Consider the following 72089-nt stretch of genomic DNA (forward strand, 5'->3'; position numbering starts at 1 on the left):
AATGGCATAACACCCATTTTTTGATGACAAAAAAAGTCCAAACACAACCTTTTGCTTTTGAAATCTGCATATACTTTACCCATCAAACATGAATAATCATGACACATTTTATATAAACTGTCGTGACTTTATTGTCTAAATTAACGGTTCATTGAACCCATAAAAAATACAGTATGCAGCTTCGGTGGGTCAGTCTGACATGCAGAATCTATCATCTATCATCACAGGTTTTCCGCTGGTAGTATGTGAGGTGCTGGCCTGTATAGAAGAAACATAGTTAGAACAAAACCATCTCAATTTAGTATTCAGGATGAGAAAATACTATTTGGATAATTATAATCTGAAATCCCAAAAGATGGGGGCTAACATTGTCTATTTAGCCAAGCTGATGTGTTGGAGAGGGGCTGAGCTCAGTATGTGATGAGTGCTAGCCGCTGATTAGCCAAGTCCCATCAACGGAGCTGTGCAGCGTTGTGTTTTTCCCCCCTCCTTGCAACAATTGCGCACAGATACACACACTATTGTATCCTAACAGTCGTGCACACACACACACACACACATATTATGTGCGCAAACAAGTAATAAAGACTGCTGAATCACATCACGTCTCATCTATATGCTACAAGCTACATGCTACGTAGTAGAGATAACTTTATCAGGAAAAACATCGCTAAATAAAAAGGAATGCAAATATTAACATGGAAAAATGTACAGCTTCCAAATTGAATGTGTCCAGGGGCCTCATTTATAACGCCGTGCATAGGATTCACGTGGGAAGGTTACTTACGTAGTACAAAGCAAAAAAATAGGTAGGCCTACAAACATTTTTCGATTCACAAAACATTGCGTACCGGCGAGGGAAGTGCGTACGGCACATCCTACGCCTGTTTCCCTTTATCACAATCGACTCGAAATGCGGCTCAGCTTTTCCGCAAAAGCTTCACGTAACGCCCATATATGCCTATACATAGTCAAAGACACGCCTATTCATTCATTTTGACTGACTGCATTAAGAAGATCGCAGGAAATGACGACAGAACAGCTAAAAAAAAAACATCTCACACCGTGACAGATTTTGGTTATGTTGGGGAGGTCGAGATAAATCATAGTGTTTGGTGGATGCAATTTGAACCAGAGTAGCAGCATGGAGGTCGGATCATCACCAAAATAAATAAGTGGTCCGAAAAAAGTTAATGACAAAAATAATACACATAACCTTCCTCAGGCAGTGTGTTTGCACCGGGGTCCAGACACCCCCTTGATGAGAAACTGTAAGAAATGATCGGGGAATCCCTCCGGAGTGGAGACATGACGACTGGATCTGAATTATTTGTTTGTATTTGGTGGTTTGTGTTCCCGCTTTTGATCAGCAACTCTCAATCAATCAATCAATGTTTATTTATATAGCCCAATATCACAAATGTTACATTTGTCTCAGTGGTCTTCACAGTGTGTACAGAATATCAGTATGACAATACGACACCCTCTGTCCTTAGACCCTCACATCGTACAAGGAAAAACTTCCGAAGAAAACCCACAGTTTAAAGGGGAAAATGGGAGAAACCTCAGGGAGAGCAACAGAGGAGGGATCCCTCTCCCAGGACGGACAGACGTGCAATAGATGCCGTGTGTAAATTGAAAAGATAATACATTTGCAACATAGGTAGTCCAAATGTTTTGAAATGCATGTGTGTATAATAGGAAGATGAATCCATGAGGATATCCACCCAGGACCGATGATCCAGGACTACAGCCACAACTCGCTATCCAGGGCTCGCGATCCAGGACACAGGACCGCAGGATCATCCATGACTCCGGATCCCGGCGTATATAGACACCAAAAAGAAAGAAATGTGGGGAAGCTGGGTTAATCGGAACATGAGAATACACAGGTATAGACAGAGAGAAGGAAGAAGTAAGATGTCCCCCGACAAACTATATCAGCAAAACTAGCGGCTGAATCTAATCAGCCCTAACTATAAGCTTTATCAAAAAGGAAGGTCTTAAGCGCACTCTTAAAAACGGATAGGGTGTCTGCCGCCCGAACACAAACTGAAAGCTGATTCCACAAATGTGGAGCTTGATAAGAAAAGGCTCTGGCTCCCATTGTACTTTTAGAGACTCTAGGAACAACCAACAACCCTGCATTCTTGGAACGCAATGCCCTACTAGGACAGTAGGGTATAATGAGTTATTTAAGGTAAGATGGCGCCTGCCCATTAAGGGCTTTGTAGGCGAGAAGAATAATTTAAAATGATATCCTGTGTTCTATAGGGAGCCAGTGTAAGGCAGCCAGAACAGGAGTAATGTGGTCCCTTTTCCTAACTCTGTACACGAGCTGCAGCATTTTGAATCAGCTGAAGCGACTTGACTGACTTCTTGGTACTCCCTGATAATAAAGAGTTACAATAATCCAGCCTAGAAGTAACAAATACATGGACTAGTTTCTCTGCATCGTTTTGAGGCAAGATATGCCTGATTTTTGCAATGTTACGTAGATGGAAGTAGGCGGTCCTTGAAATTGATTTTATGTGGGCGTTAAAGGATAAATCCTGATCAAATATAACACCAAGATTCCTTACAGTCTCACTGGAGGCCAAATTAATGCCATCCATAGTTAGTATATCTTTAGATAATTTGTTTCGTAGATTCTTCGGGCCAAGTTTTGGTCGTGTTTAGCATCAAAAAGTTTAAGGTCATCCACGTTTTTAAGTCCTTGAGGCAGTCTTGAATTTTATTTAGATGATTAATTTCATCAGGCTTGATTGATAAATATAGTTGAGTATCATCGGCATAACAATGAAAGTTTACAGAATGATTCCTTATAATATTGCCTAACGGAAGCATATATAATGTGAACAAAATAGGTCCGAGCACTGAGCCCTGTGGCACTCCATGGCTAACTTTGGTTTGCGTGGAAGATTCATCGTTAACACGTACAAACTGAGAGCGTTCAGATAGATAGGACCTAAACCAGCCTAAAGCAGTTCCCTGTATGCCAACTAAGTGCTCTAGTCTTTGCAATAGGATATCATGGTCGATAGTATCAAATGCAGCACTGAGATCGAGCAAAACAAGAATAGAGACAAGTCCCTTGTCTGAGGCTATTAGAATGTCATGTGTGACTTTAACCAGAGCTGTCTCTGTGCTATGATGTGTTCTAAAGCCAGACTGAAAATCTTCAAATAAATCATTGTTTTTTAAGTAATCACACAGCAGTTTTGCGACCGCTTTCTCAAGAATCTTTGAGAGGAATGGAAGATTAGAAATAGGTCTATAGTTGGCTAAAACCTGCTACTTTGAATGATTGTGGAACATAGCCTGATAATAAAGACATCATTTCATTTCAAACCTTTATTTATACAGATAAAATCCCATTGAGATCATTGATCTGTTTTCCAAGGGAGAACTGTTCAAGTAGTTCCACATGAAACATAAAAGCATAAACAGAACAACAAAAGGACATCATCCAGCATCATTTACATAGTTATCCACATAAACAGATACCAAGTTGGCACATTTAATAAAACCACAGCATTCGATCTCAGGCAGTAGCCACTTAAAATCTTCCGTGAGATCAGGGAGCAGATATAAGATGGAAGTTTCCCTAGCATGGCTTTGTATATAAAAATGTACCAGTGACTGAGCCTCCATACAGTTAGTGAAAGCAAACCAGCCCTTGCATACAGGGTACAGTGATGGGTTAATGCTTTACAGTTTGTCACAAATCTCAGTGCACTGTGATACGCAGCATCTAACTTGACCAGGCAATTGGCAGGTGCATTCATATAGACCAGATCCCCATAGTCCAGCACAGGTAAAAAGGTCACAGTGATTAGCCTTCTCCTGGCCTCAAGCGAGAAACAGGACTTGTTTCTGAAAAAGAACCCTAGCCTAACCCTCAGTTTTTTTAGCAGGTTATTGACATGAAGTTTAAAAGAGAGACAATCATCAAGCCAGATACCAAGGTATTTGTAACAGGCAACAACTTCAAGTTTTGTTCCTTGCGTAGTTACAATATCTAAAACAGGCTCTGGTGTCTTTTTTGCTTTTGAAAAGAGTATTACCTTGGTTTTATCCACATTTAAAAGAAGCTTTAATTCAGAGAACTGAGTCTGAATAGTGTTAAAAACAGCCTGTAATTTAACACCAGCCTCCTTAATGGAGGGACCTGCACAATACATCACAGTATCATCCGCATAAAAATGTAAAGTAGCTTCGTTAATACATATGGAGAATAAAAGTGGTCCTAAAACAGAAGCTTGTGGGACACCATTAGAAATGCTTAACCACTCAGAAGACAGTCCATCAAAATGAACACATTGGGACCTTTCAGAGAGGTAGTTCACAAACCACCCCACTGCAAGGCTGGATAGGCCAATACTGAGTAGCCTCTGCTTTAAGATGAGATGATCAACGGTGTCAAACGCATTTTAACACATTTTAACCCGAAATTAAATGGTGTTTTGTTTTTTAACAATGTACTAACATAGCGAGACATTCCGACACCAGACAAATTGTGCGGGTAGATTAGTAAACCTGGTGTTTACTCTTCAGGCTTCGCGCCGGGATCTTCGGGCAGTTGAATGGTATGCACCCTCTATTCAAAAAAGAGAACGGAGCGAAAAATACTAACAACAAATTGTGTCAGGTGCGCGTGACCTGCTCCGCTGCGCGTGCATCATTTCCAAAGTGCTTCCACAGCAGTGACACACATCTGTGGATAATCATTTATACGAAAATGGTTAAATCAACCATCACTAAACGCCAGCAACACTGCATCTACTGCAGACCGTAGCAACAGGTCAGATGGGGACATCACGTGACCCTCCGTTGTGGACACTAGCTTACCGCCTGACTCGCCGCCCTCAACCCCGGAGCAGCACTCTTCGTCGCCCGAAACTACGCCGCCCCTCTGCGGCCCGCAGGTGCCAGCCAGGATACCACGGCAAAACAGAGCCTGCCCAGGTATATCTAAACAAGTACCCGCCTGTACAGTGGGGTTAGGTGGTCATTTTGCAGCTCGTGGTATACAAATAGACAAGGGCTAGAATATGTGAAAATAGTGCCATATTCTGCCATGCCTGTAGAAATGTTGGGTCAAAAATAATGCATATACAATAGCACAGATGCCTTCACCACGAATGGCTACAAAAAGATCTCATATCCCAAGCTTATCAACAAGCTAATGTTGCAGCTGAAATGTTCTCCAGGTCACAAATTCAACCTCACATGATGATGTGATACCAGTTTTCAAGGACAGTAAATGTTCTCTTCCCAGAGTATATGATGGGACCAAGGTGATGTTTAGTAGGCTACATGGTTTTAATAATACTTTTGCTTTTCAATGTTTGCCATTTCAAACCATGAGCTGGTTCAAATAATATTTGCCTTGATTTACAATATGTTCTCATTTGTTTTATCAGTACAGTTTTGAAGCTTTTGTGCTTTTCTTTGCCACAGTCCACTTTGGACTATATGAAATATTTCAGGATTGCACTAAAAGTGCACTCACTTGAAATGTTCTCACTTGCTTGGTTTCAAAACATAACAAATGCCATAATCTGTTCATGGGGACCATCAATGCTATTTTTCATTGCTGTTGCCGGTCACTACTGCTCATGTAAACTTGCTACTGCTGTAACCTCAGAGGCACCCTGAGTCATTTTGTTCTGGAACCGGGCCTGTACACGGCCATATGCTAAACACACTACAGAGCCCATTCCGTGTCCTGTTAGTGTTTACTTCCTCTCCGCCTTCTTCTGGTGATTTATCTGACGTCCAGCGCTCCGTCTTTTAACCTCTTTTCCTTTCTCTTTCTTGATCCTCCTTAGCAACCTTCATTATAGTCCTTGACAGCGGTCTGTACTGTATTAACAACGTGTCACATGTTAAGAATTTACAATCAGAATCGAGTATTCGGGTAACCGGGCCAGCCGGTTTCCTAGGATCTAGCTTAGATAAGGCTTCATGAACAACATCAACAGTAAAAGGGGTAAAACTGAAAGGGTTTTCCAGACCACGTTGTTCAGAGTCACAGACTGTGGTGTTTACAGAAGCATAGTTAGTGACAGAATCAAATAGAGAACCACAGGACACAAAATGCTCATTAAAGCAATTTAGCATAGTAGCCCTGTCCGATATAGGGCCAGATGCTGTGGTAAGGCACGGAGGTAGCTCATTACGGATCTCACCGGTTGATATCGATTTTATTGCTTTCCAACATTTCCTAGGATTATTTAGGTTTTCTGTGGTAACTGACAAATAGTACTTCGACTTTGCACTTTTTACATTTGAAGTGAAGCTATTCCTTAGCTGCCTAAAACGCAGCCATTCTATCTCTGAGCCTGATTGCCTAGCCTTTGCCCAGGCCTTGTTTCTCTCATGAAGGAGACTAGACAGCTCAGCAGAAAACCAAGGATTGTCTCGTCCCTTTACTCTAAATGTACGCAGGGGTGCATGTCTATCAATGATCTCCATAAAACCAAGATAAAAATAAGACCATGCGGTTTCAACATCAGCACACAGATCGATTTTACCCCAATCAAAATCAAACAGATCATGCACAAAACCCTGCTCCACAAAATGTTTTATATCTCTCGATGATAATGCGAGGTTTAACATTTTGGACCTTAGTGTCCCTAATTGTGGCTACAACACAGTGATCGCTCAGATCATTTGCAAATACTCCCACAGAAGAATATTTATGGGGAACATTAGTTAAAATGAGATCAATTAGGGAGGATTTATTTGGGGACTTAATATTTGGGCGAGTAGGACTGTCCACAATCTGAGTAACATTTAAAGAGATACAAAGGTTTTTAAAATCCTCTGACACTGCAGTTAACCAGTCCCAGTTAAAATCTCCAAGTAGCACTATTTCCTTGTAGTCTAGTTGTGATAAAAGATTTGCTAGTGAAGACAAGGAGTCTTTGACAGCTGAGGGGGGTCTGTAGCGGCCCACCACCATGACCTGTTGACCCTTTGCCACTTCTATATTTAAGGCTAACAATTCAAATTGCTTACTGATCGATTTGGAAATTAATGTGGTTACACTGAATTTATTCTTAACATAAATTGCAACGCCACCACCTTTATTAGGCCGGTCGGTACGATACACATTAAAACCATTTAAGGCAATGTCAGAGGCCAAAATAGACTTATTTAGCCATGTTTCAGATAAGACAATGACGTCAGCGTCAGTCGATTTTGCCCAGATACGGACAACATCTAGTTTACCTAACAGACTGCGCACATTCAAGTGGATGAAACCCAACCCAGACGTAGCTTTAAAATCAGCAGGAGTAGCGATCTGACTATTACTACTGGGCGGACCAGGGTTAGGTTGTACATTTCCTGACAGTAATAACAACAAAAAAAACAGGCATCTTTTCCTCTTAAATGACACACATACATTGTCATCTAATTTAGAAACACCGGAAAAGTCTGCGAGAGTGTGATTAGAGCTTAAGAAGCAGTCCTGAAGAACCATCATCGCAGGAAAATAAAAAAGACAAACATATTTTGTCGAGCAGATTGTCTGTGACAAGGCAACCGGTAATTATTTGTGTAACACATCCGAACCTTTGCAGGGGATGCCCACTGCAGGTGGCAGAACAGACATGAATCCAGTAGTCTTCTCAGAATGACTAGAGATATTCTCATAGTCCAAAACAGTTAACAGGCACAGCAGAATCCCGATATGGGCCATTTTCCCAGACCAGCAGAGCATCCGGATAGGCGTGCAAGCAGGCCCGAAATGTGGAGGCGCTCCGTTCTCCTCGCGATATCCCCGGTGCAGAACCTCCTAAGTAGGCCTACAGCAGGATAGGCGAAGCAGGACCAGCTCGAGGCGTAGAGGCGCTCCGGTCTCTCAGCGATATCCCCGTGGTAAAACGTCCTCGGCACCGTAGAGCACGACAGATGGAGCAGGTGGATACAGGCCTCTGCTACAGCAGGTGTAAAGCAGGCCGCAGCCCGAACGCGAAGCCGCTCCGGTCTCTCCGTAACGCCCCCCGGGATAAAATCTCGCCAGGACAGCAGCACACGACAAGTGGAAGCACACGACATATTCATAATATTTAATAAAGAAGTGCTAATTAATGGAAAAACTTCCTTCAACAGCTTAGTTGGAATTGGGTCTAACATGCACGTTGATGGTTTAGAAGAGAGAATCATTGAATGTAATTGTTCAAGGTTTATGGCTGAAAAGCATTCTAGTTTACTATCTAGTGTAATATTAGAACTTACGTTTCCGTGAGCTGTTGATAACACTATACTGGTCAAAGGCAAGAGGTCATTAATTTTGTTTCTAAGAGTAACAATTTTATCGTTAAAAAAGCACATCAAATCATTACTACTGAGTGCTATGGGAATAGAAGGCTCAATCGAGCTGTGGCTCTCTGTCAGCCTGGCTACAGTGCTGAAAAGAAATCTTGCATTATTCTTATTCTCATCTATTAATGAAGAGTAGTAGGCTGCTCTCGCTTTACGCAGTGCTTTCTTATATTCATTGAGAGTAATATGCCAAATTAAACGAGATTCTTCGAGTTTAGTGGAACGCCATATCCTTTCAAGTTGTCTAGACTTTTGCTTTATTTTGCGGGTTTCGGCATTATGCCATGGAGCTAATCTATGTTGTTTTATTTTCTTCTTTTTCAAAGGAGCAACAGAGTCTAATTGTATTCGCAGCGCATCTGTAGCACTATCAACAACATGATACATTTGGGGTGGTGTACATTTTGTATAAGTTTCCTCCCTTACATGCAGACATGCTATCGAGTTATGTATTGGTGGAATCTCTTCCTTAAACTTGGCTATAGCACTAACAGATAGGTTTCTGCTGCAAGAGCTTTTGACTAATGCTTTGTAGTCTAGTAACAGTACTTCAAAAGCAGTGTTGGGAAAGTTCACTTTCTACATGAACTAGTTCAGTTCACAGATTTTAAAATGAACTAGTTCAGTTCATAGTTCATAATTCAAAATGTTGAACTAAAGTTCATGGTTTCAAAGATGAACTAATTTATAGTTATTTTTTCAATACGTTGCTGCGAGCTATTATTTGTCTCCTGTACGATGTTAATGGGCCATTTCAATGTTTACAATATCCTCAGAGGGCTGTACAAGTTATTGACCTCTGCTTAAAAAAACTAAAATCACAGCCCATTCATTTCATTCTGTGCAAAGAAAAAGCAACCTCTTAATCCAGATATCTCACCATGACTCGCGTATGCATGCACATGCACGGTGTGGCGTGACCACCAAAACAGAAAGATATGGACACAAGATGTGTGCAAATGTATTTAGTTTCCTATCCATGTGAACATGATTTAAGTGGGGGGGGGGGGACCTAACCTCCTCTAGGGGGGTCCGGAGGGCATGCTCCCCTGGGAAGATTTTTTTTAAATGTTGAAGTTAAAAGCATCAATCTGGTGCACTTTGAGAGCAACATTAGGAGATCTATGGACACATCTCTCAACACCCAAACACAACTGTAAGCAGATTTTCTTTTAATTTATGGATATTTGACAAATCACTCCCCTTTCAAACTGTATTCTTCTTTATTAATAACTGTCATATAGTATTTTATACCTGTTTTACCTGTTTTTATAACTATAATGATCATATAAAGATGTGCCTTTACCTCACTGGTTGAAGACAAAGCTTCTTATATTCGTTAGCATAGCTAGCTAACCAGATGCTAATGATAACAACAAAGTTATTGACTGTATGACAGATGAGCAGATCGCCACTGGGCTTTCAACTAAAGACATAGACACGCAGAAACTGCGGCATGTGTATGGACTTATCGGTACTGCAATTTCTGAAGTGCTGGAGTGGCGTTCTGGTGCTCTCCGTCAGAACTGCACCCCTGTCAGTCGAGACATATACCACGTGATGACACGTTAGGCTCGTGTTGTGTTCAAGGACCCTGATCTTGGCCAGGAAAAACAGGCACTTGCTTGTTTAATTATTTTGCGGTCTAGATTTCTTTCATTTTTTTATTTTTTGCGTGTGTTTATAAATTACCTCGAGGGCCGTACCAAATTGTCTCGCGGGCCGTATACGGCCCGGAGGCCGGAGGTTCCCCACCCCTGCCGTAGAGTCTCACTCTGAGCGAGTGCTGCTGCAGCTGCTCTCGGCTTCGTCCATACTAATTCATTCATTCATTCATTCAATGCTCGCCAGTTCCGCGGTTCCACATTGTTTGTTGTGAGGAGTCTGATATATTTAGTATATTTATATTTTAGTGCGACAGCCAGGGGTGACAGGCGCGTACGCGTCACAGGCAGCTTGCTGTTGCCAAATTGGGTGGTTTTCCGCATTATTTTGAAGCCTGTTTACGGTGTGTTTTAACTGGGTTTTCGGCTGAAAGGCATATGAAATCTGGCACACTTTTGAACGCCGTTATAATACAGTGCTGAGAATGAACGCACTTTTGAACGCCGTTATACAGCGCTGAGAATGAACGCGTTCTCAATTACGTTCATCTAGCGGAAATACAGTACGTTCAGTTCACGTTCGCCCAAAATATGAACGCGTTCATGAACGATCGTTCATTGAACGCGTTCAGGTACATCACTGTTCAAAAGTTACTAAGAAATGGCAGGATTATGCGGTTCGACTAATAGTTGCTCAATTTCAATACCATAAATCAGAACAAGGTCGAGTGTTACGGCCTATAGAATTTTGGATCCCAAAGCAAAAGACTGGAGAGAGATTGTTCAATAAACAAAAAGCTTTATTCAAGCAGAAAACAAAACATACGGCAGTGGAGTCAGGAAGTTGGCTGGCAAAAATCCAAACAATAATCCAAACAACGAGGAGAGCAGCGAGACACACCGGAGGGTCGAAACACAGAGGAATTATCTGGCAGGGAAGTGGCATGAGGACCGGGCTTTTATATCTACAGGTGAAGAGGTGAGTGGAAACAGGTGTGCCTCGTCTGCTACTGGGAGGAGCCAGCCAACTCCCTGTCACACGCCAGCCTTGCAGAGGAATACAGAGAAGAGAGGGGTGAGACAGGAAATAGCACACAACAAAAATACCAACTAAACAGAATCATAACAGTCGAGAGTGTGATTATAGCAGTGGGTTGGTTTATTTACACTCTGACATAAACCAACATAATCTAATATAGAGTTAAATGCAACCGTAAGGCTATTTTTATCATTGTCAACATGAATATTAAAGTCACCTACGATAATTACTTTGTCTGTTTTAAGAACCAAAGTTGATAAAAACTCAAAGAGTTCTGAATAAGGACCTGGTGCACGATACACTGTAACAAATAAGATTGGCTGCAAAGTTTTCCAGGTCGGATGCGTAAGACTAAAAACGAGGCTTTCAAAGGAGGTATAATTTAATTTTGGTTTAGTATTGATCAGTAAACTTGAGTCAAAGATTGCTGCAACTCCACCTCCTCGGCCCGTGTCTCGAGCAATATGAGTGTTGATATGGCTGGGTGGAGTGGCCTGATTTATGCTGACCTATTCTTCATGTCTCAACCAAGTTTCAGTGAGACAGGATATATCAATATTATAATCTGATATTAAATCATTTACCAATATTGCTTTAGATGCTAGAGATCTTACCACATGTAATCTTCCTGTTTTGATGCACTGTAGTAGTTGTTACATTTACTTGTATTAGGTTATTATGTATGACACCTCTATTAGGTTTACCTTAAATTGTCCTTGGGCAGACACACACACCGCTAATATTGGGTATTTTATTGGGTTCGGGATTCCTATGGATGACTGCCTAGGAGAGAGCGCAGAGAAGCGTGTAAGACTGCGACTCCGCTATATACAGTGGGGCAAACAAGTATTTAGTCAGCCACCAATTGTGCAAGTTCTCCCACTTAAAAAGACGAGAGAGGCCTGTAATTTTCATCCTAGGTATACCTCAACTATGAGAGACAAAATAAAAGAAAAAAAATCCAGAAAATCACATTGTCTGATTTTTAAAGAATTTATTTGCAAATTATGGTGGAAAATAAGTATTTGGTCAATAACAAAAGTTAATCTCAATACTTTGTTATATACCCTTTGTTGGCAATGACAGAGGTCAAACGTTTTCTGTAAGTCTTCACAAGGTTTTCACACACTGTTGCTGGTATTTTGGCCCATTCCTCCATGCAGATCTCCTCTAGAGCAGTGATGTTTTGGGGCTGTCGCTGGGCAACACAGACTTTCAACTCCCTCCAAAGATTTTCTATGGGGTTGAGATCTGGAGACTGGCTAGGCCACTCCAGGACCTTGAAATGCTTCTAACGAAGCCACTCCTTCGTTGCCCGGGCGGTGTGTTTGGGATCGTTGTCATGCTGAAATACCCAGCCACGTTTCATCTTCAATGCCCTTGCTGATGGAAGGAGGTTGTCACTCAAAATCTCACGATACATGGCCCCATGCATTCTTTACTTTACACGGATCAGTCGTCCTGGTCCCTTTGCAGAAAAACAGCCCCAAAGCATGATTTTACCACCCCCATGTTTCACAGTAGGTATGGTGTTCTTTCGATGCAACTCAGCATTCTTTCTCCTCCAAACACGTCTAGTTGAGTTTTTACCAAAAAGTGCTATTTTGGTTTCATCTGACCATATGACCGCCTGCTGCAGCCAGAGGTGGCGCTGGATCTGCGTCACCCACGCTGTAATCCTGGCCTGAGAGACAGCTACAGCCGCGCACAGAGTGAGCACCGTACTGGCCGCCTTGCTGATCTCTCCCACCTCATCCGCGGCCAAGGTGGTGGACCGCTCCACCGTCACCACCGAGTTTGAGAGCAGCGCGATGTTGTTCGCCGACGCCTGGAAGGCACACTGGTGCACCCGGTCGGCCTGGTGGGCAACATACTGGTCTCTGGGGGCGGCCAACGTAGGACGCTGTCCGGCAATCAAGCTGGCCTGTTTTACCCCGAAAAACGCCGTCGGGCTCGGCTCCAGAGAAGGGGTGGCTAGGAAGCCCACATCTGTAAACCCCTCCACCTTGGTGAAGGGAAGAAATGTGGCCACCGAAGCCTTTATGGCCCTCGGGTTCGGCGCCGACCCCTCCTGGTACCTCCTGATGGCGGGAAAACGTGGCCAGATCGGGTCACTCCTGACCGTCTGCACCCGTGAGAAAACTCTGGCCATATCGTCCGGAGCACAACTCTCCTGAGCCAGGGGAACGGGGAGATTTTTGCAGGCAGCCACCTTGCTAATAATCTCCGGCAGTTCCACTAAAATGCCACCTATCACTGGTGGCGCTGTGTTTGGAACAGTGCGTTCGGCCGCCAACCTGGCACCCTGCTCCGACTCTGTCTCCCCCGTCTGGGGGAGAGGAGGGAGGGGGGAACCGAACGGTGAACCGTGGAGGGAGGCAGGGTAGGAGTCGTCCAACTCCTGCCCGGCACTCGGCTCCAGGCGCTCGTCCGCGGGCTCGTAAGCCGGGACGGGCCAATCGTCGCAGTAGCGGCCGACCAGAGGAAGATGGGCTCAGTGAGCACATGACGCATGCTGGGTTAGAGCCGCTTTCGCGTGCTCAGACCCCAGGCAGGACTCGCACATGTTATGTGGGTCATAGCTCATGATGTACCCCGAGCCACATGAGGGACAATCTTTTACACAACGGTTACTCATGTTTGTTTCTTTGATCAGTGCTTCAGTCTAACGGGGTGCTGAAGAAAAGAGGCAGCTGATTGTCGGGCCTCCTTCCTATTTATACCGGAAGGGAGCCCGAGGGTGGGGCCCACCTTGCGGGCGGGCGTGGACTACAAGTGTTTTCAGTGCTGCGCGGGTGCACAGGGGGATTACCAAATAGCGATAGCCTTAGAGGGCGAAGCCATATACGAAATAGAACTGGGTTTCCGGTCCTACGACGCTGGTTCACTTCTTAGCGAGATCTCCATGGTAACTTATGCTGAGCGGCTAGCCTGGTCCGGAGCAGGTTAGGTTGCAGGCTAAGAGATCAAGTCAGTCAAAGCACCACCTGCTGACCAATCAGAGCTGAGTGTGCAGAGTTTAAAGCGATCAAGTCATATTACAGGAGAAAGGAAATACAGTTTAAACTGCCGTTGCAGGAAAGACGGTCGGCAAATATCACCGACTGCTTGAACGTGAAAATTAATAGAATATCACCTTCCATCTTCAGAGCAATCTAACTATTATAACATTAGCGTTACGAAATTTTACTTAACCTGTTAAACCCCAATGTTTTTTTTTTCACGACACTGTGTCTCAGGAGATAATATTAATATTTAAGAACCTATTAATGTGTTATACCAGATTAACGGAAAAATCTCAGCTAACTGACGATACAAACAATTTTTACCAAAACAAAACACAAGTCTCATAAGAAGCATCTAAATGACCCCTTAGCGAAAAAATGCTAACGGACATTGGCACAGAACTCAAGATAAAAGTACCCTTATTACTTATCGTTTCTGCACATACAAGATATCCGATTAAAGCTGAGGTTCAACAGATTATTTAGCTATATAGTATCATCACTGAGTGATCCGGACTCGCGACAGGGGAAGCAAACACAGACATCACAACACGTACCTTTACGGCGCTAGGGAGATCGTCTCACCGTAGCTGTCAATCTGATCAAAAGACGTGTTCAATAGCATTACAAAAAAAAAACGCGGCTGAATCGGTTAATCCAGAGCCATTTAATAGAAGAGTTACGACATCTCCGTTCACTCCAATGGACCACTTTTTTACAGCAATGGCGGATCGTGGAGCCTCTCAATCGTTCCCCGGAAGTTAGCGCCAAGGCTGGCAGAGCTGTGGAGTTGCAGCATAATAGACCGTTCTTGACGGACTTTTAAAGGTAAGAAGAAGTTTAAATATTTATATTGCGGATATTATCAGTACATCTGATTCTAATGAACATGTGTATTAAAGGATGTCAGTGGATTATCCCTAAATTAGTAGATTTAGGGAACGTTTACAGATAACAGATTAAGCTAGCATACCGAAGCAAGTTAGCAACACACGTTGAACAGCCTTTTAATTGTAAATTCCATTCTCTTAATGTCATTTCGTCCAACATGTTGAATTAGAGAAGAGGGGCTTCTAAACGGGATTGTATGCGGGGGTGGAGGGAGTTAAATATTAGATAAAGATATCTTTGGTGCGTGTAAGAGTGAGTGTTTTTAGCAGAGCCATATTGTGTCCTTGTGATTCTGTTGATTATTACCTGTCTGTATTATGTTGCAGCTCAGCTGATTCTGGATTGATGGCAAAGGGAGAGGGACTTAAGTGAGAGTGAAAACACAAGCTAAGTTTAATACTACTGTTTTATATAAGTAAACATACTAAACATGTATTCTATCACTGTATTATATAAGTAATCTTGTTAGTAACCTACTGTATGGCAGGTGGAGGGGCAGTGATGTTACAGGTGGAGGAGCAAAACTGCAAGACTGCAAACTCACAAGACAGAGAAATCAAAGTTTGTTCTCCAGAGAAGAGGTTGATTTCACTTCAATTTTTTATTTCATATTTAAAAAAAAAACTTGAGAACTGTAACCAAGACAACTGTAACATGAGTAGAGAGCCACCAAGGTTTTTCAAGTCCCTCTCTTACTCCATTTTGCCAACCCAAACTTCCAGGTACATGACGGGACACCTTGCTTGTTTTTGTTGTTTGCGCTCCTCTGGCTGGGTGCTGGCAGGTGGAGGGCAGTGATGTAGGCAGGTGGAGGGGCAGTGATGTTACGGGTGGAGGGGCAGTGATGTTAGCTGGGTGCTGGCAGGTGGAAGAGCAATGTTTAGTCCAAATATTTCCATTGCAACGGCTAATGGAAATGATTGCAGCTGTGGATCTGTGTGGGGGTTGCTGGATGTGGTAGCTTGGCTGCTGTTGTTCCTTTTGACCTTTTTGGATTGGCTCTTGCTTCCAAAATGGCCATCTTTTAATTTGATTTTTTTTCTGTCATTTCTGATTTGTTTGGCCTCAATTCTCAGCCTCAGCCGTATGAATCTTCTAATGATTTTTGTCTTGTACTCCACAGCATGACGGAAGCCTGCTGGAGAGTGCCTGAGCTTCTTTCTCCAAGACACCCACTGCGTTGGGGAGCTGCATGAGGGAGGAACCAGTCTTGGTCCTAAATAGTTCCTCAATTTGGTGAATGAAGTCAAAGGCTTCTTGGGAGGGACGACAAAGAGCACCTGACTTGAAGTCTTTCAAGTCCACTAACAAGCTGTTGTCACCAGAAGGACTCTCATCATGGTGCTCTGTTGCAATTTTGCATTTTTCACAGATGCTGGCAAACTTGATGATTTTGTGGACGATGTAGCCTGCAAGATGGAAGAGAATACATTTCTCAGTTTTTGTGAGGTCAGGTGCTGCTGCTCTGTTCACCGCCATCAGCTGTTCCACTCTGACTGATGGAGTGATTTTTGGCTCCACTGTGTCCAGGAAGTCTGCCAAAAAGCTACTGTGGTCTTCCTGGTAGCTCCCAGAGCTGATGGTGGTGAGGAACTGCCCCACAGATATGATTCTCAGTGCATGATGGAATTCCACTGGAGTTGGGACAGGATTTTTAGACCTCACACAGCTGAATGTATTTTCAAGGCAGTCTTGTGTGAACCTTGACATTAACACAAACCTGTGTCCTTGTGTAAGCATCTCCTCTTGTATGGCCAAAATTGATGTTGTTGCCATTATCACCCCTGTTTGAACAGGCTTCCAACCTCCCTTTTGACCTATCTTTATCCCACGAAACAGATGGACGATGTTCTGGAGGAAGGTGATGGCCTTTTGGTACTCCTCCATCTTGAGCCTGCTCAGGGCTGTAATTGGATGGCGAGATGACATCAGATCAAACCAACGATCAACCTGCTCCAGGAACCACGCTGTCGTCAGGTATGACAGAGGGCGGTTTTCTTGCTGCACCATGTATTTCAGCCCAGCACTTGTAGCCTTACTGAACACATTTAGAGCAAGACCAACCTTCATCTTATCGAAGTGACTTGGCTCGATGGCTGCAGCTGAAAGATGGGGAGCTATTTTTAAGGCCATCCCTTCCTGAAAGGGCAATAAGTCCTTAATGGGGACCACAGAAACCTCGTTAGAGGGGAGGTTCTCTCTGTTTACAACATCCTCAGGAATTATGAAGACCTGCCCGTTGTAAACAAGGGCACTTTTTAAATTTTTTACCAGATGTGGAACATCGGGCATGAAATAGAGCTGCCTGTCTGGTTTTGCTGGATGTGGCACCGATGTTTTATTTTGGTCCACCCCAAAGGATTTCCACATGGCTCGGTTAGGGCTACCCATGTCGGTGGTGACATCAAGCACATGTAGCCCTATGGATGCTGCCCTCTGTATTACCTCAATAATGATTGGCCTGTACTCTGCTCCATTGGTAGAATTGCCAGTGTAATGATATGCCACTACTTGCTTCCACCGTGTTGTGTTTCCAGCCAACATAAACACACAAGCATGTGTTGCCACCCCTGTGTGACCTGGTAAAGTCACATCACCGTACAGTTTGCCTGTAATCATGTCTAACTCCACACTTGGTGTGATTGCCATTTCATCCAAGGTCAACACACACTCCCTTTCAAGGTCTGTCAATCTATCTGCCTTCAATTTTAAGAAATCAAAGACCTCTGTCAACACACCAGGCTCAAACTTAACACATTGCATCCTTCTATGCAGTGTCCTTATTCCTGGAAGGGGAATCTTCAATTCCTGCAGAGTTTTGTAACCCGTTGGTCCGCACCCAAAGCGAATTTTTAAAGCCTTCTTAATTGTCTCATTGTTCCATTTCATCCCCTTTGTGGTGAGTCTGCCTAATGCCTTCAGTTGGTCTTTTGAAAACGTTTTCTTATATTTCTTGTCCCTTATTTTCATTGTTTTCTTGAGAGCTGCATTTTCCTTCCTGATTTTTCTTAGTGCAGCTTTTGCTTTTTTGGCGATTCCTTCTTGGCTCTTTAATTTTCTCTTTAATTGTTGTAATAGATCTGTTTGACTGGCTGCTGGTTCCCTCGTATGTTGACTGGCTGCTGGTTCCCTCGTATGCTGACTGGCTGCTGGCTGAGTGGGTGGTGTCCGCCCTCCCTGTCTCTCCTCACTAGCCTCTCTTTCTTCACCCTCACTTTCCTTTCTCTCAGTCTCCTCATCCCTTCTTCCCTCAATCTTTGAGACTAATGTAAGTAGAAGACATGGCACTGTACATTTTCGAACATTTTAAATATTATACCACTTAAAAATAACAAATATTACTTTTGTTACTAAGAGTTCATACTTATTATACCTGTGTCACCTTTCACACTATAGCTGTGATCATGAGCGATGGGCTTTGTAGATACAGGTCCCAGGGTGAATCGTGGTGCAGGGACCCTTCTCTTTTTGACCACAGGGCGATGCACGAAGATGGTGGGTATAGCCTCTGCTCTCAGCCTAGTCTTGCCCTTTTTTGTCTTGACAAACTGGTCTGCATCAAAATGTGCCTGCGGAGTGACTTGAGGTTACTTCACACACAGAACAACAAGTTTTGTCTGCCCACATACATATTCCATAGTGGTTGAATACACAGTATTAGGAAACACTTTATACTTACTGGACATGTTATACTCATTACATACTGTATATAAAATATGACCAAGAATGTGAGACAACTTTATAGAAATTCATATCACATCTGTTACTGATGCCATTTGTCATACTTTGTTAAACTCAGAAATAATAAAGTTCCATATCTTCAGTTGGGAACAAAGACCACACCTTATCTCCCCAAGGCATTTCCCATCCAATAGGTGTGCTGTGTGTATAACCCTTTCTCCTGTCTGTTACTCCCTCTTTCAGCACAAGAACCAGAGGGGGATTCAATGGAGCCTGAATACCTGCACTGAGACCCTCACCCTGCACCCTGAGTCTCAACTCTCAGTGTCTTTCAAGCCTTTCCCTGTTTTTTTGTATTAAACAAAACATTAAGCTTTCCCAATGGTGTGGTTTTTGTTTTGTGAAAAAGTGCAAATGCAGTGTTTGTATATAATTACCTCACATATTGTTTTGCTGTTGGTAGTGAAATTGCTCCTGCTGACTTGAGCCAGCCATTTTTTCCTCCGCTCTGTGTCAGTGGGGAAGCCGTACATTTGTACTCCTTTCTCGGAGCGATTTGAGCATCCCCAGGCAGCACAGCAAACCATGGTGGTGACTAGGAGGCAGCACAGCAAACCATGGTGGCTACTAGGAGGCAGCACAGCAAACCAGGACAACACGGAGGAAAAGGCACCGACAAACTGCATGATATGCTATTCAATGTTTATTGAATTCCATGTATTTGCAATGGATGTTCCTAAAGCAACACATTTAACATCATCATCATCATCATATGCTGCAGCTGCTAGTCCTTTGATAGTCACCTGTCGGTCTCCTGTCCTTTCTGAAAGCCATATAGATGACATTAGTCATTTAGATTGTGTCCTCAATTACCATGGGATTACTGAAACTACCATGAATTTAAGAAAATGGTAGAAATGAATCTAATCTGAATTTTAAAGCATTACTTTAGATCCCCTTCCTCTAAATATATCAATACACATTAGAAAGTGATGCTCCTGACTACCATACAAGTCTAAGAAGATAATATTGGTTTGAAAGAATTCAAAGCTATAAATAAACAGCAACAGGCTCTTTAACCAAGGCACTGTTGGTAACATGTAAACTAGTTGTTCACACTAATCCTAATATTATCACTTAATATTAGCAAATTCTATTTTATTTTTGAAAACATATTGATGTAAATACATACACATATCGATTTGTTGTATAAATATTGCAAATCAAAACCTTTATTCACTAATAATTACCAAAAATCGTAGTTCTATCTCCTGTTATCAATGCATTCACATTGCCCGCCATGAACTTCCGGGGAACGATCCCTCTTCTACATGAACCACGTGACGATAACCGTTTTTGGACTTCCGGTGTCGTAACTCTTCTATTAAATAGCTCTGGGTTAATCCATAGGTTTTTAACGTCTCTTTATAAAAAAAGTATTTAATTTATATCCGGTCTTGGCTATGTGACAGTCTAACACACACACATTACCAAATAAGGACTAGGTGGGAGTTCCCCTCGATTCCATTGGCTCTGACAGTTAGAAAGATATGTCACATGTCAACATCCAGCAAGGGGGGCCAGAGATATGGAAAATCCACCCAAATGGCCCCAGAAGAGTTTTATTTTTGCTAAATCTGTCTAAAAATATAAATATCACTTGTTTTGCATCAATCTTGATACAGGGTAATTATTATATGTTATACTTTGGATTCCTAAAGCTTTTAGTCTACTAACCCATCATCCAAGGTTAGTTTTCAGTATAAGTACAACATAATTTTTGGACGGACACTATAATTTACAGTTTTTTACCATGTTCAATCTGAACTTTCTTTAAATTAAAAAACAGTTATATTTATTCTGACTTTTCTACATCCAACTCACAGGTTTATCATTACTTTGAGAACAAAGATTATTAATTTAACCCTTTTAGAAGGGAAGATATGGTCATTTGTTCTGGGGAATGTCATTTTCGAGCCTGAAACCTGAAAAACAGGCTCAGTGTTTAACAGGTTAAATATCTGCCACAACAAAAGTAACCGGATCACAGTAACATTACGTACAGTCCGTGGTACTGTGAGTGCAGACGTCGATGTGTCCCATTATCATTCATATCACATCATATCACATCATAATGTATCATATATCTCCTTATCTGAGTCAGCTGAGCCGTATCTGGCCGTGCAACACTCACAGTGTCACATACTGTATGCAGAAGTATTATTTTAAGCAACACATTAAGTTCACGAAACACTCGAGTCAAATGTAATTAAAGTCAGATCGTGTCTTAGACGGGGCAGTGATATCATAAACCTGTTAATGTACGCATTCAAACACTTTTTCTTTTACCAGCTGTATTCACCTTGCAGGTGCAGCTCTGTGGCTTTTATCCTGGATAAAGTGTTTAAGTCATGGATGTTTAAAGTTTAACGTCTTCATATTTGTCTAATATTATAGTTGACTTTTCATTCAGGAAGTATGACGCGCTGCTCTGTCAGTAGGCTTGTCCATGTTTGTGATTGGTCGAATGCTCCAAATACCACCCCTTTCATGTGAACGCGCACCTAACTAGATAGGGCAAAGCTGGCTTGAGTTAACAAGTTGATAACCAGCGTCATTAGCGAGAGCACGTTTGTTTTGGATTAGGTAAACTGGGTAACTCAAACGTATCCAGGTTATGTTGAACCGGCTTCGTCGTACAGGCCTCTGGTGCCTTTGTATTTGTCCTGCCCTGCCCAGCTTTGTCTTTTCATTGTGATTGTGAGACAGATCCTTGTTGTTTTGTTTTGTTTCCCTTGCCCTGCCCGGTTTGGTCTGGATAACCTGCCTTTAAAGTGAATTTTCTGTTAAACCTTTTGTATGGACTGCATTTGGGTCCACCCAGCTCTGCTGTCCAACCCAGTGGTTGCGTTAGACTTTTTCGTTGTCAGTCATTTTGACGGACAGGACCGTAACATTTCCGTCATAATCCATTATTACCCGTCATTTTATTTTTCATGTTTTAATGATGAGATGAGACATATTTAATATGTATGTTTGGGTACTGAGCAGCAAATGCTCATTCATTCTTTTTTTTTTAATGATTCATACAGAACAGAACTTTTAAGGGCATGGAGAAACAAAAACATTAACAGAGACACCGACCGTGTGGTCACTTTTCATGTCAACACGAACATGAATGATTTATTTGTTGCTGCACTGACAGCACAGCAGAGGGGCCAGAGGCCGCTAAAACACTGCGACCATTGTGGCAAATATGAACAATGCCATCGTTTTAAATGAGACAATTACAATCAAAATATGAACAAAACATTTACAAGAACAACTCAATTGACCTGCTGTAGCCTGAACGCTGATTTCTGCATCGTCGTGCACACTCAGACAAATCCCTTACTCATCTTAGCTTTTCTACAGATGTCGCAGAACATTTTGCCATCTTCCCTCCTCAGCCACTTAAACTCTTGTTCCCACTGAACCCGGTACTCCCGCTTGAACTCCTTGTCACTGGTTTGCCCCTCTGCCGCTGGCTGAACGTTGTCAGTTTTAGTCTTACTGGCTTGTCCTTCATCCTCCACCGCATCAATCCCTCTTTTCACCTCGTTTATCCACACCATCACAACTACTGGGCTTATTAAAAAAGCTTCGGACGATCAGCTTCCGTGACATTTTGCGATTGCTAAAGCCGGTTAAACAACGAGGTAATCAACGAGGTCAAAAACAAGACTAGACAATAGCTACTTAATATACACACACTCGCCACCAACTGGACAGGGGTGTGAATGACTAAATAACAGTTACAGACTACAGTAGAGTAGATCGCCCTCAGTCGACCTGGCCACTAAGGATGTAATATAATGTGGGCCGCTGGTGGACATTTTGGCGCTGTTCCAAGTTGTGTTCTAATCTGTCAAAATTACGGACTGCTTTCAGATTTTTCCGTCATTGTTAGAAAAAATCCATCATTGACGGAAAATATTCGGTTAACGCGACCTCTGGTCCAACCTGACAAACTCTTTGTACTGTTGCCTATTATTGCCAAGATGTGGCGCCCATCGCCAACCATGTGTATGCCTTTATAAGTCAGTTACCGTTTTTTGTAATTTCCATCAATAAAGTTACTTAGTATTTTTTTCTATGTAACACTATTGTGTGGTGTAATATATGCAGCTGCTGGGAAGATCAATGCTCTGTTTGGAGACTAACAGCAAAGGAAGGTGTGAACATTTTCAATAATAACCTCAGTCAACATCTTAAAACTAGAATGCTGTCACAATTAAAGCCTCCTTTGATATATTCCTTCTTCTTTACCGAGCAATGCTATAAAAGTGAAAGGGACTGTAGGCCTCCTCACCATTGCACCATTACACAGAAAAACAGGCTGTCCTGGCAACGGTTGCTATGCTACTATACATAGTTAATCCAGTCAGTTTTTGAATTTGAGTTGAACTGAACTCAACCTTACAGTTTATTTTTACATTCCAAGGCTTCTAATACTCAGTATATGTAAGGCTTTGAATGAACCTGCAAAGACATGAAATTATTTGATTGATATGATGATTCCATATATTGCACTCAGAAATAAAAATAGTCTTATCATTTTAAGATAATATTTAGTTTGCTTATCCTACTGTTAGCCACAATCAGGCAAAAATAGATTTCATATGTTTCACTCTTCAAGACAAATAGTTCTCCCCAAATAAAATATTAATTATTTGATAGTGCATTTCCCTTTCTATTTTTCTACCAGTGTTCTTGAGTAAACGATACAGATGAATGGTTCAGCCCTATTTGGACGCAGCCTTAATATGTCAGTATCATCATTGGGATTTCTTTTAAATGATGCTATAAACCTAGGTTTGACTGACTGAAATGTGCTCAATTTAGTTTAGTCGCTCAAAAAAAAAAAATTAACCAAAAGCCTTCAGCATAACTCAGGAAATGTTACAGAAAGAAGGAATATCATGTTCACGTTCATATTTGTATTTTGTGACATGTTTCCATGCTTTAATGTTAAAAAAGCTCCTTATTGTTCTCATACTGCCCCAAGCCCGCCTTAACCTGCCATCAGGCCCTGGGGCTGATGGGTTTTATAGGCCCCCTATTTAAACAACGTAATTTATAGCCTCGGCAGGCTCTGTGATCGCAGTTCTCCACTCTGCTCTGCGCGCGCCTGGTCCTCTCCTCCAGATGAGTGACGTATCGGGCCTCCCTCATGTATGTGTCCGGTTGCCGTTGGCTCCCCTCCACGTAGCAAGTCCTTGTTGTCCTCTCCATCTCCTCCAACATCCCTCCTGTCTGTTTTTCCTCTCCCGCTACTCCATCGCTATCAGAACCAGACGGCCTACTTGGCTCCGAGGCCCCGCGGCCGGCACCGCTACCGCTCGGTACAGAACTAAATCTGTCCTTCCTCCTCATCCTGGCCTACAGGTTTAAAATAACCTGTAAGCTTCGGCAGTTTTTGTAATAGCTGCTTGTCTCGAAACTTCTTTCCCTCAACAATTTCCTTTTCCGAGCGCCACTCTCAAACTTTTTCTTCTCAAACTTTTTCTCCTAAACAACCTTCATCTGTCACTCAATCACTCGCAATTTGAATGAGTCACATGTGAAACATATTCTCATTCTGATTGGCTGTTAAGTGGTGCCCACTGTCTGTTACGGAGTCATCTCTGGAATCCATCGATCTGATTGATTAGCGGAGCAAATGATAAAAATAGTATGGAGGGAAGATATTTTTGTTTGGTTTGTGTGTATTGTGTTTGTTTCCCGGGGAAAACACTCACGAGAAACACAGGCTGTTGTTATGCCTGCTGTGACGTCAAGTTACTCCGTTCTCTGCTTGTAATTATGCCGAAGCTTCTAAGCTGTATTTATCATCTGAATTTGCCGAAACAAGTTTAATATTCTGAAAGCCAAGACTTTGTTTATTTGAAACCAGATGAAAACACGGACCCTGCCGTGTTATCTATGATTACTATACGCTTACATTCATAATTTCAGCGGAGGGAGGGGGAGCGGCGTTGTGGAAGAGCAGAGTGAGGGAGAGCATGTCTTCTTCCCTTTACAAGCTTCAAAAATGTATTTATCGTGTGATTTTGGAAATAAAAGTTTCATATTCTAAAAGCGAAGACTTTGTTCGAAAAAATAATAATAATTTTAAATTGTATTGGCTTATGATAGGCCCCTGATCTCCGTAGGCCCCTGGGCTTCAGCCCAGGTCAGCCCGTGCATTAAGGCGGCCCTAAGCACCTCTTTTCACCCTCTGTCTGAAACCAGAGCCCGGTCTGCTCTGATTGGTTAGCTGGCCGGCTCTGTTGTGATTGGTCAACTACTTGAGATTTTTCGGAAAGCTCCCACCCCTTAGCCTATCATGTATAATGTGTGGAAGCGCTATCCAATAGAAGCACAAGTGTCCCATATCGATGTCAATATGACAGAAGTAATGGAGTCCAATGGAGGCGTTTCAGACAGGGAGGGAAGTGTGTGGGAGAGAAACTCCCTCTGGAGGGAACACAGGGATTTTAGCCTCTGCAGCCCATTTTCATGCACTAAAACATATATTACCTACAGGAAAGTGAAAACCCCCCAAAACATAATAAGGCCCCTTTCATTTGGAAACGTTTTTTTTCCCATGCCCTCAAAAGTCGCAGCGTGGAATTTAACACATTTTCTCTATGACACAACCTTTCTTAATTTTGAAGTGTCTTTGTGTGTACTGTATTTTATGCTGCATATATCCTCGTAGGCGTGTGTGCAGCAGCACTTTGGGTCAGCAGCTGAGTTTTGTTTCACACAGAAGCCTGTTTCCCTCCGCTGAACTGTGAAGTGCAGCAATTTAATTTTACCGGGGTCTGATGGCTCGTGAATGGGTGTGAAGATAATGGCTGGGCTATGATATATGGGCTTTCCCGTGCTCACCTTGGGGTCTCCTTCTCTGCTCCATATCCTTACAAGAGTTCCTACATTACCTCGGCTAAAAAAAGGAAAAAGCTTTATCACAACATGGCTTGATTTACTGAAGGTATTTTCCAGGCACCAAAATGATATTCAGTACAAGCTGCTGCATTTGAATTCCTTGTGCAAAGTGTTATTTTGGCTTGTTTGCTATCCTATTTTTTTGTGTGTATGTTTCCCTGTGGGACTGTAGCCTTTTAGTCTCCATGAGTCTTTGTAACCAACCATGCCCTGATTTTAGAGCAGAGGACATGTGGGACCAAGGCTAGAGAAGCTAATATCAATAGCTTAACAAGAAACAACATTTTATCAAGGGAATAGCAGTTATACTCAGCCAGTGAATCTCACTGTGCATTACTCTTCACAGCTGCAAATGTGTTGTGATGTAAATGTAGTCCATGGAATCGCCAGGAGAGAGGAATGTTCTCTTTCTCTTTACGTTATGGAGCACTCAGGAATACATTTACCTTTCAATGGGTATTGATGTGCCTGCAACTGTTTTACATGTGCCCTAGTTAGTGAAGATGCATGGGAGATAATGAGTATTGGATTCTCTCTGGAGATGTGAATGGCAGTAAATGAAGAAACTGCCAGGAAGTCTGATCTGCAAAAGAGTGGTCCTGCGCAGGATTGAGTCATAAAACCCGAAAATGTGATAGCCTTTTACTGCTTTCTGTTCCCTTGACACAGTTTTTAAAATGTGATCTTGGTTAGAAGCCTGAAATAAGGTCTGCGGTTAAAACAAGCTTAGGAGATTTGGTTTGAAAGCATAAATTACCTCAGTAAATACCCCTGTGGTGAACGTCTGAAGCTCCGTAAACAGTGGTTGCAAATAAGTGACTAAATACGTCTACTAACGTCATCATGCCGAAATGACTCGCCTTTAGCTTAGCGATGGTGAATGGCAGTCATGTGACCTTGCCTATCTCACACAGGCTCCGCCCTCTACTGGACTCTATGGGTACTACTCTTCATCAATGATACGCGAGCGTTCACACACACTTTGCATAAACGTAGCCGGCCAATCAGGGCGAGCCTACCTGAATGCGCGCGCAGGCCACACAGTATATAAGGCAGCTACACCTCCTGACTGTCATCCTTTTCTCTTCAGCGAGCGAGTCGCCACTGGAGGAAACCCGGGCCTGTCCCTCATGCCCGGCTTAATAGTGGGCGCCGATCCCCACCAGCTCTGTTCGGGTGCCTGGGACCAGACCACACCGAAGACGAGCTTGAGGTGGTGGACGTGGGAGACCAGGATATGGCCGAGGCGACGCCACCAACGTTCGCCATCCCAGCCGTGCGGGTTATGGCTCTGTTTGCTGAGGAGGAGGAAGATGACTTCGCCTCATCGGTATCCGTGGTAGTCCACCGCACATGTCTGCCCGCCAGGTCTTCCCCCTGGTGATGGCCATGGCAGCGGAACGTGTCGGACTACCACTCCCCCCACCACTGCCGCCGGTAAGCCGCTTACGCTCCGGCCCGCCCGGCGCAGCCAGATTTCGTCTCGCCCCCGTTGCCAGATATCTGGCAGTGTGTGGAGGCATCGTGGCAACTGCCACTGAAAGCGAGAGCTCCGGTGGCAAGAAAGGTAGGTATTCTGAGGGTGCGGGCCGCACGGAGACCTCATATCCTGGCATGCCCCCCCTCGATGAGAGCCTGGCAACACATCTGCTCCCACAGGCAGCAGGCTGGAGAACCTCTGCCCCGCTGCCGCGTGACAGGGCAGCTGCAAATAACACGTTCAAGGATCTCCGTGACAGCTCGGCCCTTTTCCATGCCGGTTCCCCATGGGCCAATTTTCCTTTTCTTGAAGATTTGGCGGCGGAGAGGGCCACCAGAGAGTACCACAGCTTCTTAGCTGCCGCTCCACAGCTGATTGCATGTCCCCTAACACAGTTTTATGGGGAATGGAAGCTCAACTGAGTACTGACGGAAGGGGTGTCCCTCAGGTCTGGGGTGCGCTGTCTCAGGAAGCAGGTGCAATAGGGGCGTTACCCAACCTTTCCGAGAGAGAGAGAGAGAGAGAGAGAGAGAGAGAGAGAGAGAGAGAGAGAGAGAGAGAGAGAGAGAGAGAGAGAGAGAGAGAGAGAGAGAGAGATTTTGGATGTTATTTGGATGTTATTTGGAGGCCGTTATTTGGATGACGGAGGATTTTACACCCGGAAGTAAGTATTCCCCTTACTGTCGATTAATTTTAATTAGTTTGTCAAGCAAAGCACATGGTGGAGTCCCAAACGATAGCTGAGGATTCTGGGTAGTGTAGTGTCTTGGGCCATCCTAAACTGAACAATTCTTTGTTTCTCCGAATCGAAGGGGAAAATTACAAAAGTATTGTACACAACTTAAACCAATCAATGTTGTGTAATCAACAAGGATAATCTGGTGTTTTTTAGTTGATGAGTCGTGCAGATATCACTGTGACATCAATCGACAAACCCCGTGATTAATCTTCAAGCTCTGGGATTGGATGTTGGAGTGGCAGTGCGCTAAGGTTACGCCGAGCGTCAAGCTCTTTGACATGGAACGAAACCACGGCAGACTATTCAAAACTGGACTCAAACGCCCCCAGAGAACTACACATGCTAGCTATTGTGTTTCACAACATGTTCTCTAGGGCACGTCTCTACTGGGAATTGTAGTTTTAAAAGACGTTTTTGTTTTCCCCAAAATTAGAAGTTGCCAGTATTAAACTGTGTACGCCCCTGCGAGATGGAGTTCATGACTTTCACAACATTATAATTAAAACCCCAAACAGTTTGCATGAGTATTTCATGAACTTTTCATGACTATGAGCATTTCATGAATTTTGGATGATTGTGGCAAGTTCAGAATATTTTGGAATATTCATGAGCATTTTATGAACTTTTGATGATCAGTGTGATGATTTTAAAGACCTCTTGAATATTCATCTACTATTTGAACATTTCTTTCTTTTTTAAAACGTTTAATCTTAAAACATATTGAATTTGAAACTGAACATTATCTGTATTTATTTTGGTGACATTCATATCATTTTATGGTTTATCTGTACTGTTTGAGAAGCAGTATGAGTAAGTAGCGCCAAGGTGGAACCTTTGGCAGGTGAGCGGTGACATCTGGGTTATTTTAGGGGGGACACTTCCGCCCCCTCCTCAGAAGCAATCCAGACGATCAACCGGATCCTGTGTATAATTATTGCTGCTCCACTTTTCTGTTTTCTACAGGTCAGTACATAATGAAAATGATCGATGTTAACTTGTGTGAATTAGATATGATGTTGGAGATGTTTAGGAGAGTGTGTCAGAAGGTTTTGAGCATGTTTGACATAGTAACGGTATTTTAAAAATACTAAACTGTGTGCAGTCTTGCAGGCACATTGCCTTGTTTTTTGTTTATTAACATTGACAGTGTATTTTTGTGATCTCCATAATATGTTATATTTGGTAAAGATAGATATATTGATAGAAAGTATTATTTGATAGCGTTATGTGTTTATAGATAACTACCGGTCCGTCACTGCAAACATAGCTGCTACAACCCGCTTCTGCAGATACACGCTTTACAACATCAGGAGGATGCGTCCCCAGCTGACCGAGAAAGCGACGCAGGTCCTGGTACAGGCTCTCATCATCTCACGCCTAAACTACTGCAACTCCCTCCTGGCTGGTCTACCTGCATGTGCCATCCGACCTCTGCAGCTCATCCAGAATGCAGCGGCTCGTCTGGTCTTCAACCTTCCTAAATGTTCTCACACCACGCCGCTCCTCCGCTCCCTCCACTGGCTTCCGGTAACTGCTAGAATCCACTTCAAGACAATGGTACTTGCGTACCATGCTGCGAATGGATCTGGCCCTTCCTACATCCAGGACATGGTTAAACCGTACACCCCAGCACGTGCACTCCGCTCTGCATCAACCACGGCTTGCTGCACCCTCGCTGCGAAGGGGACCCAAGTTCCCATCAGCAAAAACACGTGGGTTTGCTATCCTGGCTCCAAAATGGTGAAATGAGCTCCCCATTGAAATCAGGACGGCAGAAAGCTTACACACCTTCCGGCGCAGACTGAAAACTCATCTCTTTCGACTCCACTTCGAGCAATAGAACTATTAACAAAGCACTTATATACTAATAAAGGACTGGCTTACCTAAAGCCAGTTGAGTAGCACTTGAAATGTTTTTGCTCTATGAAACCTGATGTACTTTATGATTCTGTTTTCTTCAAGTTTGTATTTTGTTGGTCGAACGCACTTATTGTAAGTCGCTTTGGATAAAAGCGTCAGCTAAATGCAATGTAATGTAATAATTTATATTGACTATGTTGAATTTCTCCTTGAGATTCAGTAATTGACTGTGGCAGACAGATAACTGCCACAGTCAAATGTGATGTTTGTAAAGTTCAGCTATTTGAATGTAACTGTGTACTTTGAATTTTGAATAAGAAGCAATCCAGATGATCAACCGGATCCTGTGTATAATTATTGCTGCTGCACTTTTCTGTTTTCTATAGAAATCATTTATTGTTGCTGTGGTACCCAAGCTTTTGGGACCCGTAACAACATTTGTTGTGCAGCTGAGTGTCAAGAACTGCTTCAAATAGTGATAGGATTAATTGTAGTGCTCCACCTGTATACATGTTTGTATGTTTGTTAATTTGAGTAAAGTTCCATTGTGATTGACATAATTGTTGTTTTCTATGGTTGCCAATTGACCCACAGTCAATGGTTCATGAACAGTTCATGTACATGAACAGTTCATAGCCAGCCATTGAATTATATTCAGTGACTGGGTATGAACTGTTCATGAATGGTTCATGAAGTTGTTATGAACAGTTCTTGATATGTTCATGAACAATTCTTGAAATGTTCTTGGTTGAATATCCCTACACACTCACTGAAAACTCCATTTCATGAATTGTTCATGAACCTGCCTAAAACCATATTCCATGAATTGTTCATGAACCATTCCAGCACAGGAGTTTCATGAGTAGTTCATGAACTGCCCTAGTGCCATTTAATGTTCATGACACTTTCATGAACAGTTCATCAACTTTGTTATGAGCTGTTTATGAGCTGTTTATGAGCTGTTCATGAATATGGTTCACTGATATTCCATGAACTTTTCATGACAAGTTCATGAACAGTTCACTATCATCTCACTGGGGCCTGGAGGTTTAGGCGATAGGAAACAAATTGGTGTGTACACATTTAAAACATGTAATTACTAAATGGGTGAAAATCGCTTGTACAGTTGCAAGAAAAAGTATTTGAACCCTTTGGAATGACCTGGATTTCTGCATAAGTTGGTCATAAAATGTGTTCTGATCTTCATCGAAGTCACAACAATAGACAAACACAGTCTGCTTAAACTAATACCACACAAACAATGATATGTGTTCATGTTTTTATTGAACACACCATGTAAACATTCACAGTGCAGGGTGAAAAAAAAAAAATGTGAACCCCTAGGCTAAAGACTTCTTCAAGAGCTAATTGGAGTCAGGAGTCAGCCAACCTGGAGTCCAATCAATGAGACGAGATTGGAGGTGTTGGTTAAAGCTGCCCTGCCCTATACAAAATACACACCAGTTTTGAATTTGCTATTCTTAAGAAGCATTGCCAGATGTGAGCCATGCCTCGTACAAAAGAGCTCTCAGAAGACCTGCCATTAAGAATTGTTGACTTGCATAAAGCTGGAAAGGGTTACAAAAGTATCTCTGAAAGCCTTGATGTTCATCAGTCCACGGTAAGACAAGTTGTCTATACATGGAGAAAGTTCAGCACTGTTGCTACTCTCCCTAGGAGTGGCCGTCCTGTAAAGACGACTGCAAGAGCACAGCGCAGAATGCTCAATGAGGTGAAGAAGAATCCTAGAGTGTCAGCTAGAGCAACACATCCACACTCCCAGGTCGGCCTATGTTGACGTTATGTCAAGTCCCCTGCCGGCTTTTTCTAACGCAAGGGGGGGGGGGGCCTTAGAGTCCATTTTCAACGCAAGGGGAGGGCCCTTAGCGTCCATGTTCAGCTTTCCGGGATGTCCATATGCTTCTATGGACGCTCATGGAAGCACGGCATTCGTTTGTGTCGACTGCCCTTAAAGGCAATGAGAGCGTCCATTCTCATTGGATAACGGAGAATTGTACACCCGGAAGTAAGTATTCCCCTTACTGACGATTGATTTTACAGTGATATCTGCACTACTCATCGACTAAAAAACACCAGATTATCTTTGTTAATTACACAACATTGATTGGTTTAAATTGTGTGCAATGCCTTTGTATTTTTCCCCTTCGATTCGGAGAAACAAATCTTTTTTCGGAGTAAAGGATGGCAGAAGACACTACACTACCCAGAATCCCCAGACTACACCATGTGCTCTGTTTGACAAACCCCGTGATAGTCCTCAAGCTCTGTGATTGGAGAGTGTACTCCGAGGGTTACCGAGCCTCGAACAGCACTTGAAATGGGATGGAACCACGGCAGACTGTCCAAAACTGGATTTGAACGGGTCCACCGCGTCCCCCCTCCCCCACCCCGTCCCCAGAACTACACATGCTGGCTATTCTGTTTCGCAACATGTTCTCTATGGCACGTCTCTACTGGGAGTTGTAGTTTTAAAAGACGTTTTCGTATTTCCCATAATAAGAAGTTGTCAGTATTAAACTGTGTACATCCCTGGAGGTTTAGGGGATAGGAAACACTCACATTTAACATATAATTAATAAATGGGTGAAAATTGCTCATGCCCATAATGGGCAGCATTAATATATATATATATACACATGCCAGCTAATGTCAGAAGAGCTTTATTTAACAGCTGGTCTTATGTTTGTAACCCCTCCTCTTGTTCATTGATAACATTACATTACATTACATTAATTGATAAGCCGGAAACATGCACTTGTCAAGTTTCAGAGGCACATTTTGCAAATATGGCAGTAGCCATCGATCAGCTTAAGATAAGATATACTTTATTGATCCCAAGTTGGAACATTTGCGTTACATCAGCATGTGTAACAGTTGTAATGCAGTGGTGTTTATTTGTAAATCATTTAGTATAATCACACAAATTCTGTGTTTTATATTTATCAATTCTGTGTTCTTTATTTATTGATTGTTCAATACCTGACAAGGCCGGAGATGAAATATCTACATACATCTTATAAGAGTATAATACATTATGTATAATATCAGTTAAAATAAGTGCTTCAACATAGTTAACATTGCTGGAGGTATGCACAAATATTGATAGATGTCTTGTAATGCACTATTGAGGAACCTGCGACCCCAGTTTTTCATTCAGTGCAGAACTACACCACAGTTGTGTAGGCCTATATGATATGTCAATAAACCTTAGAAAATCTTGAAATCTTGAAAGGGATGTGCAAAATAGTCATTATATACAGTCTTTACTTAACTATTAGTAGAGAATAACGAGTAATGAATATACTTTATAAGGATCCTATTAATATCTAATAATAAAAATAATGAAATGCAATAACATGCTTTAACCACTAGGTGTCCATTTATATCAGCTGTGCACCTTTATGGTGTAAATACAGCCTATCTACCAATTGGATCAAATATAAAAGTCAGCCGAATTAGTGTTCATACTGCAAGGAGACGTATTGTGTGAAAAGAAATGTAAGATGTTGTTTAATGGCTGATATATTTATGATCCACGTCACATTTTCAGTTCCTCATGTTTGTCTAGAGGTCTTCTCATCAGTGCTCTATAAATACAGAACTATGGCAGATATGTAATATTTAATGCAGCGAACCGTGTATTACAATGCCGGTATGTGATGACTTTCAAAGAGAAAAGCAAGCACACTCGAAATAAGGTATTATTTTATTTTTTTTAAATGTTTTCGGTCTGTTTCCGGTATTTGTTAATGACAATGTGCTCTGAAATGTGAGACTGGAATTGCACAGGGGAAAATAACGTATCTTTAGATGCGGATTTTGTTAAACTAATATGTTTAGGCTGTGGACCAAAACTATACATTGACGGGGAAGGGGGTAGCAATAAAGATAACACCATTAAACAGTTACACAACATAACAGAAATAATATCGATAGCAGCGTCCCTAGCAACCACCTTGGTAACAATGAAAAAGTTGGACGCAATTTCCTGAAGTAATCTTCGTAATAACTAGCAAACTAAAGATCATGTACATCCACTGCACACATCATCTGAAATAACAACTCATATTTCTCGCATCAAATGACATCAAAACGCGTTTTAATGGCCAAACTAACTTTAAAATAGGCATTTTACACCCAGAATAAAACGAAGTTCAGCCATGTTTTTTTTCTGCAGGGAGAAATTTGAAGATCACGTGACGTCAAACAGAGCACATGGTGTAGTCCAAACGATAGCTGGGGATTCTGGGTAGTGTAGTGTCTTCTGCCATCCTTTACTCCGAAAAAAGATTTGTTTCTCCGAATCGAAGGGGAAAAATACAAAAGCATTGCACACAATTTAAACCAATCAATGTTGTGTAATTAACAAGGATAATCTGGTGTTTTTTAGTCGATGAGTAGTGCAGATATCACTGTAAAATCAATCGTCAGTAAGGGGAATATAAGGGGAGTGAGGATGTGTTGGCTAGAGACTTAAAGAAATCTCTGGCACATGCTAACATCTCTGTTGACGAATCTACGATACGTAAAACACTGAACAAGAATGGAGTTCATGGGAGGACACCACGGAGGAAGCCACTGCTGTCCAGAAAAAACATTGCTGCACGTTTGAAGTTTGCAAAAGAGCACCTGGATGTTCCACAGCACTACTGGCAAAATATTCTGTGGACAGATGAAACCAAAGTTGAGTTGTTTGGAAGGAACACACAACGCTATGTGTGGAGAATCCAAAGGGTTCACATACTTTTTCTTGCAACTGTGTCCATAATGCGCAGCATTAATATTTACCCACATGACAGCTCATTGTTACTTTGTAATTCTACTCCACTACAATTCAGAGGTTAACCTGGTATTTTTACTCCACTACATTTATTTGAGTTACTTTGCAGATTCTGATTAATGATGTGAAATATAAACAACCCTTAAATCAGACTTTAGTTACACTTGAGTAAAATTCAGGAAAGGTGATTGTCAAGTGCCAACAATCAGGAGAGATATTTGATTGTTGGTGCTTGAGAAGACTAAACATGTATCTGCAGATCTCTATAAAGTATATTCATTACTCGTTATTCTCTACTAATAGTTAATTAAAGACTGTATATTATGGCTATTTTGCACATCCCTTTCAAGATTTCAAGATTTTCAAAGGTTTATTGACATATCATATACACAACTAGTGTAGTTATGCAATGAATGAAAAACTTGGGTCACAGGTTCCTCAACACCTTCATGCTGATCTAGATCCCTCCGCTTCGCGTCAGGCTCCTGATCAGCCTGTCTGTGTTCTTTTCCCCATAATGACCGCGTCGCTGCACATTATCCCTTACATATGATTACATTGAGTCATTATTCATTTGTTTTAAAGCAGGAGGCGCAAACGCTTGCCTTGGGGAGGGAGAAAAAGAGCCACAGCGGAGAATAAACAGAAAGGCAACCATGGCAACCATGCAAGGGAAGTCTTCTTCGCTGCTTTTGTGGCAGACTACAGCGCCACTTACAGGCCTGGCATATGTACTACAGCGTCTCCAGCACTTTTGAGCGGCAATGGCCGGCCGTGGCCCAACCTCTCATTCCCCTGATAGGTGGAGAATTGACCAATAAGCGGAGCACCACTTTTGTGACGTAGAAAATAATTCAAATCTGGATCAGTCTGTATCAGATCCATTGCAGCGCCGTTTTTAGAGATTTGGGTATGGAGGAAAAGAGAGAGGTTTGTATTTTCTGACACTTGGTGAGTTCCCTGACACACCGGGGACACATATTCATGTATAAAAGACGTACAAGAGTGCATTTTGCATGATAGGTCTCCTTTAAATAAATGTAAAAAAAAAATCGCATTGTTTTACATTTTGCACTAATGCTAGGATCTATATGAGATTAGATCCTAAGTCAAATCCCCAAAAATATATATTTCCAATACGTATGTAAATTGTGATGAGCTCACATTTAGATTTCTTCAATCGCTGTTCAGAACACACCATGCACCAAATGTGTGTTCGTAAGACTCCTCTGCTGCCTATTCTAGAGTTATATTGAGTTTGCATTCTGCCTTCTCTGTTTTAAATAAAAAATATACATCAGAAAATGGCTTATAAGCATCTAGCGCTGAGCAGATTATTTTCTGCTTAAGCAAATCCTGCTGGTTAGTTTGCAATGTGGTGTCCCTCTGCATTGTGTACATGCGTTTGCTGTTGTGGTCAGCGGTTTACCATGGCGCCACATACATATTGTGTGGGCCCTCTCATGAAAATCACATGCCCTCTCTGCAGATCTGCCCTGGTGCCGGGACTGTAGAAAAATCCCATTGCTTTTGTTGAGGGAGCCTTTCCGATGCTAAATTCAGGGTTGGCCTTCAACAATACGTCATCACTGCATAACTCTATACAAACAATGTATGTAAAGGGTGTATGTTAATACTGATATAGGAGATTTGATAAAGATGTCATCAGGGTTATTTTCTCAGACTTGGAAAAGTATCACCAAATAGCAATATACAGCAGTTCCCCAGTCCAGTCTCCCTTCACTTTTTAAAGAACAAACTATATCTAATAGCAGCGACAGACACTGCTGTGAGGAAAATGCAATGCCACTGCTGATAACATCATAGAATCCTGATTACTTTACACTCGCATTCAGAAATTAATCTCATCAATATTTGCTTTTGTGAAAGTGAAAACACTGCTGGTGTAGTTCTGCCTTCATAAAACAAACCAGAGCTCTCAGCCGAGGATTTTCTTCTTAATTTTCATCCAACACTTTTTTTACCAGAGCGATTAGGCTCATTGTTCATTGCACACAGTGCTACTCTATATGAATGGATGGGGCATTTGAGGTAGGCAATTTGCTGTGTGTGTGTGTTGTGCCCATTTGTTGGTATGCTCAGGCCAGTGCTGCGAGATGGAGTTCATGACTTTATGAGCTGTTCATGAGCACTCATGAAACATTCATGAACAACTCATTATATGTTCACTTGTCATGTTCATGAACCAAAATTCTTAAAATGCTCATGAACCATTTTAAAGAGCAGTTCATGACATTTTTATGAACATTGTTCATTCATATAAAGTTCCTGTTTTGCTCATGACAGACGTTTATGAGCAATTTATGAACTTTTCATGATCCAGCCAATCACAACATTATAATTAAAACCCCAAAAAGTTTGCATGAGTATTTCATGAACTTTTCATGACTATGAGCATTTCATGAATTGTGGATGATTGTGGCAAGTTCAGAATATTTTGGAATATTCATGAGCATTTTATGAACTTTTGATGATCAGTGTGATGTTTTTAAAGACCTCTTGAATATTCATCTACTATTTGAACATTTCTTTCTTTTTTAAAACTTGTAATCTTAAAACAAAACAATAGTGAATTTGAAACTGAACATTATCTGTATTTATTTTGGTGACATTCATATCATTTTATGGTTTATCTGTACTGTTTGAGAAGCAGTACGAGTAAGTAGCGCCAAGGTGGAACCTTTGGCAGGTGAGCCGTGACATCTGGGTTATTTTAGGGGGGACACTTCCGCCCCCTCCTCAGAAGCAATCCAGACGATCAACCGGATCCTGTGTATAATTATTGCTGCTCCACTTTTCTGTTTTCTACAGGTCAGTACATAATGAAAATGATCGATGTTAACTTGTGTGAATTAGATATGATGTTAGAGATGTTTAGGAGAGTGTGTCAGAAGGTTTTGAGCATGTTTGACATAGTAACGGTATTTTAAAAATACTAAACTGTCGGCAACAATAGATGCCATTTTCGCGGGCTTCAGCCGCACCTGGGTAAATGTGACCTGAGCGAAGGCTCGCAGGCAGGTTAGCTGCTGCTCACGGGTAATATGTTTTGTTTACCTGAGTGCAGTCTTGCAGGCACATTGCCTTGTTTTTTGTTTATTAACATTGACAGTGTATTTTTGTGATCTCCATAATATGTTATATTTGGTAAAGATAGATATATTGATAGAAAGTATTATTTGATAGCGTTATGTGTTTATAGATAACAACCTGTCCTTCACTGCAAACATAGCTGCTACAACCCGCTGCTGCAGATACACGCTTTACAACATCAGGAGGATGCGTCCCCAGCTGACCCAGAAAGCGACGCAGGTTCTGGTCCAGGCTCTCATCATCTCACGCCTAAACTACTGCAACTCCTTCCTGGCTGGTCTACCTGCATGTGCCATCCGACCTGCAGCTCATCCAGAATGCAGCGGCTCGTCTGGTCTTCAACCTTCCTAAATGTTCTCACACCACGCCGCTCCTCCGCTCCCTCCACTGGCTTCCGGTAACTGCTAGAATCCACTTCAAGACAATGGTACTTGCGTACCATGCTGCGAATGGATCTGGCCCTTCCTACATCGAGGACATGGTTAAACCGTACACCCCAGCACGTGCACTCCGCTCTGCATCAACCAAACGGCTCGCTGCACCCAAGTTCCCATCAGCAAAAACACGTGGGTTTGCTATCCTGGCTCCAAAATGGTGAAATGAGCTCCCCATTGAAATCAGGACGGCAGAAAGCTTACACACCTTCCGGCGCAGACTGAAAACTCATCTCTTTCGACTCCACTTCGAGCAATAGAATTATTAACAAAGCACTTATATACTAATAAAGGACTGGCTTACCTAAAGCCAGTTGAGTAGCACTTGAAATGTTTTTGCTCTATGAAACCTGATGTACTTTATGATTCTGTTTTCTTCAAGTTTGTATTTTGTTGGTCGAACGCACTTATTGTAAGTCGCTTTGGATAAAAGTGTCAGCTAAATATTGACTATGTTGAATTTCTCCTTGAGATACAGTAATTGACTGTGACAGACAGATAACTTAAATGGAGAAATGTGATGTTTGTAAAGTTCAGCTATTTGAATGTAACTGTGTACTTTGAATTTTGAATAAGAAGCATTCCAGACGATCAACCGGATCCTGTGTATAACTATTCCTGCTGCACTTTTCTGTTTTCTACAGAAATCATTTATTGTTGCTGTGGTACCCAAGCTTTTGGGACCCGTAACAACTTTTTTTGTGCAGCTGAGTGTCAAGAACTGTGCTTCAAATAGTGATAGGATTAATTGTAGTGCTCTACCTGTATACATGTATGTTTGTTTGTTAATTTGAGTAAAGTTCCATTGTGATTGACATAATTGTTGTTTTCTATGGTTGCCAATTGACCCACAGTCAATGGTTCATGAACAGTTCATGAACAGTTCATAGCCAGCCATTGAATTATATTCAGTGACTGGGTATGAACTGTTCATGAACAGTTCATGAACAGTTCATAGCCAGCCATTGAATTATATTCAGTGACTGGGTATGAACTGTTCATGAACGGTTCATGAAGTTGTTATGAACAGTTCTTGATATGTTCATGAACAGTTCTTGAAATGTTCTTTGTTGAAAACTGAATATCCCTACACACTCACTGAAAACTCCATTTCATGAATTGTTCATGAACCATTCCAGCACAGGAGTTTCATGAACCAGTGCCATTTAATGTTCATGTCACTTTCATGAACAGTTCATCAACTTTGTTATGAGCTGTTCATGAATATGGTTCACTAATATGTCATGAACTTTTCATGACAAGTTCATGAACAGTTCACTATCATCTCACTGGGGAGTAGCCTGGTGTCCCAGTTTTGCCCTGTACAGTAAGTGGATGGTTGGAGATTCGATTCAGACTGCCTGCATGTCCTTGAACACCAATGATTTAAATGTGGCTTTACATAAGTGTCACTGAATGTTAATGCCTACACACGCTCATGCATTGAGACCCAGAAAGTTGCTTGGTGTCATTTTTATTAATCTCAATGACTTTATAGCGGCCGTGCGAAGCGTCAAGGGCAGCCATAATAAATGTTGGGGTTTTAGCATCGCTGCTCTCCGGTGGCTCGGCAGTGAGTAATGATCAGGCTCTTTGTTATGTGGACCTCCTGTTTGATCCAGCCGCTATATGGCTGACCTTCAGATGAGGCTGGGCTACTGTGATTCATAGAAGCAACCACTCTGGTCCAAAAAGCAATATTAAATTATTCTGAAAAGGACACTTTGAGAGTCCATTTGTATATGAGTAGCTCTATACAGTACATCATGGGTCGGCAATAGGTGGCCCTATGGCCATTGGTGGCCCGCAGAGATGGGGTCGTTACTAAAAAAAAAGTAATACACCCGTTACACCCAACTTTGGTGGCCCGCCAGCAATAATATTTGGCTCGGGAAATGATATTATAACTATAAATATCGTACCGACAGTCGCACATATAGGCTATAATGTCAGAATAGAGAATCTACCTGAATGGCAGATGGCGGCCATTCAGGAGTTACAAGAGCCTTGTAACCCCATCCCCCGGCCCTGGCGCGAGCATGGAAATGTGATTGTCATTTAAACGGGACGGCGCAAAACGAGAAGCATTCGGTCTACAATGACAGAGAAGAGACTGTCAAGTTTGGCTGTACTCAGCATTGATTCAAAACGCACTAAAGCTTTGGATCTTAATAAGTTGGTGAGCAGTGGCGGACTGGCCATCTGTAGAATCTGGAGAATCACAGAACGGCAACGCCCCCCCCCAAAGCATTCAAACGTGTCACATGTTTTAACAATCAATTACTGAAATAAGCCTTTGACTATGTTCCGGCCTGCCATCTAGTGGCTCAGAAAATAATTGGCCCAAGGCCAAACTGAATTGCCGACCCCTGCAGTACATGCTAAAAACTCAGTATACAGGGCTTTTACACTAATGGCGTTTTTCTGGCAGAGGGCACTGGATAGAGCAGGGGTATTCAACTAAAATTCAACGAGGTCCAGTTAGAGAAAATCTCCCCATGCAAAGGTCCGGAACTTCAAAATGTCTAACTTGCTTTATGAAGTAGTGTGATATATATTGAAGTAGCTGTAGCTTTATCAACGTCTGCTTGTCATCAACAACTGACTGCCAATCAAATAAAGAAAGTGCAATTCACAAACAACAAATATTTTTTTGTCAATTAACATTGAACTATACAGTAAATACTGTGAATATGTGTAATGTTCCTCTCTGGCTGCATTTAAAAATTAAATAGATTAAAATTAATTTTAGATAAATCAAATAAAGTGTAGCAGCAGCTTGAGTTTCCCTTTTTCTTTGTTAACCGTTTCACATCATGACTTAACAGTTTCATACAATTATAGAACAATATCAGTCTTTACACATCATAACAATTGAACAGTTTTAAAGTTTCTCTTTCTTTCCCTCTTATATTGCAGTCCCTCTCACTTTTTTTTTGTTCAGCGCAAGAATTGAGCTGGAGCTTGTCCTGCCAGGAGTTTAAATCTGGCCTGAAATGGTGTCAGGGCCTTTCTCATACACACATGCAGGTGCTCATTGGTTAGCCTGGAACAATATTTAGTTTTAAATATACCAATTGGATCAAATATGAAAGTCAGCCGAATTAGTGTTGATACTGCAAGGAGACGTATTGTGTGAAGAGAAATGTAAGATGTTGTTTAATTGCTGATATATTTATGATCCACGTCACGTTTTCAGATTTGGTTTCCTTGTCTAAAAGTCTTCTCATCAGGGCTCTATAAATAGAGAACTACGGCAGATATGTAATATTTAATGCAGCCGAACGGTGTATTACAATGCCGTTATGTGATGACTTTCAAAGAGAAAAGCAAGCACACTCGGAATAAAGTATTATTTTATTTAAAAAAAAAATGTTTTCACATCGCATAAACACCATTTCCCAACGTGCACTAAACCATCCAATCATCGAGCTGAGGATCTTGCCTACGTCTGTTTCCGGTATTGTTAATTACATTACATTGCATTTAGCTGACGCTTTTATCCAAAGCGACTTACAATAAGTGCGTTCGACCAACAAAATACAAACTTGAAGAAAACAGAATCATAAAGTACATCAGGTTTCATCGAGCCAAAACATTTCAAGTGCTACTCAACTGGCTTTAGATAAGCCAGCCCTTTATTAGTATATAAGTGCTTTGTTAATAGATCTATCGCTCGAAGTGGAGTCGAAAGAGATGAGTTTTCAGTTTATGACGGATGTATTTTGTTATACACAGATTCCTTCACATTTAAATTTACATTTACATTAAAAGTATTTCGTGAGGCCTTCTAAAATGTTTTTAAATATAACTACAGTTCTAGTTGAAGAGTTTGTAAATTAACATGAACCGAAGCTGTTGCCTGGCAACGCAATCACACAACGTCACGTCCGTTAATTCCACATCCACACGCATGGATTAACATCGATTTAATACATGAATGTAGCCTTTGTTTCTGCTAAAAGAGGTGTCGACCAGCGGGGGCAACAAGACAATCGGCGAAATGGAGTGTGACTATTACAAAATAAATCATTATTATATTAATATTAACAATAACAACCGGCCGTCGGGGTTCACATTTCATGTAAATGCAGACTTTTCTGTTCTTTTCAAATTGACTAATCATTAAACTTGAGCAACATATCCACAGAAGAAAGGTACCGAAATACGGTTGTTGCATTGACTTCATTTTGTGTAAGTATTGCCTTAAAGTCCAATGAGCCAGTGGCAGCCTCAGTGGAAATAAAACCCCAAATGCTCACCACCTGTCCTTCTCTCATTAAAGTAGAGCATATGTTAATGCATCTACTCCTGCAGCCTTCATGTGCCGCTGCTAAGTCAAGGACAAAATTGAATTTCTCCAGGAGATTGCATCCTCCCATATGGTTGGCATTTGATCTACATTGTGCCCGCCCCCCCCATGTCTGTCTCTTCTATATCTTTCTCCACTTTTGAGCCAAAATATTCCTGGGTAATTGAAAATGCATTTTTCACAGCTCTTATTTCCTTATCTTACTTACTTTTCTTAAATCCATAATTACTTTAGGGTCCTACTCTCAGGATATTCATATCCCTGATACGTAGTGACACTGGTGGTGTGTGGGTGATTTTTCCCGGGGCAATGACACGCTTTTCTGAAAGTGTCCTTGGTCTAAGATTCAACTCCATCCCACAAGAAAGCTGTGGTTGCATGTTCTGGAGTGAGTATCTGAGCCAATCAGTGAACTGCAGTTCTTCCAGTGATCAGCACTACTGCCAAGCCGAGTCAGGCTCTCAGTATGTGGGTCAAGAACCAATGCTGAGCTCCATCAGCTTTGAAGGGAAGCCCTGAGGGGAATAGAGGTGAAGGTAAGCAACTATTGACCGTTGTGTACAAGAACAAGAACACAAGAGGTGTGTGTGTGTGTGTTTTGGAGGAATTAATCTGGCCCTCCCGCTGTACTTCTCGGAGACTTCAACCTCCAGACAGAGAAGACATCTGAACCAACATCTATTTTAACCGCCTTTGCTTTCTCACTGTCTCCGTCCCCACCAACTCATAAAGCTGGCAATGTCCTTGATCTCATATTCCCAAGGAACTGCACTACTTCTAACCTCTCTGTAAACCCGCTCCACACCTCTGATCACTTCTTCATTTCATTCTCTCTACCCCTTTCCAAACATAACAATCTAATCTCTTCTCATGCTGCACCTGTCCGCCGTAACCTTCGTTCCCTCTCTCCCTCTACCTTTGCCTCATCGGTTCTCTCAGCCCTCCCTTCCTCTGACTCGTTCCAACTCCTGCCTTCAAACTCTGCTGCAGAAACTCTCCTCTCTACTCTCTCATCCTCTCTGGACTCTCTCTGTCCTCTCACATCTCGGCAGGCTCGTCAGTCCCCTCCTGCTCCCTGGCTAAATGACGCACTGCGTGCTAATGGAACCGTCCATAGGGCAGCAGAGCGGAAACGGTGGAAATCCAAACACCGCAACGACCTCCTAACCTATCAGGCTCTCCTCTCCTCTTTCTCTGCTTCGATCTCTCAGGCAAAAAGCTCTTTCTTTCAAGATAAGATCCAATCTTCCTATTCCAATCCCAAAAAACTATTTTCCATCTTCTCCTCCCTCCTGGACCCCCCAAAGCCCCTTCCCCCTCCTCCCTTCTGTCAAGCGACTTTGTTAACCACTTTGATAAAAAGGTTGATGATATTCGCTCTTCTTTTCTGACTCACCTTTACTCACCGATGGGTCACCAGACCCTCCTTCCACCCGCACACTAACCTCCTTTTCCCCTCTCTCGCCAAGTGAGGTTCTTACCCTCATTACCTCTGCCCGCCCTACCACCTGTCCTCTGGACCCTATCCCTTCAAACCTCCTTCAGACTATCGCTCCTGATATTCTACCGTTTCTCACCCATTTCATCAACACTTCTCTAACTTCTGGTAACTTTCTTTAGGAGAGTAAACCCTCTCCTAAAGAAACCCACTCTCAACCCGTCCGATGTCATAAACTACAGGCTTGTCTCTCTCCTTATGATATTAGGATCATGCAGAGTGAGATGAGATTGCTGTCCCTTTAAGAGAGAGAGGGGTGTGGCGTGTGCATGTGTGTGTGTGTGTGTGTGTGTGTGTGTGTGTGTGTGTGTGTGTGTGTGTGTGTGTGTGTGTGTGTGTGTGTGTGTGTGTGTGTGTGTGTGTGTGTGTGTGTGTGTGTGTGTGTGTGTGTGTGTGTGGGTGGATGGTATAGCGAAAGTGTGTATGTTTCTGGCAGCAGAAAAACAGAGGTATGTAATGTATATTGTGAAACAGAAGAACAACTAAATAAATGAAACGGCCTCCCAAGAAGAGCTCGCCTCTCTCCAGTCATTTAAGCTAAAGTGGGTTATTGAACCTGAAGCTTGTTGCTTCTGCCCTGGGAACACACAGATGGCCAGTCCGCCCCTTTGTATATTATTTCGATGAGCAGATCGCCACTGGGCTTTCATCTAAAGACACAGCCACGCAAAAACTGCAGCATGTGTACAGCTCCTTATGGGTACTGCAATCAGTGAAGTGCTTTCCTCTGTGGTGAAACGATCAGCACCACGGAGGAAAGCAGCAGAAAGTTGCCTGGAGTTAAAGAGAGCGGGGCTGCGTTGCGTGCATGGCTTCCTTCAGCAGGTAACAGGGAGACGCATCCTGGCGGCGGTCTCGTTCAGGATCCGAAAATACAATTTAAATATTTTTGCACACTTATTCCACTTATTCCTAGTGTGCCACTGGTTACGATGCCGCGTGCCACCATTGCCGACCCCTGGCTTAGACTGTGGGGGGAGGGTTTTTTTTAAGTCTCTTCATCCTAGGAGAGGGATCCCTCCTCTGTTGCTCTTTTTGAGGTTCCTTCCATTTCATCCCTGTTAATTGTGGGGTTTCTTCCAGTTCTTTCTTTTTTACTGCCACCTTCTGCAATGAAATATAAAAAATACATCTGAGTAGTTTTACATATAAAGTCATTAAGAAAAGTCTACTTTGATGGATTTTGCAGTGGGCCTGAAAAGGTATCTGTAACGTTTTTGTAATAAGTTACAGTTTAAATTATAAAAATAGATCTATCCTAAAATAGATCTATCTATAAAAATGGTTAAAAACAAGGTAATAATACAAAGGTAGACAATACTAGTTAAAATAGCTAAAATAACACTCCCGGGTAAAACTGGTTGGAACCGAGACCAAGCAGAATTATTGTCTTTAAGAATACTGTCAATGACAGAGTCCAGTAATATTCCACACGGGGGGGGGGGGGGCTTGTCACCGAGTCAATCCATCAGGACTCGCTGCCTCGTCCTCCTCTGCGTCTCTCCTAGGCTCCGCCTCTCGTCACTCCTCCACTCTGCAACACTGATGCGGCGGGGGTGAAAGAGAGAAAAAGCCCTCAGTGGTGCAAAAACAGACACTCAACAGCAATCACACCACACAGACAAACAGCTGGGTTTGCCCAACCCAGTCTCACAAAAAAACGTGTAATAACTACGTTGGTCCACAACGTAGGACGTAGTATTTCTACAAAAACGCCTCTGAAATTGTAAGATCCCTACGTTTTTTTCACCATTCATTCCAATGGCTGGCGTCTACAGTATGTCACGTGATCTTCAAATTTCTCCCTGCAGAAAAAAAAAACATGGTCGAACTTCGTTTTATTCTTGGTGTAAAATGCCTATTTTAAAGTTAGTTTGGCCATTAAAATGCATTTTGACGTCATTTGATGCGAGAAATATGAGTTGTTATTTCAGATTATGTGTGCAGTGGATGTACATGATTGCTAGTTATTACGAAGATTACTTCAGGAAATTGTGTCGATACAACGTTTTCATTGTTACCAAGGTGGTTGCTAGGGACGCTGCTATCGATATTATTTCTGTTATGTTGTGTCACAGTTTAATGGTGTTATCTTTATTTCTACCCCCTTCCCCGTCAATGTATAGTGTTGGTCCACAGCGCAAACGTATTTAACAAAATCCGCATCTAAAATTGTGGCATAGATACGTTATTTTCCCCTGTGCAATTCTCCATTTACTCAACAATAACACATAATTATCCTTGTGTTTATTTATTTGTTTGATTAATAAACATAAGTTGGAGTCCGTCAGGACCGAGGGTCGGAGCAGCTCATTTGCTTTACAGAATATTACACCCGGAAGTAAGTATTCTCTCCGCTTCGCTTGACAAACCCCGTGATAGTCCTCAAGCTCTGTGATTGGAGAGTGTGCCGAGAGTCGAACAGCACTTGAAATGGGATGGAACCACGGCAGACTGTCCAAAACTGGATTTGAACGGGTCCACCCCATCCCCCCTCCCCCACCCTGTCCCCAGAACTACACATGCTAGCTATTGTGTGTTTCGCAACATGCTCTATGGCACGTCTCTACTGGGAGTTGTAGTTTTAAAAGACGTTTTCGTATTTCCCATAATAAGAAGTGGCCAGTATTAAACTGTGTACCTCCCTGGAGGTTTAGGGGATAGGAAACACTCACATTTAAAACATATAATTAATAAATGGGTGAAAATTGCTTGTGTCCATAATGGGCAGCATTAATATATACCCACATGACAGCTAAGGTCAGCAGAGCTTTATTCAACAGCTGGTCTTATGTCTGTGACCCCTCCTGTTGTTAATTGATGAGCCTGAAACATGCACTTGTCAAGGTTCAGAGGCACATTTAGCAAATATGGCAGTAGCCATCGATCATCTTAAGATAAGATATACTTTATTAATCCCAAGTTGGAAACATTTGCGTTACATCAGCATGTGTAACAGTTGTAAATATGCAGTGGTGTTTATTTGTAAACCATTTAGTATAATCACACAAATTCTGTGTTTTATATTTAATAATTCTGTGTTCTTTATTTATTGATTGTTCAATACCTGACAAGGCCGGAGATGAACAACTTCCTCAACAGTGCATTAGACATCTATCAATATGTGTGTATACCTCCACCATTAAACTGTTGTATTCTGCACATTTTGTATACTATCTACATACATCTTATATAAGAGTATAATACATATGTATAATATCAGTTAAAATAAGTGCTTCAACATAGTTAACATTGCTGGAGGTATACACAAAGTGTTTCATTCAATGCATAACTACATTGTTTGTGAATATGTCAATAAACCTTAGAAAATCTTGAAAGGGATGTGCAAAATAGTCATTATATACAGTCTTTAATTAACTATTAGTAGAGAATAACGAGTAATGAATATACTTTATAGGGATCCTATTCATATCTAATAATAAAAATAATGAAATTCAATAACATGCTTTAACCACTAGGTGTCCCTTTATATCAGCTGTGCACCTTTATGGTGTAAATACAGCCTATATAGCAATTGGATCAAATATAAAAGTCAGCCGAATTAGTGTTGATACTGCAAGGAGATGTATTGTGTGAAAAGAAATGTAAGATGTTGTTTAATGGCTGATATATTTATGATCCACTTCACGTTTTCAGTTTTGGCGGCAGTTCCTCATGTTTGTCTCGAAGTCTTCTCATCAGGGCTCTATAAATAGAGAACTATGGCAGATGTGTAATATGTAATGCAGCCGAATTGTGTTTTACAATGCCGTTATGTGATGACTTTCAAAGAGAAAAGCAAGTACACTCGGAATAAAGTGTTTTCGGTCTCTTTCCGGTATTTGTTAATGACGATGTGATGTGAGATGTGAGACTGGAATTGCACAGGGGAAAATAACGTATCTATGCCACAATTTTAGATGCGGATTTTGTTAAACTAATAGGTTTGCGCTGTGGACCAACACTATACGTTGATGGGGAAGGGGGTAGCAATAAAGATAACACCATTAAACTGTTACACAACATAACAGAAATAATATCGATAGCAGCGTCTCTAGCAACCACCTTGGTAACAATGTATCGACACAATTTCCTGAAGTAATCTTCGTAATAACTAGCAAACTAAAGATCATGTACATCCACTGCACACATAATCTGAAATAACAACTCATATTTCTCGCATCAAATGACATCAAAACGCATTTTAATGACCAAACTAACTTTAAAATAGGCATTTTACACCGAGAATAAAACGAAGTTCGGCCATGTTTTTTTTTTCTGCAGGGAGAAATTTGAAGATCACGTGACATAGACGCCAGCCATTGGAATGAATGGTGAAAAAAACGTAGGGATCTTACAATTTCAGAGGCGTTTTTGTAGAAATACTACGTCCTACGTTGTGGACCAACGTAGTTATTACACGTTTTTTTTTATGAGACTGGGTTGGTTTGCCGGGTGACTTCCCTTTACTTAGCTGTTTTCAAGCGTTGTATGTGGTCTCCCCCAGTCCGATTCCTCTGCTCTGTTTCCTGGTTTCCTTTCTCTTCCTTCGTTTCTCCATTCCTCTGTTTTCTTGTTCGACCTTCTCCTTGCACATCTTCCTGACTTTTCCTCCTGCTCAGCTGTGTCTGATTGCTTAAAAGCAAAATACCGTTCACTATCGGCCAATGATGCGCCATGGGGGGTTTGTCCAGTCAGAACCAGCCGGTTTCAATAATGCCAATACATGTCAACCCCATTAAATAAACAAACAAGATTCACTGGTAAAATCATGCAATAATCACTCTTGACCAAACTTGAATAAATAATTAAAACATGCACATTTTGGGATTTCAGGCTAATAGAACACTGCCACTCCGACATTTCCCACCCTCTTTAACAATGGTTGTCCCGACCAATTAGCTGCAATACCTGGCTGGAGGAAGCCCAAAAGTTGCTCGCTGTGAGCGACGGGGGCTTCAGTTGGGCTGTCCACCTTGGTGTCAACTTTCCTCTCGCCCTCCTACGGAAATGTCTAATTAGAACCCGTTCACCAGGGAGTAGGGGTGCTATCTTAGCTCGTCGGTTATAACGGGTCTGGTCTCTTTCTTGTTGGTGCTGGGACTGCTGCTTTACCGTCTGGTATGCATGGCTTAGTGCTTTTTGGTGCTGCTTTATCCATCCCGGTAGAGTGTGAGACTCTACCGTGGGGCTAAGACCGGTTGCCCAGTCTACTGGTAGTCTGGCATGTCTCCCAAACACAACATAGTGTGGGTTCATCCCTGTGGTGCTGTGGGTGATGTTATTGTAGGCCTGGATGAGGGGTGGCAGCCGGTGCGGCCACTGTGCCTGGTCGATCTCTGCTAAGGAACAGTTTTAACCATGTCTGGTTGAATCTCTCACATGCTCCGTTCCCCTGAGGATGGTATGCCGTTGTGTGGCTCTTTTGACATCCATAAAGTTTGCATAGCTCACCCATTATAGCGGATTAAAAAGCAGCCCCCCGGTCGGTTAGAATACGCTCTGGGCAGCCGAACGTCCGGATGAGCCCGCTGTACAGGGCTTGTACTGTTGTGTTTGCAGACTGGTCTTTGGTAGGGACTGCAAAAGCATACATGGAGAACAAGTCGGTTATCACCAGAATATAGGGGTACCTGTCATCTTGGCGTCCCAAAGAGAGATAATCTACTCCAACAACTTCAAAAGGATATGATGTGGTGATGGGTAATAGAGGAGGGCCCTCACTTCGGGTCCCGCTTTAGCACACACGCATTGTAAGCAGGCCTCGATCCACTCCTTTACGTCTTGAGTCATTCTGGGTCAGTAGCAGCGCTGCCGAAAAGTTTTCGTAGTCCTTTCGCTGCTAGAGTGGCCCATCGCCTGATGATATGTTCTCCATACCTCCTTCGTTTCCTGCTTTGGAACAATAACTTGGAAAGCCTCAAGTCCAGAACCCGTCTGGGTCCACAATCTCCCCAGTACACCATTTCGAATTACAATTTTGTCCCATTCTCTCAGTAGACCTTTTGTGTAAAGGGAAAAGGACTCAAAAACATCAGGCTTGGGCAACTGCTAGGGGTGTAGCGGTATCCGTATTCGTCCCGTACCGTCACGGTTCGGACGTCACGGTTCGGCACATGCAGTCACACGGCGAATACGCCTTTTTTTTACAAGTGGGAAAAAAGTAATTCAGGGCAGTATCCACTACACTATATATAATCCAGGGGGCGGTATTGCGCCTAAAAGCTGTTTGCCAGCCGCCCTTAAACAACAAATGAAGAACAAGAAGAAACAGAACAACAAAACGAACAAAATACAAGAAGAAGAAAAGTTAGTATGGTGAGTTCAGATAACACACAGGAGCTAGAACCCACCTGCTTCTTTTAAATCAGCTGTGTGGGAACATTTCGGGTTCCCTGTGGACTACAATAACGATGAGGTGTGCGAGTGGTGGATCGGAAGAGGACGGTGTGTTCGATAGCGGTGCGGTATGCTAATGGTAACACATGCCAAACATGCTAAATCATATCAGAAGGCATCACCCAGATTTGCCAATCACCGGAGCCCGGCAAAAGACAACAGCTGTTCAACAGATGATCCCCGCTGTTTTTAAGAAGCCAATAGACATGAGAGCCATATGTTTTTAAACGACTTTGCGCTCTTGAAACACTTTCTTATTATTTATGATGTAATATTTTCAAGACATCCTTTTTAGTTTTACAGCTTGATGAAACCTTTTTGTTTGACATCAGCCATTATAGATAATATGGCCATCTGAGTGTACTGTGTATGGTTTGTTTTTAATTGTTTAATACAGTTAATTATTCAAAATTTATTTTTAAACTGAAACTTGCACTACTGTTCAAACATAAATAACAACAAACCTGGAATTATGCATTTGGGACTTTTTTTTGCTTTTTTGTTGTTGTACCGAACCGTACCGAACCGTGACCTCCCAAACCGAGGTACGAACCGAACCGTGACTTCTGTGAACCGTTACACCCCTAGCAACTGCTGTTCCTTCCATTGTATCATTTGAGAGAGCTCTCTATCCCTGGTTTGGCGTTCCTTCCATGTCCCATCTCTTTCAACCGTGACCAGGTCAGAATGCAATGCCACCATTTCCTTTTCCTGCTCAGGCAATCTGGACAAGGCATCAGCATTTCCATTTTGTTTACCTGGACGGTATTTGTGGGTATACTTGAAGTTCGCCAGTTGGGCCGCCCATCTCTATTCCAATTACCCTCCTTGTACCTGTGCAAGCACCGCTCCCAGTCCTTCAAAGCTGGCATCAGTGTATAACCTAAAAGGTTGGGAGAAGTCAGCATATGCCAGGATAGGGGCATTCAACAAAGCTTGTTTTAGCTGGTCAAAAGCTTGCTGGCACTCGGGGGACCAGCTGACTGGGACATTCTTCTTTGCATGTGTGTTGCTACCATGCGTCAGGGTATTCAAAGGTGTTGCAATCTTAGAAAAAGCAGGTATGAAACGGCGGTAGTAACCAGCAAAGCCAAGGAAAGATGTTACCTGCTTCACTGTGTGGGGTACTGGCCAGTCTCTGACTGCTGCAGTCTTAGCTGGGTCTGTAGCCACCCCGTCCTCACTGATTACATGTCCCAGATACATCACCTCTAGCTAGAACAGGTGGCACTTTTTCGGCTGCAATTTTAGTCCATGCTGATGCAGCCGCTGAAACACTTCTTCCAGGTGTTGCACATGACTGTTAAAATCAAGAGAAAACACAACAATGTCATCCAGATAAACCAACAAGGAGTCATTTACTAGATTTCCCAAGCAGCGTTGCATCAGTCTTTGAAATGTGGCTGGGTCATTACACAAGCCAAAGGGCATCCGTTCGAATTCATACAGACCAAATGAGGTCGTAAAGGCAGTCTTCTCCCTGTCAGAGGGTTCCATTTCCACCTGCCAATAGCCACTTGCCAGGTCCAGCGTGGAATACCATTTGGCAGCTTTCAGCCCGGTCAGTGACTCCTCAATGCGGGGTAGGGGGTAGGCGTCCTTGTGGGTGAGTGTGTTCAGTTTCCTGTAGTCCACACAGAAACGCCAGCTTCCATCCTTCTTTTTGACCAGTACAATAGGGGCTGCCCAGGGGCTCGCACTCTCTTTCACTACACCGCTGTCCAGCATGTTCTGCAGTAAGGTATGTAGTTCAGCATACAGGCTGGAAGGCCTCCTTGCACCTCTTCCTCCTGCTCAGCTGTGTCTGATTGCTTAAAAGCAACCGTTCACTATCGGCCAATGATGCGCCATGGGGGGTTTGTCCAGTCAGACGCAGCCGGTTTCAATAATGCCAATAAATGTCAATCCCAAGAAATAATCATGCAATAATCACTCCATTAAAAACCAAACTTGAATGAATAATTAAAACATGCACATTTTGGGATTTCAGGCCAATACTGCCACTCCGACATTTTCATGTGTGATGTTTTAAAGGTTCATGAGTTAATTGTGGGTCGATATATATGTCCCTGTTTTCCTAAACATCATTTTTGCCAGGTAGCCCCAGCAGCTAGGCTTTAAAGCTCAGCTAGCCTTGTTTAGATCATAGACTGTATACATGGACGTAGTGTCCGTGACGTCACCCATAGGATTCTGCAGAGTTGCCGAGAAGCCCTTAGTAGGCGGAGTCGGCCACTAACGTCTCGACAGTGTAAATACCACTACATTTGTCCAAACTGAAACCAACTGAGCAGCAATATAAAATGATATTGTGTGAAACTGGTGATTTGTTTTCCCCCCACAAGGTAAGTTTGTACAAATGGGAAACACAGCAGAGGGAGGTGACAGACTAATGAACCCTGTAGTGGAAAATTTTATTATTATCATCCTTATTATTATCCTTATTATATCTTTCATATGTTTAAACCAAATGCTTCTTATTTCCTCTTGTTGTGCTTTTACCATTATTATTCTATTATATTCTCTTATGAGTTTCCCAGTCTCTGCAAGGCCACAGCTGTTTCAGCAGACTGGGAGACTCATACACAGTCAGACACATCACGAACTTCCCTGCTCTGAGAACCGTTATGCTATCTACTCAAGGCCACTGGGTGTCTCATAACAATCTCCCCGTGTGAACAGGGGAGTTATAATATTCCCACTCTTTCCTTATATAATCTCTGCTTTTTCATTGTCCTGCGCACTCTCGCGCAGACTATTTTATACTCTGTGCGACTTGTGACATTATTATATTATTATATCGTGTATTTGAAGCTTCAAATAAATAACCAAAAGACAGCTTTGCTTGATTCACCATTTATTTGTATTGTTCATTTGACTTGTACTCTCCAGCGCTGTGTTGGGTCCTAGATTTCCATAACAACCCCTTAATAAGCCCATCTGTGCATGCCCAGTGCTGAAATAATATATTCAGACTGATAAAGTTATTTCTTGAACGCTAAAAACATGTTGCTGTTCTGCCGGCGGGGGCAATCGGGCTTAGCAGGTTAATCAAAAATCGCTGTTGTCCACGGTTTGAACTTTAAGAAGGTCTTAAAAACAAATTGGCTTTGTTCTGATTTTCCAGAACAGCTTTATATCAAATTATATGAAATATATATTATTCTTGGCAAATTATCAGCACGTAGATGCAGCTAAAATATTTGTAAAGAAAGCTTGTAGCAAACAACTGCTGTAAGCATTAACATTTTAGCTAAGGTGCAGAGGGGAAAGAAGTTATCAGATCCTTTACTTAAAGCGACCCAATTATACTGTTACACAGGGTTTCCTGCAGTGTGTTATATAGCGTTGTGTGCATGTAAATGGTCTGCAAAGCCTAAATCCCTGTGTTCCCTCCAGATGGAGTTTCTCTCCCACACGACTCCCCCCCTGCCTGAAACACCTTCATTGTACTCCTTTGTTTACTTCCTTAACATAATGACATCAGTATGTAACACTCGTGCATTTATTGGCTAGCGTTTCAACCCAATGCGTGGGGGGACATCTCTAAGCGTTTGACCAATCAACACAGAGCCGGTAGCTAACCAGTCAGAGTAGACTGGGCTCTGGTTTCAGACAGAGGGTGAAAAGAGATGCTGCAGCACAGGGAGTATGAGAAAAATAACGAGCTTTTTGAACATTAAAGCATGGAGACATGTCACAGAAGAGGCAGAAAATACAAAATGAACCTGAACATTAGCCGAAGAGGGCCCCTTTAAGAACTTTGAATGACACTGTGAGAGAACATCTCTTCATTTATAACAATGAGCCCCCAATGTCTTGAGAATATCACATAATGAAAAAGGTAAATTAAGTAATCAAAATTCCTTCACCTGAGGTATGCCCTCTCATTTAACTACCACTCTGCTGATGAGAAAACAGAGCCAGCAACCGTTTAACTGCAAGAAGCTCAGGAGTACTTTATGAGAGGTACTTCTGTCTGAGAGGCACAGAGCAAATACTGTACTTAGCATTTGCGCATGTGTGTGTGTACACACCAGTGAGTAAGTAAATCCACACTGCAAAACGGACCCTCTATTAGTATTATCAATGTAAGGATACAACAGGTCATGGTTTGGTATGTCTCATTGGCCAAAATATTGATTGGAAATGGTATTAATAGTAAGTAATAGTACTACCCTAATTTAGAGTATACTTTAAAAGACTCTAACCTGCATGTTCTTAAATATAAAACCAACTTACTTAAACAAATGTCATTAAAGATTTTAAATGTATAATAACAGTGACTACAAATCAACCATTATATTTTAAGCCTTTTACAATTGTATCGACCTTCTAACTCAAGCATACTTTTTGCCCTAGAGATTAATCCACCTGTAGTAAGAGCAGCGCAAAATGTGTTCCAAAGATGTTCTTGTAATTAGCTTAGCAGGTTAGCACGATCAACTAACGGTCAGCGTTTGTCCAATCCAATACTCTTTCATTTATGCTGGCTAACTCCCTTGACTTCCAAATAACTTGACTAGTGATGCGAAATGAGTCCTACTCCTGGGAAATGACTTAGCATTTCAAGGTTCCATTGCCTTGAAGATAATGTTTTTTTAGAATTGGTTTTGGTAAGATGCCTGAAACAAGGTCTGTGGTTAACATAAGCATACAACATGTTCACTTTTTGTTGAACTATATAAATTACCTCAGTAAATACCCCATTTGTAAATGTCTGAATATTTTACGTGTCTTTAAAAAAAATCGGTTGCTTACAAGTGATTAACTAAGACTACTAAACGGCATCACGCCATTCAAGAGTTTGCTTTTAGCTTAAAGGTGGTGACGTGAAGTCATGCGATAGTGATTTAATTTGTTTATAGCATTACGTTAGCTGTTTACTTCTGACCTTATTCCCAATAATCCGCTGCAAAAATCCCATTGCTTTTTGTCAAGGCGGGCCTTGTGTTGCTAACTTTCGGGTTGGCCTACAAAAATAGGTGTTTAGCAAGTGGGCTAGTATCGAGGGGCTAATCTAGCTAACATGGTTTGACTAACAGACAACAACAGATTCACTGCCGAGGTTACCGTGAAGGTTTAAATATATATATATATACAAGACTTTGTTTGTTTGATGGCATGACGTTTTACATAATTTGGAATCGGAGTGGGTAAGGGACCAAAGTAGTGGTGATATTTTAAAAGCTGGTTCTACACATGCGCATGTTTGGTTGTCAAGTAGGCTGTCGTTTGGATGTATATGGATAGTATTCATGGAACGCAATTAAGCCTACAGTACTTTTAATTTGTGAAACATGTTCATTGTTTGGGGTTTGGAAAACACATCATCCTGACCTACTCTGAGTTAACATGGTCTACAGGAGTCTTCGAGGTTTGAACGAATGAGGATTGACTACAAAATAGAATGTGGTGTGGTGTGTCAGTATGCTAACGGCCAGCAGTCTCTTCTGAATAGTCTGTTAGAAGAAGATATACCTCTGTCTCTTTTCCTCAGGCTGCAGCAGAACCAATTGCTTTATTGGCTGCACCAGTGGATGTGTGTCTACTCAGACGCAGAGCAGAGGGAAGCTAGATAAATGAATTCCTCTTGGCTAGCTGCTGATATTAACACGCCTGCTTCCCTGTGTACCAAGAGACGAGAGAACACAATAAAGACAGAGAAAGGCAAGTAAATGATCAAGTGGATGTATATGTGCTGCGAGAGAGGACAACAGATTGCTACTGAGGTTTCTCCTTGGGTTGCATGATTTCTGTGTTTCCTCCTCCATGTGTTTAAAGCAAAACCTCATTGGCAAAGCATATCCCCAACACAAGAAAACTGGCGAGTATACTTGGACGGTAATAACACACTGGATGGTGATTTGACTGATGAGAGTTTTGTGACGTTCGGGAATATACTGGGGTAATGATGAGCGATGATGACCCTGTTTAAACGGTCTTATGTTTAAGTGAATAGCACTGGTGAATTAAGGGGGTGTCGTACACCACTTAACACAGCCCAATAGGCAAAGGGGTTGCATTTAGTCTCTGAATTTGTCCTAGGTATTTTTGGGCATCGCATGACTAATACCTTCATTTCATTCAAATGGCAGATTCAGCAAATTAGTGAAGGGAGCGATTTTCTCCAGAGGAACCAGGTCTGTTCATGTGCAAATTAAAAGCAAGCAAGCAGATATGAGGTCATTGGTTGCTGTCTTCTAATCATCTGTCCCATTAACAGCTCCATTTGACTTCATACTGTATGAACAGAAGCTGCGTGGCTTTCTGGGTCAGCTGGGGACGCATCCTCCTGATGTTGTAAAGCGTGTATCTGCAGCAGCGGGTTGTAGCAGCGATGGACAGGTTGTTATCTAGGGTCACACCCAGATTCCTTGCAGTCTGAGTCGGGGAAACAACAGAGGGGCCGATGTTGATAGTCAGGTCAAGAGTGGGACAATCTTTTCCCGGAAGAAAAAGCAGTTCAGTTTTGTCAAGGTTGAGCTTAAGGTGGTGAGCAGACATCCACTATCAGTGTGCTATCAAGACCAGAAAGGACTCTCCTGCTGACTCAGTAATCTCTGTAAGTTATATTCTTGTTCATAGACCTTTCTGTTCCATTTATTCTACTCTGTATAATTGTTCTGTAGTTATTCTAGCTACAATTGTGTTTTGAAATCTCAGAACAGCTAAAAAAACCTGTTTTTCAGGCAGAAATCTGGGTAACTTCTTTTTTCAGAAATCAAAACTGAAACATCTGCTTCTAAGGGTTTTCTTTAACTAAACAATTGTACAAATACTGAGTGCTTTACTAAGGGATACTGAAGTAGAGTAATCTTAAAACATCTGTAACTAGGTCTTAGTCTCAAATAGTGCATTACAATATACTCGAAGGCACAGCTGTCGCCCATCAGCTGTAGAGAGTTAATTAATTAAAGGGGCGTAGGCCCACAGCTGTGACAACAGCAGCAATCAGGACTAGTGTCCATTTTAGGCAGCTCTTTCCTGGAGCGTCAGACAGACGAAGAGAAAGGAGTCCAGTTGGAGTCACGAGGGAGGCAAAGGGGAGGTACATCCTACTTTAAATGAGCTAAGTATCCCTGGTGTTTTGATCCACTCTTGCTAAAAACATGTGTATTTTCTCCATTCCTGTTCATGTGTCTTCTCGGAATTATCACTGGCCCCGTGTATCTCCTATTCGTTATAATCGGCCTGCTCTCGTCTATCCTACGTGCTCCACTGAGATCCAACATCTAGTTTCAGGCGGCCTGTGGAACTGCCAGTCAGCTGTTCCTAAGGCTGACTTCATCTCTGGCTACGCCTCCCTGCAGACCCTGGATTTCCTTGCTCTCACTGAGACCTGGATTACTCCATCCAACACATCCACCCCAGCAGCTCTCTCCACAGCATATTCCTTCTCCCATACACCCAGACCCACTGGCAGAGGAGGGGGCACTGGTCTCCTGATCTCTCCACAGCATGCTCCTTCTCCCATACACCCAGACCCACTGGCAGAGGAGGTGGCACTGGTCTCCTGCTCTCTCCCAAATGGAGCTTTTCCCTCTTCAAGCTACCTAACTTCACTCCTTCCACCTTTGAATTCCATGCCGTCACAGTAACCCATCCTATACAATTAACCATTGTTGTTCTCTACCGTCCACCAGGCGCCTTGGAGGAATTAGATCATCTCCTCTCACACATCCCTGAAACTGGCCCTCCCGCTGTACTTCTCGGAGACTTCAACCTCCAGACGGGGAAGATAGACTAACTAACATCTCTGTTAACCGCCTTTGCTTTCTCGCTGTCTCCGTCCCCACCAACTCATAAAGCTGGCAATGTCCTTGATCTCATATTCTCAAGGAACTGCACTACGTCTAACCTCTCTGTAAACCCGCTCCACACCTCCGATCACTTCTTCATTTCATTCTCTCTACCCCTTTCCAAACATAACAAACTAATCTCTTCTCATGCTGCACCTGTCCGCCGTAACCTTCGTTCCCTCTCCCCCTCTACCTTTGCCTCATCGGTGCTCTCAGCCCTCCCTTCCTCTGACTCGTTCCAACTCCTGCCTCCAAACTCTGCTGCAGAAACTCTCCTCTCTACTCTCTCATCCTCTCTGGACTCTCTCTGTCCTCTCACATCTCGGCAGGCTCGTCAGTCCCCTCCTGCTCCCTGGCTAAATGACGCACTGCGTGCTAATAGAACCGTCCTTAGGGCAGCTGAGCGGAAATGATGGAAATCCAAACACCGCGACGACCTCCTAACCTATCAGGCTCTCCTCTCCTCTTTCTCTGCTTCGATCTCTCAGGCAAAAAGCGTTTTCTTTCAAGATACGATACGATATACTTTATTGTCCCCGTAAGGACATTTGTTCTGGACACCGTCCTGCAGTTCCGCATACATGTACATATACAAACATAGTGGACATTAAGAGACATACACATATCATCAGTCATACACCATTTGAACAAACACAATACACAGACGCACATACTGACAATGGCGACCTATTGCACTACCCCTCATGGCCAACATTTAAAAAGTACATTTCATTACATTTGACTACATTTCATTTAATGTGAATGTTAAGAAGCTTAATGGACCTAGGTAGGAATGAGTGCTTATCGCGGTTCAGCCTGCTCTTGGGAACCCTGAATCTTCTACCAGAAGGTAGGAGCTGGAATTCTGGGTGGAGTATGTGGGTGGGATCAGACACAATTTTGTTTGCCTGTCTGATAATGGACTGCTCCTCACAGAGAGAAGAGGGAAGAGGCTGTGAATTACTTTACATTGTGGATAAGGGTGGATAGCCCCCATTGTTCTGTGTGTCAAAATGAAAGACAGCCCACACATCAATCATCAAACCGTGGGGTCTTATTTAATTACGTGTTGATTTCTATCAACACGTAATGTTGTATCGATGTATATAGAGATGTACTACAGCAAAAGTATTCTCCGTCGGGACTTCCTGCAACAACACCACGTCGTTACCTTGATTCTGATTGGCCAGAAGACATTATCAAAGATGTTCTATTGAGAAGATGATCACTACGTGACAAAAGTTTTCAAACCGTTTCTAGTCTTCGGTATTTCCAGACAAGTGACTGCTGAAATCAATCTTACTAACTGCTGTCTGTGCAATTTACTCCGCGCGAGTTGGCGGACTTTATTTAGCTTACTTTAAAATCATTTTTCATGGTGGGGCTAAGCTATTTCTTGGTATGGCTGTAGCCTACCCAAGTATACCCTGGCGCCACTGAACATAATAATAAAACAATTAAAATGTTGTATTCGGCCCTGATTAAAACAGCGGGCCCAAATCCTGGATGGGCGGGCCAGGCCCCATGGGGCCCGCCCATGACGCCGGGTCTGAGCAGGATACTGTAGTGATTCAAAGTGTGATTTTAGCAAACAATTGCTTTTGTTTTGAAATCACTTCCGTGAGTTTCACCCCGCCCCTCGCTCCAATGACTATTAGACCATTTAGTAAGGTAAAAAGCAAAAAGGCCTCTCAGACGCTCTTCTGTTTACGTGTTTAATAAAGAAAAACAATTGGACGGTAGATACACGGCTTGTTAGCCTGCTGGCTATTTTGTTATCACAGCTAAATGCCAACATCTGCAGCTAGGTTACTTTAGATAGCAGCTAGCTTACTCTGAAACACTACAGAAAACAGATCTACCAAATAGCAAAATATATTTTCTTCTTAATTAACATATTTAAATAAATCCATCTCAAGTGTTGATGTTGTCAATATTTTCAGAGCTGCGTACAGTATATTCTGCTACTTTAAATATGTTGTTACAAGGATAATAGAGTCATTCAGAGAAATAATCTTTTTCAAAATATAAAACAAATGTTCATTTTGAGAACATATACCTGATTAATATCTAAAATATATAAATGGACTATGTCTCAAGATACACACAAGCTTATCTGCATGCACGCTTAATGAGTTATTTAAATGCATAGCTGAACACCCTGCATTTTCCACACAATGGACCGTATGTTTGTGCTAAAAGCAAATGCTTCTCTTTAGGAAAATCAATCGCAACTTTAATGGAATCTAGGCATGCATTCTATTTTATCCATTTATCCGCACCATCAATTATATTGTGCTCTCTGTTTAAATGAATCTTCTTTCTGTTGCTCAGGCCGTGAGTATGATAGTATTCAAATAGTTTAATAATTTTGTTAATGCAGTGCTCTTTGTAAATGTGTCAGGATGTTTAACATTCTCTAAATGCCGTACATGTGTGGTCAAGTTTAGGAAGACTTTTCTTCATTTTCATTATTTCTGAAGTTGCAGTGCATTTCTCCACATGGAAATGTTTTGGGTCGTTGAAGCTAGCTAGCACCAATTCATTTGAAATTGTTAATTGAGAAAGGAAAATGCATTGCTAGACCTTAATTATTTACACAATTAGTTTTACACTTCACTTTTGTGTACAAGAAAACTTCACCTGGCGTGAGTCATTTACAAAAAAATGTATTCAATTTACATCATCATATTGGAATATTCGGAATTAACTAAATCAAAATGCATAAATTAGGATTTGAGTCAAATGTAACTGTTAACCCCAAAAAACTATATTTTCCGTCAACATCAAAGAGGAGTACATGTCTACTGCCTGGCACAGTCATGAGAGAATATGGGGCAGCAAGTCAGAGAAACTAGAGTTACAGCCTGCAGCAGTGATCCTTCTGTGTTATCCTTCTGTGTTATATATAGCCCACACAGACAGAAAGAAAGACAGATTTGTTTCTCTGTTGGATCAATGGCTGCCTCTCCCATGGCTCTTTCTCCCTCATTCATCTTCTCAACTTTGATTCCACTGTTGGAACAGAACCGAGGTTGTCACCTCATGAATGCTGGAGCTCAGCAGTTCCAGCCCTCATCCATCTCTGTCACAGTAGTGCCTGTAAATCAACAGTATTATTTGGATGCATTTGGGATCTGGATTACTACAGTAGTTGATTGTGCTTCCCCCTAAATCTCCTTAATGTAAATTGGTTTCTTTTCTTGGTTTATCCTTATGATTACTTACACATGGGAATATACTGAAGTGAAAATAGCCATATATACGCAGATGTGCACATTAATAGAAAGCCTTGAAAAACAAGAAAGTTCTTCAAAATAGTTGGCTTGAATTTGTTTTTCTAATCATCTTCATTATGAAAGGAACACTTCAGTCTCTATTTGCTTTGTATCATGGGAAATAAAGTTGGTCTATACAATGTTATATTGAAACTATATGGTGTTAGTTTAAGGTTAAATTATGCTATGATGCTATATTGTGGATATGGTGTTTTATTGATGTGATATGATGCTATATTTGGGATATATGTGGTATCAGGTTATGTTGTGTTATATTAAGGGTATATGGTGCTTTATTTAGGATAGTTGGTGTTACAATGATAATTGTTGGGTTTGTATTTGGCATGTATGGTGTTGTGCTCAGTGGCGGTTCTATACCAATTGTACTGGGGGGGCCAGATATTTTATGAGAGGGGCACAATAAACGTGGGTTAAAAAAGACAGTATAAAGTAATAGTGGATATAGCCGCTATAGTCAATAAATCGTAATATTATAAACGTTTATTTTGGAGGGGGGCCAAAGGTGGTTCCCAGGTCAGCGTTACGGGGGCACTGGCCCCTGTTGGTCCTCCCCCAGAACTGTCCCTGGTTGTACTGAGCAAATTGTTGTTGTATTGAGGACCTATGGTGTTATACGAATGGGCAAATGAGCCCGCCCTATGCCTGTATTCTATTATTTTGCTTTGTTTCTGGGTGTCAGTCTTAAAAAAACTATTTATATACATATTTTATTTGTTGATATCATGTGTCTGACCAATCAAACAATTCAAATTGGCTACTAGAATGTATCCGTGTAAGACTCTTTACCTTTTTGCTAATGACAGCAAGGAATTCATGTAATTACTTGTGGGACATTGCTCCATTTTACGAGCGCTACCTAAAGACTGCCCCCCACACAATAAAAGGTCATTACATGTGCAGTAATAATGTTCATACTCAAGAGAGGCTGCAAAACATTGCTCATGATACTGGATCTAATGCGATCTTGGTATGCCCCATTGGGATCTGGCAGCAATTATAATGAATCGAGTGTGGTTATACCTGTGATTCTTTTTGAATGAATCAATGGTGTTTTCATTTATTTACATGATATAACTGTTATTAAAAGCATGGAAAACACATCCAATTATTATTTCATTTATAATCAAGTAGAACTATATTCAGTAATATCGCTTAACTGTGTAAAATAGATGAAGACAATGTATTTATTAAGATACATTAAAACCATCATTAGGATTATATCTAAAGTAAGTATGTTATTATCAAAGATTATATTATATTTTAATGTATTGTCCTAGAGAGGTATTTGAGTGTGTGGGAGAGAAACTGTTCTGGAGGGAACACATGGATTTAGCCTTTGCAGACCATTTACATGCAGAAAAACCTATATAACAACCTCCAAAACCATAATAGGGCCCCTTTAATGTATTATGCAAATTGTGAGAAAAAAATGTTTTGGTCATATTCACAGCTGAATATTTCACAACAAATCCCCTTCATGCATTTGGCATGTTGCATATTTAAGTCTTTTTCGCTTGGTGTTTCTCTATTCATTTGTCTGCATGTAAATGGTCTGCAAAGGCTAAATCCATGTGTCCCCAATCACTGCTTTTTGGATATGAAAATGAATAGTGAAACACCAAGCGAAAAAGACTTATAAATATGCAACATGCCAAATGCATGAAGGGGATTTGTTGTGAAATATTCAGCTGTGATGTTTCTTTGTGAATGTGAAAGGAATGTTTACCACATGATTGAAAGTGTGATGGTGAAGATATGTTAAATGCTTGATGAATTTTTAATAGGGAATCAGTGCAGCATGTCATGTTTATTTTTGACACGAAGGACGTACAGGAACTCAGATGCACGATTCGGTTGACTTTAAAAAATATCTTTTATTATAAAAGACTATTCAAAAACAAAAGATCTCTAGGCTCTACTAGGATTCCACAAATCTCTAGGTTCAACTAGGTAGTTCAACATATCACTAGTGATCACAGACATGGACTCAACACAGAGACAAGACGAAATGACAAACGACAAAACAATCAGGCTGACAGGTGACACACAGGGACAGGAAGTGGAGACACCTGAAACGAGAGGGTAAAGTCAATACCAAAATAAAATGAAAGGTAACAAGATATAAACACAAAACAATAAACTAAAAAGACTAACGCTGAAACCTTACAATTGTCAGTCATGCACGTAAATCGGTTTCAGGGAAAAAAGGTACAATCAGCTCCATCAGCTATCTTCCAGATACGAAACTGAAACAGAACAGAGTACAGCGAAGTTTATGATGAATTTGAACACATAAGAGTTATCACAGTTTTTAAATCCCGCCCTACACCGTTTAAGGCTGCTGTCAATCAAAACCACCTGACACACTGGTTCAATTCCAAATGTATCTCTATGCCCTCCCTCCCCCATTTCCACTCTGTTTGCACCTCCATGTAAAGTGTCTGCCGCAGTAAGGCCCAATTCCAAACCACACACTCCCACTCCGTGACGGAGTGAACTCTGTGTCGGAGTAACACTCGCAGCTAAACGAGGCTCCCTCCTGTCAGATGGAGGGTGTAAATACAGCGGCAAGCTTTGGAACAAACTTCCCTCTCTCTAGTAGAAACAGGAAATGCCGTAACTGTATGGAACAATGGTTTCAAATCAGCATCTCTTGGAAGAAATTCAAATTAAAAACTAAAATAAAGCTCCAAACATCTTTAATTGTGTTGCTCTTTTAGTTTTAAACCTGATGTTTATAAGCCTCTTAGTTTTTGCAACGGTCTGTAAATATACACAACTTTATAATAAAATGCACACATTTACCTTTTTCTAGACTAAACACAGGTTTGATCCCAAGTACAAAACATGAGGTTATCATGAGGTTGTTAACATCGCAATTTATCAGTGGATGTTTGCTGGAACTACTTGTTCACAGCGTGTTTCATGACGGGCACACACAGCATTGAGTCCGGTCAGGTAGTGCAGCAGGTGAAGTCAGCACCAATGCAGACTCGCTGTTTGAGGGCTTGATAAGCCACTCCCCCTCCACATTCGTTGGTTTGGAACCCGCCGTGCGAACGTAATGTGTAGGGGTAGGGGTAGGGTGTAGTAGGGGGGTGGTTTGGAATTGAGCCTAAGTGTCGTTCGTTCCTAACCAACTAGTGGGGAGTGGGAGTTATTAACCCCTCAAATGGATTATAAAACCCTCCAACAGGAAGTCTGCATCAATCCTGACTAAATCAGCTGCCCTACCTGACCATGTGCAAAAAGCTGTGCAATAAGATGGGAATTTAATATTGTCATACAGATGTAAACAACTTTAAGTCCTGGGGCCTCATTTATAAAGCTTTGCGTAGGATTCACGTGGGAAGGTAGCGTACGTAGGTAGGGCTTAGGCCTGCATACCATAAGCAGCTACATCAAAGACTGAGTAGGGAGGGACTTCGCCAGCCGGCCGGTTGCTGATTGGGAGGATCGTGTTGCCAAGAGACTGAGTCTAAACCGCAGTATCTCTTGACCAATCATAAATGTACGGGCAACGCCCTGTATAATAAAATGTATTGTCGCACCAGGTTCGAGGCTCTTTTCCGGAAATAGTGGTTACAGTTTACAGCTTTGCTGCCTGTAATTTCTATGACGTGACGGAGTCCTTGGCCAAGTGAATATATATATTTTGCTCTCTTTTAATAAATAGTTCATCTTAAAAGTTGTCTGTCTTTCAATCAATCAATCAATCAATGTTTATTTATATAGCCCAATATCACAAATGTTACATTGGTCTTCACAGTGTGTACAGAATATCAGTATGACAATATGACACCCTCTGTCCTTAGACCCTCACATCGTACAAGGAAAAACTTCCAAAGAAAACCCAGTTTAAAGGGAAAAATGGAATTATTAACACAACAGCGGAGCCTGTGTGAGATATAACGTCTAGAAGCTTTGAGTCATGAGTTTTGGGGGGTTTCAGATACTTTTGAAGAATAAATGGAGAATATGCCAACATCTGTTTTTCTTTTCTACTGTCACTTTTGGAAATTAACCATGACAAAATTTCTGAACATTTGTATGTTTACTAGTGCTGTCAATTGATTGGAAAATGTGATTGCGCTAATCACAATAATGTTGTATCAAGTTTATAGTTATATACAAACTGACAAGAGAAATCAGGTGTTTTTACTTTATTATAACAAGTTAGTTTAGTTTGAATGATTTTTGAATTATTGGCATGATGTCCGACAATTTCCGACACTTAGCTCAAAGGTTTCACCTATTATGCAAAATCCACTTTTTCACATTTTGTATACATCAACATGTGTCCCCTCTGTGTAAAGAGATTCTGAAAGTTTCAGGAAAAAAGATTCGCTCAGTCTTTGTCCTGACCCATTTAAATAAAATGAGCTGATCAGATTTTGGCCACTTTATGATGTCATAACGACTTTTTGGCTTGTGTAAGCTCCACTTCCTTTGCATTTTGCATGCCATGCCAAACACCTATGCTGGAATTACGGGAGGATGTTGGGGTCAAACTTGGTAATGTGATTAATTTGCGTAAACATTTTTTAAACACGTGAAGGTTTCCAGATAAATCGCATGCGTTAACGTTGACAGCCCTTTTTTTGTACAGTACAGTATGTTTGGAGCCTCACTAATAAAAACATGGTTAATGGAATTGTATGCGTCGTGCTCATATCATTGAAAGCAACTTGACGTTACCAAAACATTGTCTAAAAATCCTTTCTTACTCCTTTCTACTTAAATTATAAAACAAAGTGACCCTGTGTGAATTAAGTTCCTGTCAAAACAGAGTTGACACATCGATTGCACACAGCATATTCTGTTGTTGAGTTTGAACGACTGTTTTATGATTTGAGTGAAGTAAGCATTTATTTTTGTTCAGATTTGATTGAACTGCCAAAATGCCACTGCAACGTACAAATCATCTCAAAGCACCAGTACGGGTCTGTGTGTGTGTGTGTGTGTGGGTCTGTGTGTGTGTGTGTGTGTGTGTGTGTGTGTGTGTGTGTGTGTGTGTGTGTGTGTGTGTGTGTGTGTGTGTGTGTGCGTGTGAGCTAGAGCAGTGTTTGAATAGAGTGGTTCAGGAATGAGTTGCCACCTGCTGTTCCCCCGTCGCAGAGTCAATGTTTTTTTTTGCGTGTTTGTGGAGAGATGTGTGAAATAGGGTCTGGTTAGCACAAGCTTAAGAGATTTCCATGTTTTGTTCTACGACATAAAATATGTCAGTAAATACTGAATGTCTGAAACTTCTATGTCTCGTAAAAACAACGGTTGCTAACAAAGGACTAGATGAGTCTATTAAACGTCATCACGCTTAACATTAGCCACCTTCAGCTAAGTGGTGGTGACGTGAAGTCATGTGATCGTGATGAAGTACCTCATATAGCCTAACATTAGCTTTTTATTGAATCTCAAAGTACTGTTAATATGTGGAGATTATCCTGCTGAACAAATATATGTATTGTAAATGTATGTTTGCCAAAGACCTTTTGTATGAAAATCCAATGGAAACATCATTGTCTTTTTGGTGGGAGCGCTTGCGATGCAAACCCTGTTGGCCTAAAAAATTTAATAAATAAAAATACACCATCGCTGCATAACTATAATTGCTACATCTCCTAGAGACCCCCTGCTTGTAAAAGTAAAGGTGTTCTGAACAACCCAGTCTCACGGCATTTCGTGTTATAGTCACAAAACTAATTTAATATATTGATTCGTGTTCAATAACACGATTTTTGCATTTTTTCCATTTAAAAGCAATGTATTTCTATTGGTAGTGTGTTTCGTGCCTGCACCACGTATTTTTGTCCGGTCGGGTCTTGGAATACCCGATAATAAATCGGGCTTAGAGCCTCAGAATACTGAAATCTGTATTTGTTTTCCTTCTAATTTGTTATTATTTTGTGCAGGCACGAAACATACTACCAATAGAAATACATTGCTTCTCAAATCGTTCTGTGTCAGAATACTGAAATCTGTATTTTTTGTTATCTGTTTTTCCTTCTAATTTGTTATTATTTACATTGCTTTTCAAATTGTTCTGTGTGACATGAAAAAATGGCGAAATCGTGTTGGTGAACACGAATCAATAGATTCATTTCGTGACTATAACACGCAATGCCGTGAGACTGTGTTGTTCTGAAACAATGTCTCAAGCTTAAGGTGGACCAGGGGGGTATACTGCGAAGCAGGATTTTCGCTTAGCCGGCTAAATTCAGGGAAAACTCCGGCTTTCCGGTCATCCGAAGCTGGTTCTCTTTTTAGCAGGCTAGATCTCCATGGTAATATATGCTAAGCAGCTAACCTGGTCGGGACCAGGTTAGGTTGCAGGCTAAGAGCTCAACTCAGTGAAAGCACCGCCTGCTGACCAATCAGAGCTCAGTGTGTGGAGTTTAAAGTGATCAAGTCATATTACAGGAGAAAGGAAATACAGAAAAACTGCCGTCGCAGGAAAGACGGCCGGCAAAAATCACCGACTGTGTGAACGTGAACATGAATAGAATATCACCTCCATCTTCAGAGCAATCTGACTATTATAACATTAGCGTTAAAAAAGCTTACTTATCGGCCACAACATAAGTAACCGGATCAGAGTACATTAAGTACAGTCCGCGGCATATCACTTCATAATGTATCATATCTCCTTATCTGAGTCAGCTGAGCCGTATCTGGCCGTGCAACACTCACAGTGTCACATACTGTATGCAGAAGTATTATTTTAAGCAACACATAAGTTGACGAAACACTCGAGACAAATGTAATTAAAGTCAGATCGTGTCTTAGACGGGGCAGTGATATCATAAACCTGTTAATGTACGCATTCAAACACTTTTTCTTTTGCCAGCTGTATTCACCTTGCAGGTGCAGCTATGTGGCTTTGATCCTGGATAAAGTGTTTAAATCATGGATGTTTAAAGTTTAACTTCTTCATTTTTGACTAGTATTAAAGTTCACTTTTCATTCAGGAAGTATGACGCTGCGCTGTCAGTACGCTTCTCCATGTTTGTGATTGGTCGAATGCTCCAAATACCACCCCTTTCATGTGAACGCGCACCTAACTAGATAGGACACGGCTGGCTTGAGCGATCCACTTGATAACCAGCGTCGTAGTACAGTTTAGCGAGAGCGCGTATGTTTTGGATTAGGCCAACCGGCTAACTCAAACATATCCAGGTTAGGTTGAACCAGGTTCGTAGTATAGGCCCCAGCTCTTCTCTTTCTGTGTCTTTGTTGACCTATCCACCCTCTTAGAAACCAATTTGCTGCCCTAGGCAAGATTTTACAAATCACTCCCCTTTTAAACTGTATTCTTGTTTATTAATAACAACTTTTTTTTACTGTTATATAGTATTTTATACTACTATAAGACAGGGGTGACCAACCAGTCGATCGCAAGATGTGTCTAAAAATAGAACAACAATATTCTATGTTATCGTTAATGTCCTATAACATAATCTTCCTGTGCCAGAATAATGCACTTGAACGCATCAAAGCTTTGTGATTGGCCGGCCTCACCCCATGTTTCGGGGCGTGGCTGGTGGGCAGTGGGCACTATTTCGCTGACGTTGTCCGTGTCAACAGGAGTGACAGTCCGCAGAAGCAAACAAAAACAAAATCAGTGGCAAGCCGTCAGGGCCCTCTAGGCCCTGTGAGGGCCTAAGATATTCAAAAAAATAATATTTGAAAACATAAAAAAAAAACATTTTTTTCAAAATATTTTTTTGTTGTTACATTTTTCATTAGTTTGACCAAAATAACTTGATTTAATTGTATTTAAAATAACATTTCCAAATTAATAAATCCTTCGAATCTGCCTGTTCAGTTCCTGTTGGAATGTGAAGGGTTAAATGCCGTCTCTGCGAGTTATGTGAAGACGGGATAGCTTGTTGGTCCCTCTCTACATTCACAGAGGGCCAGCTATAGTAACTCAACGAGAGAGTAATGTCAAATGACAGTACAATTTATGGTGGCCCTGAAGTGCAAGACACCACAGCATTTCACAAAACACAACAGCATTTCACAAAACACCACAGCATTTCAGAAAACACAACAGCATTTCACAAAACACTACAGCTGTCACAGTCTTAAGGAGAACCCAAATGCAGCACTCGAGAAACCAAGGAGAATTGGTAATATCCTTTATTGGAGATTCCACTGGATCGGAGGAATACCAACCGGGCAGTATAACGCACCGGAGGACAGCGGGCAGAAGGTGAGTCAGGGACAGGCAGAGGGTCAGGGAGTAAGCGAGGCGGTCAGCGTAGATACAGGCAGGGTCGGATAACAGGCCAGGCAGGATAGTCGAGGGACAGGCAGGATCAGGAAACAGGCAGAGCAGGCAGGTCGGGGACAGGCAGGGTCGGAACCGGGTAGGCAATCTAGTGTTGAACGCGGGAGAGACAAGCATGAGGCAAAGTACAATCTGGCAAAGAGTGTGTGTCAGGTGCGAGTTTAAATACTGGCAGAAGCTAATGGGTGCAGAAGAGAAAGAGAGTGAGTTAACGAGTGGGTGTGGAAAACAGGTGAGACAGGTGAATGGAAAACTACTGGTGAATGATGGAGCAGACTATGACAGAACCCCCCCCTTAATGGACGGCTCCTGACGTCCCTAAATGCTAATCTACAGATGAAGGTGGGAGGTGGGATTAGTACTCATCTGAAAAAGTTCTTTCCGCCTCCCTCTCCTGCCCCCTGTGGGAATCTGCATCCTCATCAGAAGCCTGCCCCTCGCTGTCCTCCTCTGACGAGCTGACGGTAAGAGGAGAGACTCTCCCTGTGTCTCTGCCCGTCAACGTGACGGTCTTAGACGGTTGCTCGGGATTACGCCGATGGAACTCCCTGATGAGCCGGGGGTCCAACACATGTCGAGCTGGAACCCAACACCTCTCCTCAGGGCCGTAACCCTTCCAGTCCACCAGGTACTGGACTCCTCTTCCTCTGCGACGGGAACGAAGAAGTCGTCGGAGAGTGTACGTAGGCCCGCCGTCAATCATCCGGGGGGGTGGTGGGGGAGGGATCGCAGGAACCAAGGCACTCTCTCAGACAGGTTTGATCCTGGAAACGTGGAAGGTGGGATGGATCCGCAGAGTCCGAGGCAGTCTTAGCCTTACTGCTGCGGGATTGATTATTCTGACAATCTCAAACGGTCCAATGAATTTAGGTGCAAGTTTCTTTGAATCCACCCGTAAAGGAATATCCCGGGAGGAAAGCCATACCTTTTGGCCCACCTGGTAGACAGGTGCTTCAGAACGTCGGCGGTTGGCAGAGGAGGCGTACCGGTTGGCCGAACAGACGAGAGTTCTCCGGGCTTGATTCCAGGTCTGTCGACAACGACGGATGAAAGCCTGGACGGACGGACAGGTAACCTCCCTCTCCAGGGCCGGAAACAGAGGGGGTTGAAGCCCGTAAGCACACTGAAATGGGGACAGCTTGGTGGCCGAACTGACCAGAGTGTTGTGGGCGTACTCGACCCAGAGCAGCTGTTTAGCCCAGGCCGCTGGGTTCTTGGAGACTATACATCGTAAGGTTGTCTCCATCTCCTGGTTCTTTCTTTCTGTCTGACCGTTGGACTGCGGATGGAAACCGGATGACAGACTGACCGTGGCCCCAAGGAGCGTGCAGAATTCCCTCCAGAACACCGAGGTAAATTGAGGACCACGATCGGAAACCACATCAGTAGGCAGCCCATGGAGCCGGAACACATGGAGCAGGACCAGCTCTGCCGTCTCTTTAGCTGAGGGGAGCTTGGGTATCGGCACAAAATGAGCCATCTTACTGAATCGGTCTACCACCGTCAAGATGGCAGTGTGTCCGTTGGACGGTGGCAGACCAGTAACAAAGTCCAAAGAAATGTGAGACCAGGGGCGATGAGGGATAGGCAGAGGTCGTAGGAGACCAGCAGGAGCTTGGTGAGAAGACTTGTTCTGATTGCAAACGGGGCAGGCATTAACAAATTCCCTGGTGTCCTCCTTAAGTGTTGCCCACCAGAACCTTTGCTGGACTACCTCCCATGTGCTTTGGATCCCAGGATGGCAGGTGAGTCTGGAGTTATGAGCCAACTGGAGAACATCAGACCTCAACGTCTGCGGAACGAACCGGCGGTTCGGAGGACAGGCACTGGGTCCCGGCTGGTCCTGCTGGGCAGCCTTGACCCTCTCCTCCACCTCCCAGATGAGGGCGGCGACGAGCTGAGAAGTCGGAAGGATGGTGTCCAAGCCCCTGGGAATGTTACCTCCCTCTCCAAACTGACGAGAAAGAGCGTCAGCCTTAATGTTCCAAGAACCAGGGCGGTAGGAGAGGGAGAAATTGAACCGAGTGAAGAAAAGGGCCCATCTAGCCTGTCGGGAATTCAGTCTACGGGCTGACCGGATGTACTCCAAATTCTTGTGGTTGGTCCACACCAGGAAAGGTTGACTGGTCCCCTCAAGCCAGTGACGCCACTCCTCCAGAGCCAACTTCACTGCTAGCAGCTCCCGGTTTCCCACATCATAATTCCTTTCCGCTGGAGTCAAACGCTTTGAAAAGAAAGCACAGGGATGGAGTTTTTGGCTGTCCATTGCTCGCTGAGACAGGATGGCTCCCACCCCCATATCAGAAGCATCCACCTCCAAAACAAACTGTCTTACAGGATCGGGTACTCGGAGGATGGGGCCGGAGGTGAACCTCGCCTTAAGGTTCTGGAATGCCTCCTCAGCCGAGGAGGACCACTGGAACATGACCTTAGAGGAGGTCAGGGCTGTGAGAGGAGCGGCCAAGGTACTGTATCCATGAATGAACCTCCGGTAGAAGTTGGCGAACCCGAGGAACTGTTGTAGCCGCTTCC

General features: G+C 42.3%; 1 long non-coding RNA gene across 2 annotated transcripts; it reads left to right on the top strand.

Annotated features, from left to right (window-relative positions):
* The first annotated feature begins 16589 nt into the window (after nt 1-16589).
* Nucleotides 16590-18934, top strand: LOC117440335 (uncharacterized). 2 transcript variants are annotated; one of them, XR_004551245.2, is made up of 3 exons: nt 16590-16608; nt 16716-16853; nt 18801-18934. It is a non-coding gene; the product is annotated as an uncharacterized lncRNA (long non-coding RNA). The 2 variants fall into 2 exon arrangements; XR_011642648.1 differs by lacking the exons at nt 16590-16608; nt 16716-16853 and adding an exon at nt 18300-18371.
* The last annotated feature ends 53155 nt before the right edge of the window (nt 18935-72089 follow it).

The sequence above is a fragment of the Pseudochaenichthys georgianus genome, chromosome 24 (genome assembly GCF_902827115.2).
Source record: "Pseudochaenichthys georgianus chromosome 24, fPseGeo1.2, whole genome shotgun sequence".
Lineage (NCBI taxonomy): Eukaryota > Metazoa > Chordata > Actinopteri > Perciformes > Channichthyidae > Pseudochaenichthys > Pseudochaenichthys georgianus.